This window comes from Micromys minutus (genome assembly GCF_963924665.1).
Source record: "Micromys minutus genome assembly, chromosome: 7".
Taxonomy (NCBI): domain Eukaryota; kingdom Metazoa; phylum Chordata; class Mammalia; order Rodentia; family Muridae; genus Micromys; species Micromys minutus.
The window spans coordinates 58,169,765-58,241,853 of record NC_137976.1 but is presented as its reverse complement, the minus strand read 5'-3'; the positions used below and the strand labels follow the sequence as shown (position 1 = coordinate 58,241,853).

The following is a 72,089-nucleotide window of genomic DNA, read 5'->3' as shown; positions in this document are numbered from 1 at the left end:
TCAAAGAGACAACATAGAATAGGGACCAGATGCTGGAGATGCTCTGCTACAGGGTCCAAAGCTGGGGACACTTAAGGTTTCTAACCCCTCCTTCTGGAGTCCAGCGAGGAGGCCATATCTGAACCATGAAGAAAAATGGCTCCCCAAATGCCCCTCTCCAGTGCTATATGCACACAAAGTTTAACATGAGACAGCTGGTACAGGAGAAAGTATTGGAAGACCTGCTTCAATTTTGAGGTTTTTCATTTGCTTTGGTTTTTTTGCTGAAGCAGAAGAGAATGATTTTGGAATTGAGGAACAATGATTTGATGGTCAGTGTATCAAGCCAACAGCAGAATCTGAAGTGTGGCACTGATACATAAACCATCTCCTGGCTCTCTATTTCCTTTAAGGTACTAAGCCTTTAGAGAGGATTTTATATTCAGTTCTTGAACAATAGATGCAACCTTAGACCCAACCATTCTATTTCATCCACCTTAGCACCATGATTACAGTTTCTGAATTCACTTGTTTCTAAAACCTCCCCAATGTTTGTCTTCTTGGCTGGGTGAAATCCCTCTTCTCTCTCACAGTAAACATGTTCAGTGAATAATTGCCCGATACTTGGGACTGTTCTGGCAGATGGGAACATAGCAATAAGCATTCTAGGCTTCCCTGCATCTCAGTTGAAATATCATCTCCAGTCTTTGGAAATTATCTTCTAACCGACTCCCACTCCTTTGTTCTATCTAGAATGGGCTCCTTGACATTTTCCATACCCTATTTTAATCACCGATCTTCCTCTCAATTCCTTACACTAGTTCTTAAATTCAATGTGTCTGACTTAATTTTTTCTGTATTTCAGAGCTTAATCTAATTCCAAGAAAACATACAAAGTTTGGTTGGGTTGATGGTTTTCCCCAGGATCTGATATCAAAAGCTATGACCAGGTCTAGAATCCTGGTCTAGCAGCCAAGAGTATTTCTTCATTAGAGTACCTGCCACTGGGATGTTATGCTGCACCTAGCTGTATGTGCTATGTTAGAAAAGAACATTATGTTGTTATAAATATGGGCAATGGTAATAGAAACAGAGAGAAACATAGCCCTGGTTTTGTATTGAAAACCATTATACATCCACTGGAGAGCCTTGGTTCCTGTACTTCAAGTCTCTGAATCAAGATTGCTACAGGTACAACAGAAGCAGGAAGAACACTTATGCTGGGACAGGGGATGATGTGAAGTGTTTTTATAGTTTGCCAGGGGATAAAGAATATTTCCACCATATTCTCAGAAAACACAAGGCAAAGGTGACCCCAAATATGGACATCATTAGACAGCTTTAGGAAGCATGAGACAGTCTATGGACAAGCTTTGTACCACTGCACATGGGAGGTCATGATGTGAGCATAGAGAAATCTTTTTATTTAGAGCTGTGAGAGCTATGGTAGATTGAGGTGCCTGTCCAGTTGTTAAATAACATGGCCTGTATGACTTGCAATGGGTGGTACTGGCAACTTTGTTAGCCTGAGCACCCCCACCATCACCAAAAAAAAAAAAAAAAAAGGATGAAGTCAAGTGAGCCTGCTCTTAGCAATATTGCTGTTGGCATCCAAATGTCGCATCGCCCTGATGATGAATTTGGCCCAGTATAAAATGTCAGGCTTCAATAATATAAAGTTGGGAAAACAAACAAAGCTAATATAAGTAGGATAAAGTGTGGCGAGTTTAAACACATTTCTTCTTTAGGCAAGGCCTCACAGTGTGGCCCCAGCTGTCCCCAAACTCCTCAGCAATCCCCTTCTGCCTCCCCAGGGATGGGATTACAGGCATTGTTCCACCACACCAGGATTTAATTTGTGGAGATCCTGAAGGTCACATGGGGTATCATTTTGATTATAAAAGTACTAAAGATCCACTGAAGGCTTTTTAGAGTGATTAAGTGGTTTAGAAAATTGATAGGAGCCAGGCAATGGTGGTGAATGCCTTTAATCCCAGCACTCAGGAGGCAGAGGGAGGTGAAGCTCTGAGTTCAAGGCCAGCCTGGTCTACAGAGTGAGTTCTAGGACTGCCAGGACTACACAGAGAAACCCTGTCTCAAAAATAAAGGGAGGGGAGAAAAAAATCTCGAAATCCAGAAGAAAAAGCAGAAAGAGGAGGATGAGAAGGAGGAGGAGGAAGAGGAGGAGGAAGGTTGATATGGCAAGCTAAGCCTTAGTGTCCTGGCATTGGGAAATTCGTACTACTAGAATTTAGCTCTCTTTGGTTCTTTTGAGTCCATCTAAGAGAGATGAAGAATGCATGCTGCCCTATTCTGAGTCTCCCTTTGTTTCAAATAGGACTTTTTCTGACAAACCACCACTGTTCTACTCTAAGGTGCTAAAAATAAACTTCCATGATTCAAATGAGATCATAAAGTATCTCTTAGCTATCTGTGAGAGCAGAAAAACATAGAAACATAGTGTTTATTTAAGCTTGGACCTGCCCTAGAGAAAAAGCCTGGACATTTACTTACTTTACTAATGTAATACCGTGTGCACAGCAGTGAACTACACCTAAGTCTTGACTGTGCACAGCACAACCTGTACCTGTGTATACCACTCATCACCGTTATGCCTCTCTGTTGCTGTTTGGAAAGATGCCTGTTTTTATTCTCTTAATTTAAAAAAAAAGTTAAATAAGCTGGATAGAAATGGACATCAAAAGAAAAAGATGAACCTAAAATGGCCGTGATGTACCACCACAGGGTAATTGAAGAGATAAGTAAGTCTGGGATGCTCTTATGAGGTAAGATAATTACCTAATGCATAGGTAACTGATGGATAGAGAATGTATCATTATTTGGGAATCGTCAGCATAGAGTTCAGGTTAGAGTCAGGAAAGCGTCATCTTCCTCCCAGCTAGAAAAGGGTTCAAGTCTCAAGTGAAAACACAACATTAAAAAGCTGTTTAAGTCAGTGTGTGTGTGTGTGTGTGTGTGTGTGTACCAGTTCTCCTATATTATCCTGTTGTGCATATGGAAGTAGGTCAGAAGACAACTTTGTGAAGTCATCAGAGAGCTCATGGTTATGCTGGTTTCTTGCCAACTCGGGGTCTGAACTGAGTGTTCTGTGGAGTCCTCGCAGGGGCTTGTTTCTCTGAAAGAAAGCAGACTGAGTTTCAGATTTATGGTGTGTGTGCACATATGAGTGTCTCTGGAGTCAGGAAGAGTGGGCATCAGCTCCTCTGGAGCTAGACTCACGGCAATGTGCATGCTGTGAACCAAACTGGGGTCCTCCCCAAGAGCAGTAATGCACTCTTGACCGCTGGGCCATCTTCCTTTCTAAGTACATGTAGAATATCTGCAGGGACAATCTAAAGGAGAAACATGGAAGGACATAGAACCTCAGAAAATGTATCTCTAAAGTAATGGAAGAGACAGGTAAGCAGCAGAAACGGGCGTGCAGTTAAGAGCTAAATGGACTTAGGACAAACAATCTGGTAGGGCCATTTCTGATAGAGCGAAGCGGTTCTTGAGGGAGCAATCAATTTTTTAAGAACACAATCCAGAATCATGGAAGAAAATATGTCACCAGAAGAACCATTAGATTCAGAAATGAGAGAGATGGTTCACTTATACCTATGAAATTAGTGTCAAGGCACCACATGGACCCCTCTACCCTGGCTCACTCAACTTGCAAGACCTGGCAATCACATGACCATCTTAAAATCTAACAGGTGATCAGAAACACTAAAATATCACCCTACCCACCTCAGCAAAGTGCTTCAGTCCAGTTAGACTAGGGCACTGCTTCTTCTCTTTCAGAGAGTCTCCCCCACCCCCGGTGCCTGACCTGGGTCACTTGGATTTTTCACATTTGTTCCTCATACCTCCCACTTCATTTAGATAGTAATGAAGATGTCCTCTGGTCAGTGTGATTATCTGGAAACTATTTCTCTGTGATCAAAAACTATGTCTGCACAGTCATCTTGTCTTGTGATTTCCTCTGGGAGACAATCACTTTTCAGTTAAGTCATAAAAATTAGCTAATTGTTCCCCTAACAACCAGATTACTCTGTATGAAAGCTCATCTTTTACCAGAAATTGATTGCAATACCAGTAAATCTCTTTTATCACATAACATCCTAAGACAATGAGGCACGTTTCAAAGCAGAAGTTCTTGGCGCTTGAGTTAGGAAAGATTTCTCTACCAGCCCTGCCCCCTTCTTAAGGTCACAGCACACATAAAATACTCATAAGGCACACTGGGTACACAGTGGAGCACATGATCCCCCGTGATGCCTGAGACCCACTGAGAAGAAAAGAACTGACTCCCATAAGCTGTCTTCTGCCCTCCCCATGCACCATGACATATGCATGCTCCATGCACACAAAAGTAAACTGTTAGTTCAAGTACTGTAGCCCTGAACTGCTTTTCTACTAGTCTTTGAAGTTATGTTCCTACTAGACTAGCCTTCAAATTCAGTTCTCCTACAAGGTCCTCAACTTTGTTAAAAAACCATTGTATTTTCTTTTCCAAAAAATATTTATTTATTTATCTATTTATTATAAGTACACTGTTGCTGTCTTCAGACACACCAGAAGAGGGCATCAGATCCCATTACAGATGGTTGTGAGCCACCATGTGGTTGCTGGGAATTGAACTCAGGACCTCTGGAAGAGCAGTCAGTGCTCTTAACCTCTGAGCCATCTCTCCAGCCCCCATTGTATTTTCATACATTCATTACAATCTTTATACGTTCACTCTAGTGAACATCAAGATACGTGGGAAAGAAACAGTGAACATGGTCATTCTATCTCTAGATGTTTTCATTAAAATATGCTATTTTCATTACATCTGAGAAATTTATTTCTATTTTTGTCAGTTTTGTCTCTAAAATAGTAAATGCTGATAGACATAAACCATTAACAAAAGCAGTTGGGAGGGAAAAGTGGGGGAAGGGGAGGGGATTAGAAGGGAAGGACTGGGAAGAGAATTGATCAAAATACATTATGAAGCTCTCAAACAATAAAAAATGTAAAAAATCATACAAGGTAATTTTATAAAACAGAATCCTGATCCTTTGAAGACTGGCAAGATGGCTCAGTTAGCAAAGAGGTTTGCTGCCAAGCCTGAAGCACTGAGTTCCATCCTTGGGACCCACGTGAGAGAAGGAGGGAAGGTTGGCCTCTGACCTCTACAGGTGCACTGTGGCACACGTGCCCCACCCAATAAATAAATACATTTCTTTTACAAGAGACATTGTATCCCTTGAAGGTTTCTATCAAGGCTTGACATAACTTACCTGGCACAGTTTTGTTCATTTCCTATTTTCCCAGACATTGGGCTTACAAAAACTGAACAGAGAAAAGAACGTAAATTTAAAACAATTCTCTATAGACTCCTAATGAATGGTTTGTGGGTCTTTAAAAGATGCTGAGCTAATTAATAAAACGATTATTCTTTACCGCAGGAAAAGGTGCATGTGAGCATTCAGGAAGACTATAGGAAGGCTTTGAGATTCAGCAAACCAGTTTTCAAAGGAAGTCAAGCCAAAGTTTTTGAAAATTTGAGCATTTAGTAAGGAGGACATTTTGGAAACATAAAATATAATGACTAAAATGGCAATGTTTTAATATAAGCATTTATTTCAAGAACCATACAACTAAAATAGTTTGAAGTTTTTAAGATGTAAAGTCATGGGTTTTAGTGAATTGATTGTATTCTTTTTCATGTTTGTTTTTAGAAGCAAACATTATTTGTAATTTCTATAAGCAACATGAGTCATTAAAAATATACATCAAATATCTGATTTGAGATTAGCATCAAAAGACAAAGTAGCTGGTCATAGTGATTCTGTATTATTGGCACATGGGAAGCAGAAACAGAAGGATCTTGAGTTCATGACCAACCTACACTATTCACTGAGATCTTGTCTCAGATCCCAAGGATTAAGAATGAAGGCCAGTCTGCCCTGGGCAAGACCATGTATTTGAACCCCAGCACAAAAGGCCTAGAATAGGGACATGAATTGGTCACAACTGAACAAATATAAATTCTATCAGAGACAGATAATGATAGTTTATAGAAGCATATACTTTGTTTCAAAGAAATAATGTGGGAAACTTAAGAACAAAGTTAAAAAACTTTGAAACACTCGAGCACAATGTTTGACACTGTGATAATACATATATCACAGTTAAAGCAAAAATCAGATTTACGGGGAGGGATGGTTTTATTGTCACAAACAGCAGGGAAAGCCTTCTGTGCCTGCCTGGAGGCAGGTGTTACACGTAAAACTTTAAGCAGGAACAAACAAGAAGCACTGAAAACCTGAAACCTTACTCGCTGTGCCAAACAGCATCCAAATAGAATTTCAACTACTTTACGCTTGTAAGTGACTGTAAAGTTTGTGTCACTATAAACTGTTTACGAGCGTCACTCTCTTGATGTACACCTGTTAGCTGGCTCCCACACTCACTATAAGGAGCTCTACTTTAGTGAGTACAAGAGGCAGAACGGGGTTTAATGCAAAATGTGCACTGCCTACTTGGGCTTCTAGGAAAGCTCAGTAGGGTCTCAAGATGAGCACTGAGGTGGTGTGAGCTTGAATAGAGGAAAGGGAGGCTGTTCAAGCAGCAGTAACTTCCAAGGGAAAAGGAGAAACAAAGGTATTATACATTGCAAATGTAATTCCTTAGACAGTGGCTGCAAAGAAGGGTATTAACAGGAGGTATTATACACTGTAAATGTAAATCCTTAGGAAGTAGCCACAGAGAATATTGTTAACAGTAAAGGCAGGAAACATGTAGTTTTTTTAACTTTATTTTATAAAACAAAGATAAATGTACAAATTTTAAGCATTTTGCATAAAAGTATACGAATACATTTTTATAAGGTTGTAATTAGGTATTTGTGGGTACATATATATACACATATGTATATATGTAACAATAATGTAGGAAAAGAGGTTAGTAATTTGAGGGGATAGGAGAGAAACTGGGAGGGGCTGTAGGAAGGAAAGGAGGATGTGATACAGTTCTATTTTAATTAAAATATTTTTTTCTTGAACTTCACGCAGTCTGTGAGTGGTTTCTGGAGTGTTCAGAGCTTTCTGGGGTTAGTATCCCTTTATCAGTGACTGCATATTATGTCTGTTCTTTTGTGACTGGGTTATCTCACTCAGGATGATATTCTCTAGATGCATCCATTTTCTTAACAATTTCATTAAGCCATTGTTTCTGAAAGCTAAGTAGTACTCCATTGTGTAAATGTACCACAATTTTTGTATCCATTCATCTACTGAAGGACATCTGGGTTCGTTCCAGCTTCTGGCTATTATAAATAGAGCTGCTATGAACATTGTGGTGCATGTGTCTTGTTGTGTGTTGGAGCGTTTCTGGGGTAAATGCCCAGAAGTGGAATAACTGGGTCTTCAGGTAGTACTATGTCCATTTTTCTGAGAAACCCCCAGACTGATTTCCAGAGTGGTTGTATCAGTTTACAACCCCACCAGCAGTGGAGAAGTGTTCCTCTTTCTCCACAATCTCGCCAGCATCTGTTGTCATCTGAGTTTTGGATCTTGGCCAATCTGACTGGTGTGAGGTGGAATCTCAGGGTTGTTTTGATTTGCATTTCCCTGATGGCTAAGGATGTCGAGCACTTCCTTAGATGTTTCTCAGCCATTCGATATTCCTCGATTGAGAACTTTTTAAGTCTGTACCCCATTTTTTAATAGGGTTGTTTGATTCTCTGGTGTCTAGCTTTTTGAGTTCCTTGTACACCTTGGATATTAGGCCTCTATCTAATGTGTGGAGTTGGTAAAGATCTTTTCCCATTCTGTTGGCTGCCATTTTGTTTTCTTGACAGTGTCTTTAGCCTTACAGAAACTTTGCAATCTCATCAAGTCCCATTTGTCAATCTTTGACCTTAGAGCTTGAGCCATTGGTGTTCTGTTTAGGAAATTTTCTCCTGTGCCTATGAGTTCTAAGGTTTTCCCTACTTTCTCATCTAATAGTTTCAGTGTACATAGTTTAATGTGGAGATCTTTGATCCACTTACACTTGAGCTTTGTACAAGGAGATAAGAAAGGGTCTATTTTCATTCTTCTGCATGCTGAGTGCCAGTTGGACCAACACCATTTGTTGAATAGGTTGTCCTTTTTCCATTGAATGTTTACAGCTCCTTTGTCAAAAATCAGGTGACCATATACATGAGGGCTCATTTCTGGATCTTCTATTCTATTCCATTGATCCACGTGCCTATTTCTGTACCAGTACCATGCAGTTTTCAGCACAATTGCCTTGTAATGTAGCTTGAGATCAGGGATAGTGATTCCCGCAGATGTTTTCTTGTTGCTGAGGATGGATTTCGCTACTCTAGGTCTTTTGTTATTCCAAATGAAATTGCACATTGCTCTTTCCAACTCAGTGAAGAACTGGGTAGAAATTTTGATGGGGATTGCATTGAATCTGTAGATTGCTTTTGGTAAGATGGTCATTTTTAAAATGTTGATTCTTCCAATCCATGAGCATGGGAGATCTTTCCATTTTCTGAGGTCTTCCTCGATTTCCTTCTTTAGAGGTCTGAAGTTCTTGTCATACAGGTCCTTCACTTGCTTAGAGTCACACCAGGGTATTTCATAGTTTTTGTGACTATTGTGAAGGGTATCTTTTCCCTAATTTCTTTCTCCACATGTTTGTCCTTTGAATATAAGAAGGCTACTAGTTTGTTTGAGTTAATTTTATATCCAGCCACTTTGCTGAACTTGTTTATCAGCTGTAGGAGTTCTCTGGTGGAATCTGTGGGGTCGCTTAAGTACACTATCATGTCATCTGCAAAGAGTGATGTTTTTACTTCTTTTTTTCCAATTTGTATCCCTTTGATTTTCTTTTGCTGTCTAATTGCTCTGGCCAGGACTTCCAGTACTATGTTTAATAGGTAGGGGAAGAGTGGGCAGCCTTGTCGAGTCCCTGATTTTAGTGGAATTGCTTCAAGTTTCCCACCATTAAGTTTGATGTTGGCTGTTGGTTTGCTGTATATTGCTTTTATTATGTTTAGGTATGGGCCTTGGATTCCTGTTCTTTCCAAGACTTTAAACATGAAGGGATATTGAATTTTGTCAAATGCTTTCTCAGCATCTAGTGAAATGACCATGTGGATTTTTTCTTTGAGTTTGTTTATAAGGTGAATTAAATTGCTGGATTTCCGTATGTTAAACCATCCCTGCATCCCAGGGATGAAGCCTACTTGATCATGGTGAATGATTGTTTTGATGTGTTCTTGGATTCGGTTTGCAAGGATTTTGTTGAGTATTTTTGCATCAATGTTCATAAGTGAGATTGGTCTGAGGTTCTCTTTCCTTGTAGGTTTATAACCTCTGCTAGTTTTACAGTATTCTTGTTCAGTTTTTGTTTCTCTGATCTGTTCATTGTTGAGAGTAGGGTATTGAGGTCTCCCACTATTATTGTGTGGGGCACAATGTATTTTTGAGCTTTAGTAGGGTTTCTTTTATGAATATCGGTGCTTTTGTATTTGGAGCATATATGTTAAGGATTGAGAGTTCCTCCTGACAAATTTCCCCTGTAATGAGTAAAAAGTGTCCTTCCTTATCTTTTTTGATAACTTTTGGTTGAAAATCTACTTTATTTGATATTAGAATGGCCACTCCAGCTTGCTTGTTGGGGCCATTTGCTTGGAAGGTTTTTTCCCATCCTTTTACTCTGAGATAGTATCTGTCTTTGTCTCTGAGATGAGTTTCTTGTATGAAGCAAATTGCTGGGTTTTGTTTATGTATCCAGTCTGATAGTCTATGTCTTTTTATTGGGGAATTGAGTCCATTTATGTTAACAGACATCAAGGAATAGTGGTTGCTGTTTCCTGTTATTTTTGCTTTTGGAGATTGAATTGTGCCTGTATGTCTTTCTTCTTTTGGTTTTCTTGCTTAGGAGTTTTCTTGTTTTTATTAAGATGTAGTTCCCCTCATTGTATTGGGTGAAAACAATCCCCCTATAACTCATTGTAGTGCTGGGTTTGTTGTCAGATATTGTGTAAATTTAGTTTTGTCTTGGAATATCTTAGTCTTTCCATCTATGGTGATTGAGAGTTTTGCTGGGTATAACAGCTTTGGCTGGCACCTGTGCTCTCTTAGGGTCTGCATGATGTCTGTCCAGGCTCTTCTAGCTTTCATAGTCTCTGTTGAGAAATCAGGTGTGATTCTGATTGGTCTGCCTTTATATGTTACATGGCCTTTTTCCCTTACTGCTTTTAATATTTTTTCTTTACTTTGGGCACTTTGCGTTTTGACTATTATGTGTCGGGAAGAATTTCTTTTCTGATCCAATCTATTTGGAGTTCAGTAGGCTTGTTTTATGCTCATGGTCATCTCATTCTTAAGGGTAGGGAACTTTTCTTCTATGATTTTGTTGAAGATATTTACTGTGCCTCTTAGTTGATATTCTTCGCCCTCTTCTATTCCTATTATCCTTAGGTTTGCTCTTCTCATTGTGTCCTGGATCTCTTGGACATTTTTGGTTAGGAGCTTTTTGGTTTTTGCATCTTCTCTGACTGCTTTGTCTATGTTTTCAATGTTGTCTTCGGCCCCTGAGATTCTCTCTTCCATCTCTTGTATTCTATTGGAAATGCTTGCATCTGTGACTCCTGATTTCTTTTTTAGGTGTTCTACCTCTAGGGTTATCTCTTTTAGTGTTTTCTTTATTGTGTAAATTTCCATTTTAAATTCCTTCTTCCATTCCTTCATCTCTTAAGTTCTGTTTTTCTCTAGTTCTTTGAGTTCATTGAGTGTTTTTCTTGTTTCTTTTTTAAAAGCTTCTAATTCTTTATGCTTTTCCTCCCGTTCTTGTTTAAGGATCTCTATCATCATCTTGAGGTATGATTTTAGGTCTGCGTCTTCTTTTTCTGGAGTGTTTGGCATTCCGCTGTTTGCTGTGATGGGAGAGCTGAGTACTGGTGTTGCCAGGTTGTCTTGGTTTCCCTGGGGTATGTTCTTTCCCTTTCCTCTTGCCATCTTGTTGTCAGTCTTGTGTCCCTGGATCACCGCTGGCTCACTGCTGGCTCACTGCTGTTCCTGGTGGCGGGTAGTCTGAGTGCAGTTCCTCACTCCTTGTTGTCCAGCTGGGAATAGCCCTATGCTGGGTTACTGGTTCCCTGCAGCAAGCTGGGGCAGGGAAACCTCGGGACTGCACTTTTTTGTGCAATTGGCAGAGATCTCTCTGCACCCCGGCTACTCGAAATGTCTCCTGACAGTCCTGTGTCCCTGGCTCACCACTGGCTCTCTCGGGAAACTTGTAGTTTAAAATATGTACAAACCAGGGAATGGAGAGGTGGCTCAGCGGTTAAGAGCACCTACTGCTCTTCCTGATGACCCAGGTTGAATTCTCAGCACTCACATGTCACCTTACAACTGTTTGTGATTCCTGTTCCATAAGATCCAACACCCTCAGACAGACACACATGCAGTCAAAACACCAATGTACATAAAATAAAGTAAATAAAATCCCATGGAGAACCTTGACAGCCTGGCTCTCAAAGCTGTTTTGTGAGGCCCCCTGCTCTATTAAAAGCCGTCAAGACTATGGTTGTGACCATCTTGGGTAGGATGGATCCAAGAATATCCTGAAATGAGGATGCTGAGGAGAAGGGTGAGCAGTGGGTGAGGAAGAGCTGGACCAGAGAGAGAGGGTGGAGGTAGAGAGAGTGAACTGGAGACACATCAAATGAAGTGTCAGTGGGAGTCAGTGGAACTCAACACTCTAGAGACAATGCAGGGCAAATCCAGTGCTTTGAGACCACAGGGCCAAAAGATGGGTAGTACTGTGTTCAGATAAATTTTGTGGACTAAGGATGTGGCTCTAAAGTGGAGTGCTTTGTAGCATGTGTGAGCCCCTGGATTCCATAGTCTCATGTGTGTGCATGCACGCGTGCACATACCTTTCTTTTTTAAGATCCTATAGAAATCAGTAAAAATGATAAAATAGTGTAACCAGCTTCTTGGTCCCTCAGGAAATGTGGTTAAACTTAGCATGTGACCCAGCCAGCCTAGCTCTGGTTACATACCTCAAAACTGAAAGCGGGGAACAAATAGATGTACACATGCTCATAGCAGCACTTGTTAAAATCCCCAAAGATGCCAACAGCCTTTTCTAAATGCCCATTGACAGAAGAAGGCATAATCCAAGTAACCAAACCATATGCCATCCAGGGAATATCATACAAGCCTAAAAAGTGTGGAGATTCTGGCGCATGCTACAACATGCATGAAGCTGAAAGGCATCATACTACAAGAAATACACCAGATCCAGAAGGACAAATATGTGTGAGTACAGGGGGCCTTAAAGGTTCTCAAATTCACATAGTCGAAAGGGTAGAGTCATGGTTGTAAGTGACAGAGGAAAGAAGGCCTTTCTGTTCATAGAGTTTCCATGTGTGAGCATAAGATCGCTCTGGAAGTGGGTGGTGTCGATGACGTCAGCAGTGCACGCGTATGGGATGCCACGGAGCTGTGTGCTGAAAAAGATCAACATGGCAGATCAGATGCTACACATTTTACCAGAGTAAATAAGATAAGCAATTTAAGGCACTGTCGTTTACAAAATAAAGTAGGTTGAAAAGTCATTAAAAACCAATTCACAGTGCTGCCCTTGGTGGCTAATACCTGTAATCCCAGCAACTGGAGTTGGAAACAGGAAGATTGAGGACTTAAAGTCACCCAAAGGACACATGAGGTCGGGGCCAGCCTGAGCTACATGAGGTCCTGTCTCAAAACAAAACAAAAAGAGCTTGCAACAGTAGCTATGGAAAACCTTGTTTCGACATTAAAAAAATAAAATGTGTACTATAAATAGAGCTATAAAGACAATGCGACATTACGCATCTGGCTGAAACCTGGACAATAGCTAGCACTCAAGACTCTCCCTGCTTTCTGATGACATCCCTCTCCTCTCCAGTTGGAAAACTGCCAACTCTAGATTTTCTTCATTGCTTCTAGTCATTGGTACAATGTTTAGGGGGGACCAAAGCCATATCCTGGTTTCCCATGGGCACCATGAGACTCCCTTATGGTGGTATACTTCCATTTCTAGATATCTATCACCCCTCGTCATTATTAGAATATTTGGATGGGTCCCAAACAATGTCCTGTTTTCCCTTGGGTACCATGAGATACCCTCATGGTGATTTAATGTCTTTATGTTCAGGGAGAACAGCGGTAGGCAAAGCGTTTATCCTGATAAAGGAAATCATCTCCTAAAGTGACTTGCCTAGAAGTCTCTCTTGTCAGTGGTAGCATCTAAATCAACCATTGCACCATTGGTCATTTCTTTGCACCTTTTCATCTTCTGTCTTCCCTGTCTTTTTGGTCCTTTCCCAATATGACTGTCCCCAGAGTTTAAAAACCTTGGTCTGTTGATTTCTGTACTTAACTGGCACATTGAAGGCCTTTTATTGTGATAAAGATGAGCATGGATTCTTTGCATCCATCTTGTTAGTCCATACGTCCCAGGCTTCCTTCCCAGCTCCTGTTTTCCTTATTTTGGATTGATAAGGCTTTGATGGTGAGGGGAGTATTTTTGTATATAAGCCCTTTTTCTCCTTTTTACATATAAAGTGGTTACTTTATGACTTTTAAAATCTTAATTTTATATTAACTTGTAAAAAATGTTAGTAAAATGTAGACGTGGTTGGCTTTTTTTGAAGTCTAATATTAAACATTATCCCTTCTTCCAAATATATAATATATATATATATTATATATATATATATAAAGAGTAGTAGAATGCCACTATCCTAAGACCACAGACTTTTCCTCTCAGGGTTTCCCAACTAGTCATTGTTGGTGTCGATCCAAACTTAGAGCTTGCAGGTGGCTTCGTACTTTTGGGGCTGTTTCTCTCCCCAGCCCCACCCCCACCCTAAAATATCTATGGAGACATCTCTCAGTGTTCATCACTACACACAGGCTGTTCTTTCAGGTCTGCGTTCTCATACAAAAGCCTTTGCTCCCACACCAACCACAGTGCCCTTTGTGGGATCTCGAGTGCAGGCCAGAAAGGGAGAAGAGGTTTTATAGTTCTTTTGCTTTTGGTGGGCCAAGCCCTGGTCTCTCCCCTCCTTACGCTGTCATTCATATTCAACATTTGAGTTCTTTCCGACCACATTTGGCTCCGGGTCAGCTCAGATTCTTCGAGTTCTCTATTCTGCGTTCTGTGTCTCTTGTATTGTGGGGACCACCCACCAGAGAAACCCACTGTTTAGACATGGGTTTAAGCCGACCGAAAGTCTTCTAGACTAGCAGAACGGATGTTAAAGTAGGGTCTGTGGGAACCTCTTGTTCCCAACTGCTTTCTTACAATTCATGATTGCTTACGACTCAAATAAAATCCTCGTGTTCTGTCTTGCTTGTAGGTCAAGCGATCAATGCCTCAGACAGACAAGCAAGTATGCATCCCGCCGGAGCTGCCGGAGCTACTGAAGCAGTTTACCAAAGCTGCCATTCGGACCCAGCCTCCCGATCTCATCCAGTGGGCAGCCGAGTAAGCTGTTTCTATCAGGGGGCAGGGATTAGAAAAGAGGGTTTGTGGGGAACTGAGGAGGCCGGCAAGCCCACGGTCAGGCATTTATACACACACAAGAAAGGATGAGATGCCCTTCCTTAAAGTAGCCAGATTGCGTGGTAACATATGAGGACAGTAAGACAAGTGTCCTGGGGCAAATGGAATCAATTAGCTTACCGGGTCAGCTAGCACACACCCACCCAACCCATCCTGCATCCTTTCTGCTTTCCTGGTTGGAAGGGGTTTAGGAATCTGGCTGGCAGATCTGCTCGCCTTTCCCGGCTTTACAGCTGCAGCTTGTTTTCCTGATCACCGCTAGATGGCAGCAGTGCACCGAGTGGAGCTGTGCGCGGTCCAGCAGGGAGGAGGAGGTGGGATCTCTTCAAGCCGGTTTCCTCTGATTAATGAAACACCTTCCTTCATAGCTGTGGAAACACTTGGGCAAGACTACAGACACTTTGCACCCCGTCTTTGGGGAGAAAATTATTTTCTTTATTGATTTTTTTTTTAAACTGATCTTTCCCCTCTGCATGGAGATGTCCGAAGTCACATGACTTTCTGGGAAAGGCTGTAGAGCTGAGTTAGGAGGTCAAGTCCCCTCTATGGTGTGCCTCTAGCACACTGGCTCCTTGAAGGGCCCTGGAGGCTCCTCAGTGGATGAGGTTGCACAACAGGGGCCCGACTTCACTACGGTGGCTTTACATAGAAAAGTCTCTCAACTATGAAATTGCTTCTTAGACACACGTGCCTGCTGGAAAGTGTGCAGCCTGGCTTGGTGTGCGTGTGGGGGGGGGGGGGGAAGCTTACACGACCTTACTGGGGCCCTTTCTAGCTGTTTCCCTTGCTGGATAATTATTTCCTTAGCAGTGTCCTGTAAAGGGGAGGGGCTGAGGAAGGAGAGCCTCCAGCAGGTAGTGGAGACAAGCTGGAAAGCCCTTCCTGAAGGCATTAGCGCTCAGATTCCTAGGCTGAGCCAGGAGGAAGCTTTTTAAAATGGAAAGAAAGCAACACCATGGTGTCTTTACGTGGCCTAAATGAAGATGCTTTGCTTAGTCATGAGTCCTGTGTCTGTCGCTTTCTATCTTGAATTGTATGTATTACCTCTAAGATTGGACTTCAACGTCAGAAGGCTAATTTCTTTTGGCATAGTCAGACAGATTTTGTTTTATGCCATATGATTGCTTAAAACCACATTTTAATGTCCGTATGCTGCTGCATTACCGTAAGAAAAATGACATTTCCTGATATTGTCCCTGACATTTATGGAGGGAAACTTTCCACCGTTGTAACCTGCTTGCTCCGTACTGTGTGATGTGCCATAAATTTTTTAGGCATCCGTGCAAGATCAGTTTGTACTTCAACTGCGGTGAAAATGAGCATGACTTAAGAACATTCTCTATCCAGCTTAGACACCAAAAGCACTTACCGGGTCCTTTTTTGTGGCTTGCAATCTTGCGTTTTAGCAGATGGAGCGCCATCAAGTATCTCTAAGTTAAAGTAGGTAATTAGTCCATAACATGCAAGAATTTTCTTCCTTTGTCCCATCAAAGGAGAAGCCAGCTAGCTCCCCACCACCAGCACAGCATATACTGATTGTGTGACAGCCTAAATCTGCAGCACTGTAACCATGTCATTCACTTGCAGATAGAATGCAAAGGTTCAGAGGACTAAGTCCAACCACACTAACTCCAAAGCTGCTTGGAGAGTGCCACCCAGACAATGGGGTGCTGTAGGATTGCTGGCCCTGACATTTTCACCCCCACCCCACTATCTGATTGTCAGGTCAGGCCACACCCCACTCTGGGTGTCCCATTGTCCCCACTCCCACCCAAACGCCGCCCTGTCTACAGAGCTTGCTTGTGGACAGGCTCAAGAGTGTCAAAAGTATTTCGGCAGCTGTCCTACTTCGGACCTCCGGCCACAGACTGGAGGTTGCTGTTCTGATTCCCGTCTCTTTGGTTCTATCTGCTTTGTGTCTCAGAAATGGGCAGTAGTTAGTTCTATCGTGTAGACTTGACCCCCCAAAAATGGACTTCTATAGAGCACCCCTGTGTTTTACACCACCTGGTGATGAAGGGGCAGACGTCTGTGTGGCTCAGGGATAATGAGGCTTTGGATGGAGACACTGTCATATTGCTCCTGCCCATTCCCTGTGACAGTCAGCATCTTTCCAGAGCATGCCAAGCATGACATAGGACTTGACCTTTCTTTCACAGCACCCCCAAACAGGCACCCCACAAAGCATTAACACACAGCAGACATATCTAACTGATGAGTCTGAGGAAGGGACTGCTTCATAAGTACCATATCCGCTTCTGCTGCCCCTTGTTTGGCGTGCCTCTCTGCCTATGCCTCCCTGAGGGCCTTGCCAGCCTCCCTCCCCTTGCTGAAGCCCACACACAGGCCTCACTATCTCAAGCCAGAAACCCTTTCTCCCCCGCTTCCCCCCAAGAACATTCTGTCTGCTCTAATCTTCATATAACCAGGGTCTTCACACCTACCAAACCCACATGAATAGATATTCTATACATATCCTAGAATCTCCCTATGAACGTAAAACAGTATGGGGGTGTTATTAAATACGCCACAGGTAGTTACATGCCATGTCTCACTGGTCGTTTGTTATTCTTAGAGGAAAACAAAACATTTTTACACCCTAAGCATTCTTCATTTCTTAACATGGAAATAGCACAGACTTTTCCCATTTGCAAACAAACTAAACACAGCTAAATACTGTCTTTTACATACTCCCAAAAAGAAAAGGAAGGAAAGTATCCAGAGGCCACTGGAGCCTGGGACCCTCCTCTATCCCCCATCCTGTCTCTTGCAGGTATTTCGGGGCCATGTCCCGTGGAGAGATCCCTCCGGTGAGAGAAAGGCCTGAGCAAGTCCCTTTGTCCAACTGGGCTGAACTGACACCTGAGCTGCTGAAGGTCCTGCATTCTCGGGTAAGGAGCTGCAGAGATGAGGTGGAAGTGGGTGGGTTAGATCAGGGCCATCTGTGTGCCCACCAGGCAGCTGGCCATTAGCACTGCCCTCCAAAGCTTACTAAGTGGGAGAAATGGGAATCATCTGGAAGACACTGAATTATTGGAGTCATCACAGGTTCGCCCCAGATCCCAGAGGAAGTTCAGGGGCTCAGTGGAATGTATATGGTCTGTCCTAAAGGGTGTTACGCTAGTGAATCCAGACCATGAGAAGTCTACCGCAGGCTGGTGTAAAAACAACACACCCTTCGGGGAAACCACTCCCCACATTGTTGTAGGACCTAGCCTGTGAATGGGAAAAAGTGGACTGGCTTCAGAAAATCTGTGCTTTGGCGAGTCCCGAGATACCATTGAGCATCACAATGCCCCACATTAGGATACAGGATGGGGAGGGGGATGGATGACTGGGGACCCACTCGTCCTTGGACTCAGAGGCCCTGGCAATGTGTTGGAACCTTAATGGGTCACTCCCACCGCATCCTTAGCTAAGGGGAATCCATCACTCCCCTTCACTCTTCAACTGCCAAATCCTGGTACCAAACAATGTTAGATACCCATCCTAAACCCTATATGTCAGCCATAGGGTGCCGCATGTCACTCATGCAGAGACAGGGGGACACACATGATATTCAGTGCAGAGAATTATGTGTAGTTTATGAAAAGATGAAGAGAGGGTAGATATGTGGGGGAGGGGTCCTTCTGAGGGTCCATGGTGAGGCATCCCTTCCCCCTGAGGGACCAGCCACATGATGGTATAGTATAGAATAGAGTTTATTTAGGGGGGGAGTAAAGAGGGTAGTAGAGGCAGAGAAAGGCAGAGAGGGAGAAGAGTAGAAAAGTAAAGGCTGGCATGAGCTCATGGAGAGAGAAGGAAAGGGAAGGGGGAAGGAATGGGGGCAGGAAGGCAAGAGCAAGAGAGCAAAAGAGTGAAGAGGAAGCAAGCACCCCCTTTTATAGTGTCAGGCATACCTGGCTGTTGCCAGGTAACTGTGTGACAGAGCTTAGACTGAATGCTAACAGTCTAGGAGAGACAATGTCATTAGAGGTCTCAGCCCAGCCTCTGATGTCTCATCTGCCTTGCAGGGACAACCTAAGAACAAAACTCGAGACTATAAAGGCATTATAAAAAATGAAATGGACTCTACATGGATCTCTCTAGCATAATTCTGACATCTAGAGTTTGAAAATATTCAACTATACTAAAGCACCCCAAAGACAGCTGTCAAACAGGATGCTCTGGCCCCTCTGACATCTTGTGCATCTTCCTTGTGGTCCTCATGCTGTGTGTTTTGTGTGTTCCCTGTCCCGAAGGTTGCTGGCAGACTGATCGTCCATGCAGATGAGCTGGCCCAGATGTGGAAGGTGCTGAATCTGCCCACAGACCTGTTTAACAGTGTGATGAACGTGGGTCGCTTCACAGAGGAAATCGAGTGGCTCAAGTTTTTAGCCCTTGCTTGTAGCTCTCTTGGAGTTGTAAGTGAGCTTTTCTGTGTGACAGAGGACAGGGAGCTTCGGGTGGCTCAGTGGCAGACAGAGACTAGTCTGGGAGGGGAGAGGTCCGTTCTTAGGATACCAAAACCAAACTTTGAAATGCCCCGTCATTTTTCCTCTGGGCCTGGAAGGACAACCTATCTGTACCCACAAACCCCTGCCTTCTGTGCCCCCTTCTGCTCTCCAAGTGAAGGTCATTTCCAGACTCAGCAAGAACTGGGGGAAGGAGGGATGACTTTAATAAGGCTATGACAAAAGCTGGACAAATTTGGCTTTAAGTTATTTGTGACTTTCAGCCATTGCCCCCAGATTAATTTTCACTCTGTTTTGCACTTTGTTGATGACTTCAAGCTGTAGAAAGGTTTCTTTTTTTTTTTTTTTATTTGTGGGGTTTAGATACCTTGAAGCCATATTGGTAGAGAAGATACCAGGGGTGTTCAGTCTTATAGAAAACAGTTGGTGGACTATGCCTGGGGGGGGGGGAAGAGCAAGATTATATATATTTTTAAACAATGTTAAAAGAACAGGAAAAGAAGGAGAAACTTTCCAGAATCATAACCAAGGAAAGAGTAAACTCATCCCAATCCAGGCTTTTCCAAATTTGACATGTTTGAAAATTGAAAAACCATTTCCCTGCCTTGAAAAAAAGGAAGCTGAAATCAGCTTTTATGGACATTTAGTACTGAGGTATTGACTGAGTGGATGGACTCTTCTTAGTCACTGGTAATGAAGGAAATGGATCAGCCATGTCTTTTGAAAGCAAGTTGTTACTAATTGCTACAGGCCTGGAATATGCATAAAAGCCCACAAGGAACTCACTGCCTCTGCCAGGCCAACTGGGGTGAAGAAGTAACTTGTATCACACAGCGCAGCCAAAGCACAGTCTTAGTCTTTCTTTTCAAACCTCTTCGGAACATGTACTTGGCATTTTTGTTTCTGTGTAAATTTAGCAGAAATATTGTAATCCAAAATTTCCCCCGGGTTTCCCCTGCAAATGGCATTATAATCATTTCTCCAGAGAAAAGGAAAGAAGAGACTATTTGTTTTTTTTTTTTTTCTATTCTCTTTCATAAAAACATTATACAATGTTCTCCAAGGAGGAGAGGCAAACAGAACAGAACAAATGAGCTGTCAGCCAGGACTGACATTTGTCGGGGATGGGGGTGGGGATGGGGGAGGGATCCTTAAGGATAGAAAGAAATCACAAAAGAAAAGTATTTACAGCTTTCCACATTTTATTATTAATAAGATATTCTGAGATTCTCCTCCCTCTCTCTCTGTATGGGGGGGACTGCATCTTGTAATTTAATCTATAGTTAATTCTAACTCTGATCTACCTCACCTTCAAAAGATAGAGTAGGAAAATAAGGAGATTAGATTTGATCCTAGCAGCGAAGGAAACCACCTCCGGGTAAATCCTGCCTCTGGGTTTCAACGTGCTCTTTTCTCCACCGAGGTAGCATCTGACTGTCTTAGGCTGAAATGGAGGAATCTGATGTTCTTTGGACCCGGTGGGCTTCAGTGGGCTGCTGCTGTCCCGGCACTCACTGCTGTAGCCTAAGCTTTTGCACCTCTTGGGTGGGACAAAGCATCATAATGTTCCCGCTGGCTCATCTCAGGTCTCCCTGGTGCTGACCACTTGATGTTTTCTGTACATTGTCCTCTCTGCCCCCTGGCTTTGGTTCACCTCTTAGCCTCTCACCACTGTGTAAATGTCTGAGTCATCATATCCTTGCCCCCATAGCTCACAGTAGCCTGGAGTGACTTTGGAAAGTCACATTCCAACTTTTTCTGTGTGTGCGCGCATCATGTACCTGGCGGGCTTTCTCTCCAAACTGGGAGGAAGCCATGAGGTGAGATGTTCTCTCTCTATCTATCATGAGAAACGTATCTGCTGCTATCAGAACAACCTTGTACCCTCATCATTTCCTCAAACAATACCTGGAGGTAAGCTCATCCTGGAAGTATAGTCTGGGTACCAAAGGTGCGGGTGGATACAGGAACCAATGGCTACACCACTTATGTCATGCTGGACCTTAACCATGGGGTTGGTGAGTGCTGTAAGCAGACAGCTTCCATTACCCAAACTCATTATTGAAATCTTAAGTCCCAAGGATATGGCAGTATGAGTGGGGCCTCCTGACAGTGTGAGCCTCAGACATGGGGACTAGAGTCTTATAGGCTGTTTGCCCCTCCCATCACGTGAGAAGACAGTGAGATATATCATCCGTGAAGAGTAGGCCATTGTCAGCCCTTGATCTTGAACTTCGCCTTCAGAACTGTGAGCAATAGGTTTCTCATTTGTACCGAATTTCTGTGTCTAAGACACGTTACTATAGAAGCCCAAGCAAACTCAGACAACCAAGGTATCGCCATGTGAAGGGCTTGGGTTCCATTCAACCCTTATGACCTTGAAGACCAGTCTAGTAGACTTTTTTCTTTCCTTTGCAAGCAAGCTATGGTCTTTAGCCATCTGGAAAAGCAGGGTTTTCTGTTAAGAGTCTTCTGACCTTATATGCACATATACACAGACAAAAGCTGGAAATGAAGTAAACTAATTTTTCTAAGTATCATCTCTAAGGACAATAGAATCTAACAACTTGTAGGAATAATTGCTAATTGTTTAAAGTCACATGCACTTTGTGACCTGCAAGGGCTGTGCTGCCAACTTACTACAGGCTACATGGTTTACAAAACAAAACAGTATTGTCTAACAGTTCTGGAAGCCAGATTTGAGGCCTCCTTTGCTGGCCCATGAGGAGCGTCCTTCTGGGTCAGTCTGTGTCTGCCCAGCTCTGATCTCCTTGCTACACTCTGCACACCGGGCATGATGAATCAAGGTCCGCCCTAATCGTTGCATTACAACTTAGCTTTTACCACTTATGGTGAGTGACATCTTGATTTGGTTTGGTTTGGTGACAGGATGACCTTGAACTATCCATCCTCCTGCCTCAACCTCCTGAGTGCTGCGATCACAGGTGTGTACCATTTCCTCCATTCCTATTAAGTCTTTTTCAGCCAAAGTCTCAGATTCTAGGATTTAGGACTGTTTTGCCAGGAAGCGTTCATGAACCCCAAAAGAAGCTGATTTCGATGCAATCAAATTAGAATCTCTTTATCACAAGCTCAGGCTACCTACCAACTCTGACAGCAGGACAGGAAGGCGGAGCCCCAAGCCTAGTTTTAGGCAAGCATTTATAAAGAAAAGCCAACAAGCAAGGGGGTTTCTATCCTGGCACACTTATGACCTTTAACATAATTGGCTGGTGCTGGGAGTCAAACCATACACTTAACTTGTGTTTTCCTCCGGATTGGTGGTTGCTAGGAAGTGAAGTACCATGACGGGCTTGCAACCTTGGGTGTAGATTTGTTGAGGAGTAGCCTGGAAACTGGTGCTAGAGGACAGTTTGTTAGTTATCTGGAGTTCAACCTTAGGTCAGGTTCTTTAAGATGGAGTCTGAACACAAAAGATCTGGTCTCTCGAGACTTCAACATAAGAACTTGAGGAGAGGACAGTTCATGACAGCACCCTAATTCACCCTATCACAGCACCCTAATTCACCCTATCACAGCACCCCAACTCACCCTATCACAGCACCCTAATTCATCCAATCACAGTACCTTAATTCATCCTTTAACAGCACCCTAATTCACCCTATCACAGCACCCCAGTTCACCCTATCACAGCACCTTAATTCATCCTTTAACAGCACCCTAATAAGAAAAGGGCAGCATAATGAAGTTGGGGGATAGAATTCCATTAGAGAAGTAGGAAATGCTGTGGGCAGAATTAGGGAGCTCAGCACACACACTCATGATTGTAAATATTCTCCAAACAACTCCTGTGTTAGTCATATCACACACTTAGGCCTTCCCCTCCTAATGACACACATGTACACACACACACACACACACATCTTCTGGCTTCCCATTTTTAAACAATTGTACATTAAAAATCCTATTTCATAAAATATTTCTTAAATGAAAATAAAGTTTAAATATTAATTCAAAATGAATAGCAATTCATTAGATCAAAAGACATTTAAAATCACTGCCATTCAGCGAAACGGCCTCTAGGAAGATGAGCCAAATTTACTCACATCCTCTTAGGCCTCACAGTAAGAAATAGGACCATGCAGACATTCATGTTCAAGGAGGGGGTGACAGCTGAATGTCTACAAGGTTGCCAATGAAGGGGACTTCCCTGCTGTATGTGAGGACATATAGCAGCCGCTTAATTACTCTAAAACACTTAGCTCTACTCAGGACTAATTCTTAACTGATCCCTGGAGGATGTATATAGATCTTTACATTGGCAGTTCTAGCAAGCCAGCAAGATCCCCCACCCCTCTGTGTGTGCACATGCATGTGTGCATGAGTGTGTACAATAAAATAAGTCATTTTTTTCTGATGCTGTGATAAAACTGACTAAAGTCAATTTGGGGAAGAAAAGATCTATATCACTTTATACTTCCATGTCACAGTCTGTGACTGAGGGAGGTAAAGGCAGGCACTCAAACAGAAACCATGAGGAATGCTGCTGACTCAGTAGCTTTTGCTAATAGCTTTCTTATACAGTCCAGGAACTCCCCACCTAAGGATGGTGCCACCCACAGTGGGCTAGGCCCGCCTTCATTAGTTAGTCATAAAGACAGACATGCCCATGGGCCAATCTGATCAAGACAGTGTTTGTAATGAGGTTTCCCCTTCCAGATAGCTCTAAGTTGTGTGAAGCTGACAATAAGAATAAACCAGAACAGTAATAAACATTAGATGGTTTTACTTATGCGGATCTCCGTGAGAAAATATTTTTATCTTGTGGGACTCCCAGTCTTTCTAAGACAGTACATTTCTCTTAACTGTTGTTCTCCCCTGTTATATAGCTTTGCCTCAAGTATCTTTTTTGGGGTGTGGTGTAATATATAGCTAATATATATAAGCTATAATAATATATGCAGATAACTTACCTCTAAACTTTAGAGGACAAGATCAGAAGACAATAGAAATATTTCTAATTTTCTTTTTCTTTTATTTACTTATTTTGCCTGCATATGTGCATATGCACAGAGTCAGAGAACGGTTTGCAGAAATTGATTCTCTTCTTTTTAATATAGGAAAACTGAGAGTAATAAGTTGATGTTATGAAGGATTTACTAAACCTGTTTAGGAAATGCTAAGTGATACAAAACAGAATTAGTTAAAGAAGTGTTCTGCTTCTCTTGAAGCATGCTTGTGCCAAGCAGGCAAGGTGATCCTGGCTCAGATGCCTGGCAAAAGCAGCCTGCTCTATCCTGAGACACCAACAATATTCTGCATTGTAAATATCTCCATTCTTCCAAAAATAACTGAAACGTGCAACACGTTTATTCACAGTGTAACTCGGGGCCAGGAAAGTACATAAACTGATGGAGAATTCTAGGGAGCTCCATTCTGTGTATTAGCCCGGGCTGTACTTGTGCTATGATTGAAAGTTGTTTCCTTTATAATCTCTACGTCCTCTGAGTGATCTCCCATTGAGAAGGTGGGTTACTCTAATTAAACTTAACAAATATCTTAATGGAGTTTATAAATTGAATTTCCTCCAGGAAAGAAGGGTAAGATATTTGTTGGCCAGCATGTTAATTGACTGCTACACATTAAGCTCTCTAGGTTCTTGAGCTGTCCTCACTCCATCTTACCTAAGTGATAGTTTTGTTTTCTTTCTCGAGTCTAAACTGAGCTCAGGGACCCAGCCTGGAAGAGTGACTTTCTCCTTCTTCTGTCTTATGGCTTTCTAGACCATTGCCAAAACTCTCAAGATAGTGTGTGAAGTTTTATCCTGTGACCATGATGGAGGACCGCCCCGGATCCCTTTCAGCACCTTCCAGTTTCTGTACACATATATCGCTGAAGTGGATGGGGAAATCTCTTCATCCCACGTTAGCAGGATGTTAAACTACATTGAACAGGAAGTGTGAGTAAACTCTCAGATGGGAAGGAACGGTGCACTGGGCGGTGGATCTACAAAGTTTCATTCTATAATGACTAAAAAGCATTTGGATTCAGTAGAAACTAAATTTCAACTTCTTAAACTTTGATAGAATGTCCTGGGCTAGCAATATTTTCAGTAGTGACCTCCCCCGAGGCTGACAGATGGTGTGTCTCAGAGATCACAGCCAGCCTCTGTATCACTAAGGAAGCGATACTCTATAGTGTACCTTGTGGATAAGCTGGCATGGCCCAGATAGGTTGAATGTATTAAGCACATTGTTGACATGATGTTCTCTTTAAAAATATTATTTTAATTTAAAGATTTATTATTTTTTAATGATGAGGTAGATAACGCGTACGTGACAGCAGGTGCCTTGGAGGCCAAAGATGTCAGACCTCTGCAGCTGGAGTTACAGGTGGTTATAAGCACACCGACATGGGTGCTGGGAACTGAACTCAGATCCTCTGCAAGAGCGGTGTGTACCCTGAAGCCCCACCCACCCACCCACCCACCCAGAGCCATCTCTTAAGCCCCTCAACATGGTATTTTCCACTTACAATGGAGAGTCAAGGGCTTTCTCTCCATTATAAGTCAAGGAGTATCTGCAAAGTATTCTGTTCATGAATACGTGAAATACCGATTTGAGAAAAGGAAGGAACAGTGCAGGAGAGTGATCCTTGTGGGGCTTCAGAACTTCATCGTTAGAAGCAGCACCGGAGAGCATGTTAAAAATGCAGGATCCAAGGCTCTCCTGTGGATTTGTAAAATAAGACAAGGCCCAGGATTTTTTCTTAATGAACCTGCCAGGTACCCCTGGATTAGCTTAAGTTACAGAGGAAGAAGAGGTGGAGGCAGAGGGAGAGATGGAGAAAAAAGCCAAAGAGGAAGAGGGAGAGGGAAGAGGAGCAGGAAGGGAAGGGAAGCAAGAGACTGGGCAGTCAAGAGTCAAGAAAATGGGCCAGCAAGATGGCTCTGCTAGTTGAGATGCTTCCTGGTCAAGCCTGGTGACCTGAGTTTGATCCTGGAACCCAAGTAACATAATGACTTTTCTTTTTTTTTTTCTTACAACTTTATTTTTTAAAAAAGAAAGATACATGTACAGATTTTTAAAAGCATTTTGGCATAAAACTATATGAATATATTTTTGTCAGTACTTGATTTTTTTCAAAGGTTTGATAGTGTGTATTGAAATCTTAGTTACCATAACCAAAAAGTACATAAAAAACAACACCTTGGTGTGTATAGATTAAACATAATGATTTTTAAATACCAAAAATTGCCACAAGGCTATACTGGGAAGGGGCTTCGTGACCAAGGCAACTTACAGAAGAGTTCTTTGGGGTCCTTCTTACAGTTCCAGAGGGTTAGAGTCCATGGCTGTTATGTCAGGGGACCATGACTTCAGGCATGTCATTGGAGCTAACAGACTACATCAGATCCATAATCATCAGGCAGAGGGCAGGGGAGGAGGGAGGGAAGGAGGGAGAGAGGGAGGGAGGGAGGGAAGGAGGGAGAGAGGGAGGGAGGGAGGGAGGGAAGGAGGGAGAGAAGGAGGGAGGGAGGGAAGGAGGGAGAGGGGGGGAGGGAGGGAGGGAGGGAGGGAGGGAGGGAGAGAGGGAGGGAAGGAGGGAGAGAAGGAGGGAGGGAGGGAGGGAGGGAAAGAGTGAGAGAAGGAGGGAGGGAGGAGGGAGGGAAGGAGGGAGAGAGGGGGGGAGGGAGGGAGGGAGGGAGAGAAGGAGAAAGGGAGGGAAAGAGTGAGAGAAGGAGGGAGGGAGGGAGGGAGGGAGGGAAGGAAAGAGTGAGAGAAGGAGGGAGGGAGGGAGGGAGAGAAGGAGGGAGGGAGGAGGGAGGGAAGGAGGGAGAGAGGGAGGGAGGGAGGGAAAGAGTGAGAGAAGGAGGGAGGGAGGGAGGGAGGGAAGGAAAGAGTGAGAGAAGGAGGGAGGGAGGGAGGGATGGAGGGAGGGAAAGAGTGAGAGAAGGAGGGAGGGAGGGAGGGAGGGAGAGGAGGGAGGGAGGGAAAGAGTGAGAGAAGGAGGGAGGGAGGGAGGGAGGGAGGGAGGGAAAGAGTGAGAGGGAGGGAGGGAAGGAGGAAGGAAGAGAGGGAGGGGGTAGAGGGGAAGAGAGGGGGAGGGAAAGAGGGAGATATGGAGGGAAGGGAGAGACTAGAATGGCATGGGCTCTTTGAAGCAGTAATGCTCACCCTCAGTGATGCACTTCTAACCAACAAGGACATATCTTCTAAACCTTCCTAAAGAATCCTACCAACTGAGGCCCAAAATATCAAATATGAGTCTGTTGAGCCTATTGGGCTATTCTCATTCAAACCACTAGGGGAGATGGAGAGACCCCACCCCCACAAAGTTGTCCTCTGACCTGCACATAGACATTACACACTCACTATGAAAACATTTTTTTATTAGAAAAACTTTCTTTGGGGTAGGAGTGAAATCAATTTGATGTGATACACACACACACACACACACACACATATAATGTATATTTTAAATTGATTGCTAAACAAACTAATTCCAGAAATCTGTTTTTCTGAACAGAATTGGTCCTGACGGCTTAATCAAGGTGAATGACTTTACTCAAAACCCTAGGGTTCGGCTGGAATAAGAGCAGTTTTGGCCGTTTTAAAGAAGATACAGAGGTGACTGTACTTCAGAATAGCTGAACTCCATGCACCATCTAAAGTCAATTTTCTTTTACAACTGGGACAACTAATAAACAATTAACCAGGAACGTGTGGAATTCATATGTGAAGTAATAGATGGAACAAGATGCTTGCTCGAGGTACAAATATGGCTGCCTACAAAACTCACATCTGGAGTCAAAGCCAGATTATATAAAAGGCAGAATGTGGCTGGCAGGTGACAATGTTTGGTGATTGCTGGGTGTAATTTACTCAAGTGTCACGGCCCTCGGGCTCCGTTTGTCCCTCTGTTTGTCGCTACTACAGTCATTGGTCATCATGTATTCATTCACATATTTACTGCTGACTTTTATTGAGGTATAAGGTTGCCAGATATAAGTCAAAACACCAAACTGAATTTGACTGTCGGATAAATAACAAAAATCTACATGTTCGGTTAGTTGATTTTGTTAAACTGGGCAACCGTAAGTGGAAGCTAAGGAGGCTTCCAGGCCTTTGTAGCCAAATTGTACCTGAGTTCTTCCCTTAGAAAGCTCCAGGCTAACACTGGGGTATGAATGGAAGTCGCTTTAAGGAACCCTGAGAAGGACTACTAGGATGTTTCAGAAATTCATATTTCAAAAGATCCATTTAAACAGGTTCTTGTGAAACATTATATATGTGTTAGAATTAAGACTGAAATTTCACCCATTCAAAGTGAAAGGAAAAGATGATGGGGCACCAATGAAAGGAAAAGTCACTGAAAGGAAAAGTCACGGGGTACCAATGTTGTGAAAAGATGACATCCCGGGTTTCGGCACCAATGATAGGGGAAGGATAAAGAGAGTGGGGGGGCATATGGCCCATGGAGGTGCGGCGAGGCCTGGGGGCAAGAGAGATGCCTCTGGGGGGTTCATGTTGGGAATCCCTTCCCCCTGAGGGACCAGCCACACAACAGTGTGGAGTTTATTCAGAATAGAGTTTATTCAGGTCATGGGAGAGTTAAGAGGGTAGTAGAGGCGGGGGGGGGGGGGGATAGAGTAGAGGCCGGCCATGAGCATGTGGGGGGGGGGAGGAAAGGAGAAGAGGAGGGTTAGGGGTGAGAGAGCAAGGCTGCAAGAGAGCAAGAGCAAGAGGCCTAGAGAGGCAAGAGAGAGAGGAGGGGGCAAGCAGCCCCTTTTATAGTGTCAGGTCACTGGGGGGGAGCATACCTGGCTATTGCCAGGTAATTGAGGGGTAGGGTTTACAGAATCCCAACACAAAGTGTATGGATTAGTATACAGACAGGAAGTCACTGATGGCAAGGTAGTCATTAGTTGAGACAAAGTGACATTATTGTTGCATTGTTGCTTTTTTTTTTAAAAAAAAAAAAAGTGGATGGAGCTTGGGGACACTTATGGAAGAACAGGTGGAAGGATTGCAGCCCCCAGGAGGATAGGAACTCCACAGGAAGACCAATATAGTCAACTAACCTGGACCCTGGGGTTCTCAGAGTCTAAACCACCAACCAAAGAATATACACAGATTGGACCTAGGCCTCCCCACACACATTTAGCAGATGTGCATCTTGGTTGGTCTTCATGTGGGTCCCAAACAACTGGAGTGGGGCTGTCCCAAAACCTGTTGCCTGTACTTGGGATATGTTCTAGCTGGGCTGCCTGGTCTGGCCTCAGTGGAAGAGGAAGCACCTAGCCTCACAGAAGCTTGAAGTGCCAGGGTGGGTGGGGGTGTAATGAAAGGGGTCTCCACCCACTCAGAGGAGAAGGGGAGGGAGGAGGAGGATGGTTGTAGGAAAGGATTCCCGGGAGGGATGCAGTGAGTTGGATGTAAAGTGAATAATTAAAAAAGAAAATTAAAAAGAAAATTTTGTGTGTGTGTGTGTGTGTGTGTGTGTGTGTGTGTGTGTGTGTGTGTGTATCAGGTATGCTATAGGAGACAACCTGGGGTGTTGGTCCTGCCTTCTACCTGGTTTTGTTACTGTCTAAGGGTCTGTATGAGGCTTGTTTTCCCTGCCAGTTAAATAAAAGCAAGTTTCAAGTGCAACAACAACAAAATCTCCAACACTACTAATAGTAACAGAGTCAGCAGCTGAAAGGCTTCTCCAAAGGGTGAGGAAACTCAGAGCAAGTGCACAGAAAGACCCTCTGCTAATCAGAGGGCAGGCTGGGGAAACCGAAGCCCAGCTTCTCCCCAAGGGCTGCAATTCTGTTTTGATTTTTGTTGTCTTGTCTTGTTTTGTTTTGTTTTGTCTTGAAGTCTCTGAAGGGTCTTCTGCTGGCTTAGAGTTAGTCAGCTGAAAGAAAAATAGGATGGCTGATTGGCCCTAAGTAGAGATTCTGATCATCAGCAGGGGCCTCTTGTCAGGAGTAGATGCCCACAAGGCTTTTGTTTTAAGCTGCTAGGCTTTTGTCTCAGCTCCAAAGGTGAGGAAAAAGCCATCCAGTTCAGAACTTGGTCTTTATTAGCCATGGCTCCTCTCCTTGCTGACAGGGAATCTGTCTTCTTAACTCCTGCCCCCTCAGTTTGAAATGAGGGTCTCTTGTTTGCTGCCAGGCTACCCGGCCCATGAGATTTTCCTGGCACATCCTGCCCCCATCTCTTTGTAGAAACACTGGGGTTTCAAATGTACGCAGCCTTGTCTAGCTTTATATGGATTCTAAGTATCCATATTCAGGCCTTCGCCTGTGCATGGCGGGCGGTGTCTCCCTAAGGTATGTTGTTCCGTTTCTCAGATAACATTTGGTATCTGCCGGTTCCCTCCTGTTCTCTTCACTGTTTTGCTAAACCAACAATCCTCACCAGAATCATATCCTCCAACACATCTGAATTAGTCACCATTAACATTCACCCCAAGGGGCAGTACAGCGCTGGCCTCCAGTACTATGCCATTGTATTAGTCACTTTTTGGTGGCTGTAATGAAACACCATGGCCAAAAGCCACTTAAGGAAGCTTGTCCCCACTGATGTCCTTCCAGCAAAGATGCAACCCATCTCGGAATTTCCCCAAATTACCACCAACTGGGGACTGTAAACAGGTACTGTGAACCAAGATATACCTTTCCTCCTCCAACCTGCTTTTCTCAAGGATTGGGTCACGAGAGCATACGATTTTGAATACAGTCACTGTTGTGATAGAATTGAGGCTCACATCCAGACCACACCAGACCAAAGCAGTTCCAGGTGATGCAGACAAAGGAGCAGGGGGGGAGGGGGGAGAAGAAGGAGGATCTGAGGTCAGAAATGATTTAGGCTGTGATGTAACGCTCACAGGTAAAGGTGGGAGGTAAACCAAATGGAATGTATGGCTGTTGCCATGGCAACAGATGTGCCAGTCTCTGTTGCCTATGGGTGATGTCACCATCACTGCTGAGTTCGGAGGGGATCTGCAACCAACCATAAAGCCAGTTCCTGATACCAACAACAATAACCAATATTTATTTGGCATTTAGCACACACAAAAGCCTATAAGAAACACTTTTAAGTACAGTCTCAAATTTTTCTTGGAGTCAAACTGTATAAATTCTGTGCCCTTTTCCAATGTTATAGATGAAGAAACTATATTAGAACAAGGAGGCTTTTTAAGGTCACTGAAAAACAACTTGAATCCAGGTCCATGTGACAAACTGTGCTGTTTTGCTCATATGCACCATGACTGACCACACATAGGACACCCTACCCCCAGAAAGGGTTCTTTCCAAAATTCCCCTGGGTTTACTTAAGGGCAGAGTAGTGAACAAGAGAGACAATCCTAGGAAGTATGAGGAGAAGACAGAGTAAGGTGGTTGTGGAAACAGTGTTGTCTAGCCTGTCAGCCTTGGGTCCCCATTCTGCTGGAGATGTCTAGGTGACAATATGGAACATGCAGATGTACTAGTGTGGAGCGTGAAGAGGCTCTGCCCATCACTGCTAAGGCCAGCTTCCTCGCCAAACCTTTCATTATCTAAAGCAGCGGCTCTAATCTTCCCAACCCCATGACCCTTTACTACAGTTCCCTGTGTGGTGACCCCCGACTGTAGTTATTTTCAATGCTACTTCGTAACTAATTCTGCTACTGTTGTGAATCATAACGTAAATGTCCCATAGACAAATAACTGATCTGAGACTCCCAATGGGGCCATGACCTATTGAGAACCACTGGTCTTCAGGATCAACTTTTTCCATGGTCTTGCTCCTTTTGGGACAGAAAAGAGCTCTCAGGCAGGAAGCCACAGGTACACACAAGCAGCCACCAGGCTCTACACTAGACTTTGACAGAGACTTTAATGAAGTTTTAATATTTGATCACTATTGCTGCTTCTCCATGGGTCTGATGCAAGTCCCTGGAGGCTGCCTGCAGGGGAAGGTGGGACTGAGAAGGAGCTGTATAAAAAGTCACACATGACCCCATCACACCCCACCTGAACTGCATGTGTTGAGATTATCCTAAGGAAACCCTTGATTCTTGCCACCAATGCCCTTGTCAGACTGGTCCCTCAGGCCCCTTCCACACTCAGACATTTCTGAATCCTAGCATGACCCCCGGCCAAGCTGTCAAATGAAGATCCTCAGAGCAGATGGTGTGTGCTTCTCCCTTAAAAATAAAATAAAAATTTTCCAGGAAGCAATACACTCAGGATTTTATAAAGAAAAAAAGAAGTGGGTTCCTTTTTTTCCCTCTAAATTAAGCTACTTTGATTACAGTGAAGGCTGCAGATACATTTAAAGCTTTGGTGGAAAAATGCAAAAAAAAAAAAAAACATGGCTTAATTCTGTTTCCCTGTGTTTCATGCCCTGCCGTCTCCTCAATGCCATTCAATTAGGAGATACCCCCACCCCACCGTCCCTTTTAGCTGATAACTTCAGGATCACCTTGTTATACAATGGGAGCTGGACTCGAGTCTGCAGAGCTGGTTTTGAATTAGGTTAGAAGAATCTTAACCTGAAAATCTCCCAAATGCCTCCGATGATATTCTGTGCAAATATGTTGCAGAAATGTACACATTAGCATTTTTTCTCCTGAGGGAAAACCTTACAAAGCTTTTAGTGAGTCTTAAAGTTGTAAAGGTCAAAAACACTTTGGGTTGGAAATAGTTCCAGACAGCACCAAAAGCCTTGTGGAAGGCAGCAGAATAGGTCTCACATCTTTCCAAGCCCAACCGAGCTAGCTCACCATACTCCCAGCGAGTGACATTATCCACAGCCTCTTGCTTTTGGTTCTTACATCTGGCTTTAAATCTGCATTTTAAATTCAGACCTTCATATACATGCAACTTTAGTGTTCTCTTGGAACATGGTCAGACACGAGCAGACTCATGTCCTTGAGACATGAATTATTTGGAAAGTCATTGGTCCAATTAGCTGCGTAATAAAAAGACAGAACAGAAAAAGTAGTGTTCAAATTAGTAGAGGAATTTAATACTTCCATGTCAGGCTCTCAGGACTGGCTCTGGGTGGCCCTGAATCTTGGATATTCAAGTAGCTGGCAGCCCCAGATTACCATAGCCATCCCCCCAAAATACCTGATTTATTTACTTTAATGATTTTTAAATTTCTACCACATGCAAGGCATTTCACTAGACAACAGAGAGTTTTCACTGAATAAGGCAAAGTGTCTGCATTCACAGATAAGAAATTCTACTTGAGAACACAGACATATAACTAGTCCTAAGATTATGGCAATGGGGCTGGAGAGATGGCTAGGCTCGCAACCAAAACCAGAAGATTATGACAATGAGAACTGGTGTTGTTCCATCCTGGAGACACACAACCTAGTGTTCAGGAGCAGGATAGAGATGGAAGGAAAGCTTTTCCTGGGCTTACCTGAGAGCAAACTGAAAGGTTGAATGAGACATCACAGCCTGAATCTTTTCCAAGTTCCAGAATCACACACCAGTCACTAGCCCACTCCACTGTGGAACCACTGCAAAGCTCTACATAATTCAGTATGTCCCTAGAGACATCCTGGTTGCCACTCTTCTACAACAAAAGGTCTGGGGGCGGGGGCAATAAGCTTGTAAGCTTCCTATTGTCAACTGTCCCTGAATAAATAAAACGTACAAAACAGAAGCAAGGAAAACATCCACCTCTTTCTTTCCCCAGTCTACCCTCAAGTCAGGACCATTTTTCCCCTATGCTCTTTCAAATGTATCCTTTTCTTCCTTCCCGGTTAGACCTCTTCCCCATCCTTCTCAATGTCCTCCTACTGAACCTAGACTTCCGTCAGTCTTCTCTGGAACAGAAGGTATGCCAGCTTTTAAACTGAAGAAGTTTTATAGAACCACGGGCAAAGGGATCCGTAAAGGAACGTTGAGGAACACAGGAACTAGCCTCGAGAGAACTGGAGCCCAGGAACTGGAAAGGATCAGCACACCTTAACCTGACATCTTTCCTGACTTCCCCTGGTTATTCTTGCTGACTATGTACAAGGCCAAACTCACTCATCCATTTCCCTGACTCTGCATGCCTCTCTTAAACAGCCTTTTTCCTGCCCCCTAATTGGAGTTACAGTTGTGGATTTCAGAATTTCAACCTTCAGCATTTGGGTCTTTGGGATTGTGCCTTTCAAACCCACCTCCAAACCCCCCAAAACAGAAACAGCCAAACAAAAACTAAGTAACTGACGGGTTAGGTGCTGCAGATTGTAGACTGTCCTGTATCACACTGTCTCTGTCATCTTAGTGAACTTCATTCGGTTTGAAGCATCCTGCAGAAACCTTTACACGTCATCTTTGCCTTTGGAATAGTAATCCTTAACCTATGAGGACTTCACCATCTGACCCTCACATCTTCCTTCTCCGTGTCTAAATTCAGACACAGTCTTTTTCACTCAACATAATACGATCTGTTTGTTTAGAACACCCCTATGTTTGGCTGGCCAGTGTAGTACCAGGAGGCGTTCATGATCCCTGGAAGACCAATCAGGAGCCGATCCAATGCAACCACACGAGGGTCTTATTCACATGCCTGAGTTTGGGACTAGACTTAACTCTGACTCACAGAACTGTTCTGGTGGAAAAAACCCCCGAACACACGTTGGAGCCAAGGTTTTATAGAAAATGGCAAGCGAAGGGCGAGTTTCTAACCTTGCCAGCATCTAATTGGGGTAGGGGGCTACTGTGGCCTTTAACATAATTGGCTGGTGCTGGGAGCCAAATTATAAACTTAACTTCTGCTTTCCTCCTGATTGGTGGTTGTCAGGCAGGGGTGGGCTTGTAACCTGGGGGTGCAGGTTTGTTGGGGGAAATAATCTAGAGACTAACGCTAGATGCTGGATTTGTTGGGGGGGGGGTGGTAACCAGGAGATGCAGGTCTTGTTGGGGAGAGGTAGCCTGGAAACTGGAGTTAGGTACCGGTCTGTTAGGTCAGGTTCTCTAAGATGGAGTCTGAACCGGAAGAATTAGGTCTCTCAGCAGCACGAGGTGGCCACTGGCACAATAGACAAATAGAAATGTATATAAAAGTAATGTGAATAATTACTTTCTAATTGGTTTTGAGACCTGCTACACAGAAGGGAATTCAAAACTTGGAACTGTGAACCTGAAAAGCCCACGGCTGAGAAATTCATAAGCTGTATGGGGGAAATTTACTGTTGCTTTGCTAAATGGTTGTGTTGTTAAATTCTTCTGAATATTTATGTTTATTCCATAAGTCTGTGATCTTCTCAGCCTTGGTCAGAGAAGCTTCTTTTTATAGTGGTTAATGGGGAGACTTATACCTAGTTAAAGTGTTTAGGATAAACGAGCTCACGAAGGGGGCTCTGATGGGCACAGTGAACTCTAAACGGATTCCATATATGCCCTCTTCTCTGCTCCCCACAGCAGGGAATATCAGGAAGAGAAGGTATAGAGGATATGTTTTGGACAGGACAGGAACTCACAACAGCTGAACAAGATCAAGCCAGTCAAAATTTCACTGTGGATAAAGGATGGGCTCACAGAAGCCCCATCTCTAGCTGAGAAGCAGTGGCTGCTGGGAAGGGAGAATCTTCTTTGAGGGTGTGGCAGCTGGGAAATGGCCTGTGCTCTGACCGACGCATGGAGACAGACAAGACAGTACTGACTGGACGCAGGGGGATATCTAGATATCTATCAGTATGTGACATGAAGTCGGGTTGTATTGGGAGGGAGTCCTGGAAGAGCTGGAAGGGGAAGTGGCAGATAAATATGACCAGCATATATGTATCTATTTCATTCTTAAACAGTAAAAAAATTAAATCAAAGCATGAAACCTGAAAGAAAAATATTCTTCTCCCCTCTCCAAATTCACTTTCACGCCTCTCCCTGCTGCTTTATTTAAAATGTCAAGTAACAAACCAAAAATAGGAAAAGCAAAAGGAAAGATGAGTGGAACAGCACACAACCATTTTATAATTGTGTATTAATAGGGAAATGCTAATGTGCTACTAAGGGAAAATGGTAATACAGATCCAAAGTGTATTTATAGATGAATGTTCACGCAGAAAGAATCTGGAAGGAAACAGGCCAAAGAGTCAAATGAATTATAGGGGACTTTGCCTTTCTTTTTTTCTCTTCTGACATACATTCTCTTCTCACATTGTAAGTACGTACTAAAAAAAAATGCTTAAGAAAATCAAATTAAAAAAAACAATCTGTGGGGCTGGAGAGAATTGTCATCATGATTAAGAGCATTACTGGTTCTGTCAGAAGACCAGAGTTCAGTCTCCAGCACCGACCTCAGCACAGCCGCCTTTAACTCCAGCTCCAGGAGGTCCTCAGAGAGTCCCTGAGAGATCATATGGGGAAGCAAAGAGATAAGAATGATAACCCAGTGCAAACTGACTTTGTCAACCTGGATCAGACTTCAGGGAGTCTAATGCCAGGTGGCTCATTGTCAGCATATTTAAAAAACAGCGCAATGTGGGAAAAGGTTTCCAGGCAACAATTAGTCCAATCCGTCGAATTCTGGATGCACAATACAGCTTAGCGTGTGACTACATAGAAACTCCTACAAGACCGTGAGTGTAGGTTCTCTAGATAAATGGCCTAGGATCCAGTGTGGTCTCTGATCCACAGCATAGAGGCCAACAGGCCGTAAAGTACACGCGATCTCCCCTAAGGATGGGTAATGGGGAGCAGAGGGTCTGGAACAATCATTCTGAGGAATTTGGATAAGAGCAAAGAGGTTACCAGGTTGTTAACAAAATCCACTACGAAATAAATATTTAGTTTAGTTTAGTTGTTGTTTTTTAATCTTAGCCATTGAGATTTGCATTTTCTGTTCTCCTAGTGATTACCAGTAGCTCCGTGCCCCCAACAGAATCCAATGTCCTCTTCTGACCTCTGGAGGCATTGCATTAATGTGCACAAACCCATACAGGGACACACACACACACACACACACACACACACACACACACACACACACACACACAAAGAAAAAGAAAGAGAAAGAGAAACACCTTTCATTTCAGGGGAATACCTACCAGAGGAATGGAGAGATAAAGGAGAGTTCCAAGATTGTTTAGGTATGTTCAGACTTTTGAAATTTGAAATTGAGGCATAAGGTTGTCTCATTTAAAGTTCACACTGGAGAACCCCAATAGAATGGCTAAAAAAAAACCTGCAAAATTTTCACCTCATCATTTTAAGATTAAGATTTGTTTTAGGTGGCATTCATAAGTACCCTAGGGGACATGCTTCTTAGTAGGTAACACAACAAATACTAAAATCCGTCCACTTGGAGTGTTTAATATATCTGTAAAAGGATTTTACTAGTGAAAAATGTATATGTGTGTATATAATTTTAATTATTTATATATAATTTATAGTATATAAAACATATAGTATATAAAACATATAGTATATAAAACATATAGTATATAAAACATATTATAATATATAAATTTACATATATTATAATTTCTATATGTTTACATTTTACTTCTTTTTAAAATGTTATTGTTTACATTTATAGGTGTTTTCTTTGTGTGTATGTCTGTGTAATACATGCCATGTGAAGCCTGGTGACCTGAGGCCAGAGAAGAACATGGGATTCCCTGGAACTGAAGTTACAGACATTTGTGAGCTGCCCTGTTGATGCTAGGAATTGAACCCAGGTCCTCTGCAGCTGTAACTAGTGCTCTTATAGCCAACTTTCCATCTGCATTTTAATTCATTTTTAAAAAAGATTTATTTAAGTAGGGTGTGATAGGATACACCTTTAGTACCAGCATTAGGCAGGCAGAAGCAGGAGGGTCTTTGTGACTTCCAGACTTGACTGGCCTACATAGTAAGTTTCAGGCCAGACAAAATTATGTGGTAAGAGATGATTTCTCAAGTGTGTGTGCGCACGCGCATGCATGTGGGAGTGCCTCATGTATGTATGTGAGCCACTTGCATGACTGGTGCCTGAGGAGGCAGAAGAAAGTATCAGATCTTTGGAAACTGGAGTCACATGGTTGTGATCCACTGTCTGTGGGTATCCAACCTGGGTCCTTTGAAAGAGCAAGAATTGCTCTTATCCTACTGGTCCCAGGGTTTTAAAATCAACACAACCCCTATTTACCACAGAAAGAAGAATCAATGGAGTTAATTTCTTTCCAATTTGACTTAAAACAACCCCAAATAGAGCATCTCAAACACCATTCTCTATGTAGTGCAACTATCAGTGGTTAAAAAAAAAAAAAAAAAAAAAAAAAAAAAAAAAACTGCCATTCTTTATCAACAGCAATTATCTCGATAGAAGTAGACAGCCAAACCATGCACTTAATAAACCCAAAATCCCACCCACCGAACACTCTCCAGAGATGGCACAGTGAATAATTCTGAAACTGTCATCAAGATCACAAGATAACGATACCGAGGCCTGATTTCTATTGACCATCAAGAACGAATACTCTTAAAACAGTACAAAAAGAAAGCTTCAAGTCACTTCTAAAAGCCAGCAGTAGTACTTTACTGGACTGAATCCGGTGCTGCAATACCAGTGAGTTCCTCCGTCTGTCGCCCCGCCCCTCCATCCAGGCCCCGCCCCGAGCCCCGCCCCTCCATCCAGGCCCCGCCCCGAGCCCCGCCCCCGAGCAGTGCGTCGTCCTCTCCCGCTCTCCGCCCGGGGTGTGTCTAGCTGGAGCTCGCAGTCTGTTGGGCACGCCCAGGCCGCTCTGTCCCGACCCGAAGTAAAAACTTCAGCGCCAAGGAAACTATGAGGCGCGGCGTTCTTCGGGCTTCTTCCCGGAAGCGGAAGCTCGGGGGGCGGGACAAGGGAGGTCAGGACGGCTCGGCGGTTAATTCTTTTTCCCTCAAGTATACGTTTCCCTACGTCTGGGCTGTTCTGAGGCTGAGAGAGATGGTCAGGTCTGGATCTCGGCCGGGCCAGGTGAGGGCTGCGGACCTGATGTCCACTGTGGGGTGGCGAGGCGAGGGGGATTTAGGAAGATGCTAGAAAAAAAATAAAAGCAGTAACTGCGGGACGTCCTAAGCGGTGAGGACGTCCCCAGGCGAATTCAAGGCGTCTGTGCCAGTCTTCCAGAGCTCAGAGTTTGGTGTTAGGTCCCGGGTTCGAAGCCCGGCCTTTATCACCAGTGCAATGACTTCTCCTAGCTTTAGTTAATCCTCGCCCCAGATTCAGCTTCTCCGCGCTTCCACCCGTGCTTCTGTTAACCGATCTTCTGTCTCTGTTGTTGACGTCTCCCAGTAAGTGGCTGTGCCAGTCCTACTGTTCTCTAACTTTTGATGTTCTCTAGTAACTGCCCGAAGTACTACAGGGGAAACCATTTTTAAGGTACATATTTGGTTTGAACAGAGCCATTTTGGATCCTCTTCCCTCCCCTCTCCCGTCCAATCAGGTCCAACAGAGCTAAACTAGTTTGGGCCCTGCTGTGCCCTGGGTGCTCTGCCCTGCTGTGTTTCCATGTCTTCAAATTATGGTGGGTCTGATAACTCAACTTTCCATCAAACCTCATGTCATGAACCGTCTCTAGAATATTTGCCCATCACCCTCACATCTCCATTCGTTGGGTGTGCTTCAGGCCACTTTGCACATCTTGTAATCTTCCACAGATCACTTCAGGACATGGTGCTAGTGTACCACTCCTAGACTATTTCATCTCTGTTTTGGAGGTGTAGAAAACACTTGGAATATAGTAGTAGATTTGGGGTTTTTTACTTAGTTTCCCATCATTTATCAACACACCTATGATGTTGTCTTTCTTGCTAATGTGTATGTTGCATTTTTTTCCTCCAAAACTTGTCTTAAGACTTTCATGCATGTTGCCAGTATGTCTAGAAAAATATGCTGTAGTCATCAAAGAAATGGAAATTAAAACCCTGAGATATTTTCTATTACAAAATGAGTATCAGTGAGGGTGTTGAGAAATTGATGCTCTCGCTTCGACCTGGTGGGAATAGAAATAGTATAGCTTCCTCAGAAAATAAGCCAAGCATGGCAGTGCACAAGTGGAGTCCTTGTACCTGGGAACCTGAGGCAGGAGGATCATGAGCTTGAGGCCAGCTTGAATAACAGTGAGATCCAGTCTCATAAAACCAAACCATTTAAAGTAGAGCTGAGGTAACCCAGCCAGCTGGTATTTATTCAAAAGAGCTGAAGTCAAGATTCTTGAAGAGGTGTTTGCGTTGACTTTCATTGCTGCATGATTCACAGTAGCTAAGACATAGAAACAACCTAAATATGAGTGAGTGAGTAAAGAAATTCCGGCCACATACATGTAATGGAGTAGTATTCAGCCTTAAGGAAAGTCCGCCGCATGTAATAGAAGCTGAGAAGTTTGAGACTTAGTGAACTAAGCTGTTCCTAGAGGACAGATGCTGCGTGACTTCACTTCCCCGTGCCTGGAGTAGAGCTGTTGAGAGACAGTGGAGCAGTGGTTGCAGACTGCGGCCGGGGAGGACACGGGGTTGCTACTCACTAGGTATAAGTTCTAAGTGTATGAAATCTAGGAATCACTGAAATATTGCACCTGTTGGTAATACTTTATTTTGTTAAGGCAGATGAGATGTTAAATCTTTTTATGACAGTCTTTATAAAAAATAAGGAAGATCTAAAGAAAGCTGTGGAGTGTGGTTGAAAATGTTAAAGCATCCAACTTGAAGGAGCTCCCTCTGATCGAAATAATGTGAGCATCACAGTGTTAAAAAGATTTCTTTACTTGTATGTGCACTGCTGTTCTGCCTGTATGTCTGCAAGGTTGCCAGATCCTCTGAAACTGGAGTTATAGACAGTTGTGACCTAGCTTCTATGTTGGTGCTGGGATTTAACTCAGGTCTTTTAGAAGAGAAGCCAGTGCCCTTAACAGCTGAGCCATCTCTCCAGCCCAAGTATTAATTTTTTAAAACAGAATTTTAATAAATGTTATTATTAAAAAGCTCAATAGAAAACATTGTAAATGTAAATCACCCAGACTCACCATCTGTAGAACTCAGTGAACTTTTGTACAGTTAGAATAGCCATCTTGCAGCTGTGATGCTTCACACTGGATTTCATACTTTCACTATTGAATTTGTATTAACAAACTTTTCCATTAAGAAAAAATGAAGCCCATGGCAAAGAATTAGCACACCAGTTACCTTTCTATCCTCTTTTGTAACTCACGTTTATCACCTGTGTTCAATCCTTTCTCTTCCCTTAGTGTTTATTCTTTTCTGTTTTCTTTTTCCACTCTGTATAATGTATGTACCTGTACATTTGTTTACAATTGAGCATCACTACTAATAAGCAACAATATTAGTAGTAATCACTATTATAGGAATCAATGTGGTCACACCCATCAATAAGGAAGAAAAAAGATCCTATTCTGTTAGTTGAAAGTCAGCTAATAAATGAAGAAAGAATTGTGTAGTTACATAAATAAGTCACCTTTGGATGACTAACCATCAATGGACGTTTAAACTACTGAAAGAGAGTTTGAGGATACCTCCATAGTGTCAGGGTATCTTATAAAACACTTGATTAGAAATATTAAAAACAGTATGTTTGTTTTGAGACAGGGTTCCACTGTGTAGTAGTCCTGAACTTACACTGTAGACCAGGCTGACTGAACTCAGAGATTCTCCTGTCTCTCCAGTGCTGGGATTAAAGGTGTGAACCACCATGCCTGGCAAAAATAGCTATCTCAATGACGAAAATCCTGGTAGACACCATCTTAAGTCATTATATATCCCCACTAACAGGACAAACTAGTATTTTTTGCCTACTTGTATTGAGATTGACATATCTCTTTCTGTATTCCTGCCAGAAATACAGAACCTGAGTCTAATCATGAGGAAACAGACAATCTAAATATTCAGAAAACTGTTATGCAGAATATTTAGCCTTTACTTTTTAAGTAAGTAAAAGCTATGGAAGATAATGACAGGCCAAGGAACTATTCTAGATTAAAGGAGATTCACAAACCATAACAATTAAGTGTACCACCTGCTCCTGGATTGGACATGGACTAGTCTTTATTTTTATTTTTTGTTTTTGTTTTTTTCTATAAAGGACAAAACTGGGATAAATGTGATGTGAATCAGGTCTGTCTCGATTAGAGCATAATGCTAAAGTTTTCAATTTGTATAGCTATATTTGAGGATTTTGTTCATAAGAAAATTTAGGAATATTATGATCCCGACCTATTTTGAAGTGGGCAGACAAAAAATATTGCTCTCTGTCTATTTTGAGATTATATATGTCAGACAAAACATTTTTGTTTTAGTATGATACTATAAATTGATGACCCTTTTGTAAAGATTTATTTTCCATAGCATTATTTGGGGCAAAAATACATTGTGTGTATGTGTGTGTGTGTGTGTGTGTGTGTGTGTGTGTGTGTGTGTGTGCAAGCGCACACGTGTGCTTATTCAAACAGAAAAGAGTAAATAGCATCAAGACATTTGGTAAACGCTGTGTAAAACTGTTGCTATGAAATATGGAATCATGTGAAGACTTAATGAAACTGCCAACTTTAGGTGCACCTAGGAGTGGACTGAGGGGAGGACTGGGAGCTTTGATGTCATAACCTTTTCTTTTGAGATTATATCTAACAGATACAGTTATTAAGATATAAGGCATATACGAGGTAAAACTTCCCAGTTGCCCTGCTCTGGAAGTTTCTCTTATCAGCTTCTCCAGATACCCAGTTTTCCTGCCTGAAGACAGCTTTTTTTGCATTGTTTCCAAGACACTGAGTGCATGTAAAGGTGAACGCCTTGTCTACATAAAAGTCATCTCATCTACATTAGTTTTAAAATGCAGACTTAAAATTGTTTTGAGTTTAAAAAGAATGAGAAACAGATGTAGATAAACAATTTTTAATGTCCAGCCTTCTAAGACATTAGCTGATAACTAGAGCTATGAGGAAAGTTTCTTTCCAGTGCATGCAAATGAGTGCAGTAACCTCAGCACATGTATATTCTTTCCAGAGCATGCAGATGAGTGCAGTAACCTCAGCACATGTATGTTCTTTCCAGAGCATGCAGATGAGTGCAGTAACCTCAGCACATGTATGTTCTTTCCAGAGCATGCAGATGAGTGCAGTAACCTCAGCATATGTATGTGTGGAGCTCAGCGATCGTTTATCTTCCTCTAACACTCTACACATTAGTGTTTGAGACAAGACCTCTCTCTGAACCTGGAGCTCTCCACTGTTTTTTGGCCAGACTGGCTGCCTAATAATTCCCCAGGGCCCAGGGTCTTCACCGTCCACTTCATTGCTGGATCATATACAGGGGTCCTCAAGTCTGGCTTTTATGTAGATGCTGGAGATCTGAACTTGGTTCCTCGGGCTTGAGCTGCAGTCACTTTACCCATTGAGTCGTCTCCCTGACTTTGTGCATGCTGGAGAAGCATACTTCCACTGAACTGTCTTCCTAATACTTTTGTCCTGTTCCTGAATTGCATGTATCAGAAACTGGAGATTTTAGACCATGTTCAAAGATCGAGTATAGTCCAGTTATAATGGTAGTAGGTCAGCTTAAAATAATATGGTAGTTTTCTTTACAGATGTAAGAAATAGACTAAAGAAACATATGGATGTGTTGCCTTCTCCACACTGCATGTAGAACAAATTTACTGTAGAAGAGTTTAATTATCATTGTGATTTTAAAAGCACTTCTCATTTATAAAGAGTAAATGGCATGCTACATACATAGAGTGGAATATTCAGCCTCATAGAAGAAAGGAAGTTTGGGTTATGCTACAGTATAGGTAGCGGTTACAGATGCTGTGCTAGTCACAGATGTTCCATCTAGAAGTGGTTTCTAACATAGTCAGATGTTTGGAAGGTAGAAAGTGGGTGCCAGGGCAGGAAAAAGAGGGGATGAAAACTTAGTGTGTGCTTTGGATGTATGAAAAAAAACCCATGAGTGCTACTGCAGGGATGCAGGATGGCAGTCTAATGGAACAACAATTACATATCTTCTGTAATATATCATGTCACAGGTGATATCTTCAGGAAGGCAACCTGGATCTAAGTTACCAAATGGAAAGAAAGGGTAAGTACTTCTCTAAGTCTCCAAGTTCAGGAAATCTGAACTTAGATTAAGACAAATTTTCAGATCTTAGGGCTTGACCATATTTTGCCTGTCTCAAGAAAATAAGTGGGTTCTGCCTCCACAAGCAGTTGGGTATTATATAGATTATAAGTCGTTAGTGATTAAGTCAAAGTCACCAATAACACATTAGTATCACACTAAGGAAAGAAAAGTGCTTCTCTTTGGAGTTGTGTTTAACTAAGAGTGAGTCCAGACTTGAGTTCTCTACTTCATGTTCCCTGTGTCTTCCAGCCTCTCAGTCTGTTTTGTGAGTCTGAATCTGTGTCTGCCTGAAGTCTGCCTTGTGAGTCTGTGTGTGTCTGTGTAAACACAGAGGACTTTGCTCTGTCTTTATTGAACAGAACTAGAATCTTTAATAGAGTTTTACAAGGGATTATGTCACTCCAACTGACCTAGACAACAAACTATGTTTATCAGCAAATATCTATAATGGTTGCTTTCAGCCTTTACATGATAGATTTTAGGAGTTTGCTTTCAAATCTGTGTTTGCCGTCTTTAGCAGATGATGTGCATACATTACTCTGGGTCTGGGACATGGCAGAATAACTTGAGGTTGCAGCTGTGCATTAGATGAGGCTGTAAAGTGTGATTACCTGGGAAATGTAAGCCAAGTAGGGTTGGTTATTACATTCTTCTCTTTAGGCAGGTTAAGCAAACAATTTGGGATAGCAAAAAAGTGGGATAACAGTCTTAGTCTTCTGTGACCTCAAGGTGTATTATTCTCTATGGCTGTGAGGACCAGCAAAAGTTCCAGTCCTTAGAATGTACTGGCTGGTGTTGTGTCAACCTGACACAAGCTGGAGTTATCACAGAGAAAGGAGCCTCAGTTGAAGAAATGCCTCCATGAGGTCCAGCTGCAAGACATTTTCTCAACTAGTGATCAAGGGGGGAGGGCCCAGCCCATTGTGGGTGGTGCCATCCCTGGGCTGGTGGTTCTGGGTTCTATAAGAAAGCAGGCTGAGCAAGCCAGGGGAAGCAAGCCAGTAAGCAACATCCCTCCATGGCCTCTGCATCAGCTCCTGCTTCCTGACCTGCTTGAGTTCCAGTCCTGACTTCCTTTGGTGATAAACAGCAATGTGGAAGTGTAAGATGAATAAACCCTTCCCTCCCCCCCAACTTGCTTCCTGGTCATGATGTTTGTGCAGGACAAGAAACCTTGGCTAAGACAGAAATAATCTCAGAATATCCTGTCACCACCTGTGTCATTCCAGCCTAGTCAGGGTTTAGTGCTTAGTCTTCATAATTTCCACAGTGTCCATGGAGACACTGTGTCTTCATAATCTCCACATCGCATGTGGTAGATGAGTTTTCTTTTCCAATCTCTGCCGAAAGGAATTGATTGTTTACACATTTTGAGAAAAAATACTTGCAATTTTTTTTTTAATGATATCAACTTTGTTTTTTAGGACCCACGTAAGAAAAATAGCACATTTTAATGTAGATCCTGCCTGTCCTGTTCATTCTGATTCAGAAAGCCAGGTAAGGTCAAAGTGACTGGATACAATATGGTATTTTAATTGGACCTCAGGTAAAAGCTAAGAAATGGGCCTGCAGTGCCAAAGTAAAGTGTGATTTGTACCAAGAAAGTATAGAGGCTGTCAGTGCTTTAAAATATGCTTCTGCGGTGATAAAGTGCTTATAGAGAGATGTGTCTGAAGAGGCACAGTGTATTTTTCTCTCTCAGCGGCTTTCTCCCTACAGACAGAGACTGCGCAAGGACTTGACGGCTGTGCTTCTCTGCTGCGGGACATTTTGAGAAATGAAGATTCAGGTTTTATTTTTTACAGTTCTTTGCTGACCATCTTTTATAAATGACCTAGTTCTTTTTAATATTTACAGACCTTTTCTTTTTATTATTAACAGGCTCAGAAGTAGTATATTTGGAAAATAGATGCAATTCTAAACCTTTAGAAGGCAGAAAGAACAGATTTAAAAAGAAAGGACCTGAAACACATATTCCTTCAGTGGTCCGAAAGGAAATACGTAAGTATTTTATTTTCTCCATATTTACTTAAAGCTCTCTCTCTCTCTCTCTCTCTCTCTGTGTGTGTGTGTGTGTGTGTGTGTGTGTGTGTGTGTGTGTGTACATACCGGAGGTCAAATCAATGTCAGCTGTCTTCTACTATTTGCTGAGACAACTTCTCTTTACTGAATGTGAAGCTCGCCAGTTCTGCTAGAGTAGTGGCCAGAAAGCTAGGGTTCTGTCTGTTTCTGCTTCTCCAGTTCTGGGAATGCAGGCATGTACCACTGGACTGAACTTTTTATATGCGTATTGGGAATTCAAATTATAATTTTTTTAAAGATTTATTTATTTACTTATATGAGTACACTGTAGCTATCTTCAGACACACAAGAAGAGGGCATTGGATTCCATTACAGATGGTTTTGAGCCACCAAGTGGTTGCTGGGAATTGAACTCAGGACCTCTGGAAGAGCAGTCAGTGCTCTTAACTGCTGAGCCAGCTCTCCAGACCCAAATCATAATTGTTTTAAATTTGACTTGTGTGTATATATTCTAAGTTAGTTAAAGAATAAACGTGTTGAACTATAGTTAGGATATAGGACAAAAAACCCTGCCAGTGGTTGACACTGATTGTTTCCAAAGACATGATGTTGTATGCTTTCATGGTTAACTTTGCTGAAAATGTATGTGTAGTGATTTAGGAAATATTTTAAACAAGTTTTGAGAATATTGTCTTTTAAAGGCCTGTAGCATTAGACAGTTCAAAATGAAGTTGAAACAGTTTACACTGTGAATTCATTTTTAAGTTAACATGGAATTGTACATATTTATGGGATACAGTGTGATGTTTTCACACATATACAGTGCATAGCAACCAAATAAGATTACAATGGGAATTCTGGGTGGAATCAGGTTGTCCTACTCTTCAGATGGGCCAGAAACATCAGTCAGTATTTAAGGGCATTGCTTACATTTTACACACGGAGTAAAGTTAAAAGCAAAACAAAACAAACCATCTAAGACAGTCCCCCTGGATCAAGAGATCAAGATGCAAGCAAAAAAAGCCTAGACAATGGGGATGGAAGGACTGGACATTGTCATTCCACATGGTCATTAGGTAAGAAGCTGAAGGCTAGAAAAACAGCCCCCTTCATTTCTCCATTCGGAGACCAATCACATCCCACATTATGTTTACCTGTGCGGCTCAGGAGGGTAGGCACTAGCCACCGTGTGCCTGATGCCTAGGCCATAAGCGTTGGCTCATTCCCTGACTAGCTTGTAACTTATGCAAACCATTCTAACTGTTCTATGTCTTCTACATGGTTAGCTACCTCTCCTCAGCTTCATGTACCCAAGTCCAGGATGAATGTCTTCCTAATTCTATCCTGAGTTCATCTACCTGTTGGTTAGTTAGCTCTCCTTCAGACCCTGCCTGCTTCTTCCTCAGCATCTGGCTCTCAACTCTTGTGCCTCTCTATGTCCCAGAATCCTTTGTCTTCCTGCCAGCGTCCCACCTCCTATTTCCTGCCTCAGCTCATTGGCTATTGGCTTTTTATGGACAGGTGTAGCAACTACACAACTACACAAGTGGGCTGAAGGTGTGTGTTTGCATTAGTGTAGCTGTGTACCACGTACATACACATGTTTGTCTTTCCTATTCACTCCCTCCCTTTATTTTCCTCACTGACCCTGAAGCTTGTGGATTTGACTAGGCTGGCTGGCCTATCTGTCCCTGCCTCCCCTTTGCTTGGTTAAGGATTATACTGCTTGTCAGTCCTTGCCAGGTTCTGGGGATCTAAACTCAGGTTCTTGTGCTTGAGTCAGCAGGTACTTTACTGACTGGGCCATTTTTCTAACCACTAGGCTGAAATTTGAATTCATTTAGTAAATTTAAAAACTGATATCTGATCCAATTATAAAACTTTATGATTTTGAATACTTTTAGTATGTAAATCTGTTCTTTCAACTATAAATTATATTCAGTCTAAATAGAGATGGGGTATTTCTGATAAAAATTTATCATCTGTTTTGAGGTATACTTTAAATATATGCTGGACTTTGAAGATTTAATACAAAAAGTGTTTTAGTTCTGGGCACTACACACTGAAATGTTAGGATTATTGTTATATTTACTTATTTACTTTTGTGGTGTTGGGGCTCAAACTCATGGCCTTCAATGTGCTAAGCAAAAACTATACTATGGAGCTGTAATCCCACTCTGGCTACATGTAAATAAAACATGAAAAGTAAGTCACCCTTTTAACTTTTAAATTTTAAATTACTTATATTGCTTATATTAAGTTCTTGTCGGATAGTATGAGTCTTAACTAGGGTCAGTACTATATAGTCAGTTGTGTTTTTAAAATGATATTTAGTTTTACTTTATAACTAAAGATTTGTCAGAGCCTCCTGTTGATATATTTCCATGGCTGCTCTCATACTACAGTGGCATTGGGAATTGTGTCAGAGACAAGTTAGCGCATAAACCGGTTGTTCTCTGGCCTTTTAAGAAAGAATCATGTTTAGAGTTGGCTAACTTATGTGGGATGGTGACATCTGCTGGCAGAGGCAGGACATTGTGTAGCTCAGCTTGATGAGAGACTGCAGAAAGAAGGCCAGTGAGCTAGTGGACTGAGAACTTGGGCCTGTGAACATGGACTCTGAACTCCTCCGATTAGACAGTTCTGAAGGAACCAGAAGTCTGAAGAGAGGCCTAGGATTCAGAAGGGGAGGACAAGACTACGTGCTGTGCCTGTGCACGGTGATCTCCTAGACTTCAAAGCTGCAATAGCTTTAGAGGATATTCTTCTACTTTCTTTATGTAAAATCATTTTTAATGAAAACTGATACTTTATAGGAAGTTATTAGCTAGTTTTGAAGCCCATCTGATAGAGATGATCTGTTATTGCTATGGGTTTTCATCTTCTCAGAGGGACCATGTTTAGAAGTATATTTCTGGATAGCAAGACTTAAAATGAAATATTTATTTAGCTGGTCAGTTTGCAACTATTTAATGATATAAGATGGCTGAGTTTCTGTTATGTGCTACATACTGTTCTAAGAAGTTGCCAAGTGTTACTTACAGTTCAGCAGTCTTTAGACGTTGGTGATTTTATTTGCATTTTACTCTGTATTTAGTAACAATGAGATTATGAAAAGTAAAAAGACAAGCACACTATTACTGATTGACTTTAACGCTGTGACCAGTGTTGGGAGATGGACTGAAAGAATGACAGGGAAATTGAAGACTGACTTGGGGTACTTCTTTGTGAGGTAGTGATTGGTGGCATCAAACAAACTCACTTTCCCACTCTCAGAACTATCCTGGAGGTGTCAAGTAGTGAAGAAACAATAGGAAGGTGGAAAGACGGATGATTATCCTACCCCTCATATAAAGGAAGAAATGGCCTCTCCAATCCTGTGTGCATATGCACAGGGCAGAAGCTGACATCGGTGTCTTCCTCCTCACTCCTCATCTTATTATTCCTTTATTCGGTAGTCCTGGGACTTGAACCCAGTGCATCACACATGTTGCACAAATTTTCTGCACTACCTTCCATCTTGTTTGTTGAGAGTCATATTTTCACCAAGCCTAAAGTTTGCTCTTCCAGCTGGGCTGACCAGCTGATCGGTGAGCTCAGGGGAGCCTCATGTCTCTTGCTCCCCTGGTCTGGGTTTACAGATACCCATGGGTATGCCAGACTTTTTAAGTGGGTGCTTGAGTGATAAATACCCCACTAAGCTATCACTCCAGCCCTCAGGTTCTGCCTTAGAATCCTGTCAGGCTTCCAGAGTGTCGTCCTAAGAGTCACATGTACCTTCTAATAGTGTTAACCAAAAATGAAACCTTAGGCTCTCCATACCTCCAGTAATGCCCATCAGAACGTACAGATTTATTTTCAAGAACACGTGTAAACATCAAATTCCTCACATTGTTACAGCCTGTTGGGCTGTTTAACTATTGAAAGGCTCTTGAACCCACCAGTTGATTGTTCTTTTCCCCTCAGTGGACTTCTGCAGTCTTCTTGGATGTTGTCCCATAAAGCCCCACTTAGTTTGGGAGCTTTCCAGTGGACTTCAGTGGGATAGTGGCTATGAGCCGTGTGTTCCTAAGAGTTGGATTAGAGCAAACAGCATGTTCTTTTCACCTTCATAGGAGATGATCTTTGTCTCCTTGTAAGTCTCATGTGACATCGCCCTCCATGCTAGGGCATTGCCTGAATCTGGCTTTTCCAGCAGTGTATACACACTTCACAAGAAAACTGGTTTTGAAGCTTCACTGCTGTGATAGTCTGCTGCATAGCACCCAATAGACAGGTTGGGCTTCTTCCCAGGAAGGACAGGGACAGGGCCTGCTAAGGCTGTGCCTGCCTTCTCTGGTGCTTGGATCTATTGGGTGACTGGCCATGAAGGTGGAGTAGGTGTGTTTTTGTTTTGTTTTGTTTTTTTTCTGGAAGACTGGGTTATCTGAATTCATTTTTATAAGGACTTTGTCATCTTACCTGAGCTTCCTGTAGAAGTAACAATATTATGTCAGAATAGGAGTCAGACCTCAAAGTCTCCCAGACAGCCCTAAAACCACTCTACTCCAAAGAAGCAATATGCTTTTAAATTACCAATTTTCTTGTAAGAATAAAGATAAGGGAAGGTTAGGCAAATCCTCAAGGTTACTCAGCTAATAAGTGAACATTCCAGTACAAGTCCTTTAGTAGTCGTAAACGCTCATGGAATGTGTCAGCCTATATTTGGTTTTTGTAGGTGCCACCCAAGCTATTGTTCAAAGTTCATTTTGTAACCTGAAACTTATGATCTACCATATCTTCTCATTTCTGTTAATTCTGTTTAGCAGACATTTGGGGAGGGGAATCTTCTCAGACAGGGACATAGAATCTAGATTTTTTTTATACCAGTTCTAGAACAGTGCTGTATCAAAACCACGTTCATCCTTTAGCTTATTAATACCAGGCTACACTTTAAATGCACACTGGTGAGGCTTTTAATAATCAAACATAAGAAACTCCTGCCTGGGGGCTGCTTGATATCCACAGGAGGCCTGCTCTTTCTAAAAGAGAAGCAGAGGAGGTGGAGGTCGGGATGGGGTGAGAGGAAAGGAAATGCAGGCTTAGATTTTTCAAAACCTCCTTTAATAAGGGTTTTTAAACACGTCTAGCCCACCTTCCAGAGGTAGGGAAAAAGAAAGGTTAATAAAAAATAGGGGTGTGGACCTGTTTAGAAATAGTTCTTTGGGGCAATTACAATCTTCATTGACAGGTATCAGCAGTCTAGTCCAAAACACCAAACATGAATCAGAAGCAGTGGCTTGATCCAGAATAAACTGTGAGGCTCTGCTTAACGGCATGACTCCACAGAAGCAGCTGGGATACCACAAGAAGTTGTGTGGCACATGTCTACACTGGCCTAGAGTAGATGAAACCTTTGAGTTGAGAGTAATAGAGTTGGAAAAGTAGATGGTGGTCAGATCTGGGGAAATGTTTGACATGAGATTAAGATTGTTTTCTTCCTGCTTTTTGATTGTCCGCTGTTCTTGCTGTTTGACATTCTTTCTTTTTTAACTATGAAAACATAGAAAGTTACGAAGTGTCTTGCCTTTCTATTGTTTTCCACTGACAAGAACAGGACAAGGGACCAGGTGGAAGAGTAGTGACCTTAGTGATAATGCAGTACCCATACAGGTGTTGAATCTCAAAGGGAGATTTTTTCAAGTAGCACCTAACTGGAGATTTTAAGGAATAGGTACAGATGAGTTTTGACTGGGGAAGCTTAATTCATTAATTACCTTCGAAAGAACTTGGGATGATTTTCTTTTGGGAGTTACAGTAAAGATATTAGGGTAACAGTTGTTGAAGACTCCTATTTAAGAGCTCACTTTCTTTTCCCACGTTAGTATCATCAGAAAATAAGAAATGGATATCTAATGAAGCTTCTACTAGAAGTGACATAGCGCAGCACTGGGCATTACAAGATCATTATAGAATGTACTCACCAATAATATATCAAGCCCTCTGTGAGCATGTGCAGACTCAAATGTCACTGATGAATACCTTGGCTCCAAAAAATGCCCCCAATGGAATGCCTGCTGTGTGTCATACCATGTCTAATTCAGGTTAGTCCCTGCCATAGTTTCAAAATGTTGAATGTAATTATGATTAAATTACATTGTAATTACATAAGTACTATAAGGTGTGAATGATGCATGTGTCTTTCTTTTTAACTCCGTAGACTCTCAGGCAACACCACATTCTGGTTTTGGCTGTTCTCCTTCCACTTTGGTCTGGCCACCTCAACAGCCGTCCTGCCCTCAAATGGTCCACTCTGTGGGTATATATAGTTTGTTACTAAAGTAATGGCTTGCTTAGAGAAATTGTCATCTTAGCAGTATACTGAATTTATTGATCAAATATAATGGGATATAAAACCAGTTTTATAAGTTTTTGTATTAAAAAGTTTTAACTCTTAGTGAGAAAGAGAAGAAATCATGAGAAACGAGAAATTAAGCCTTCTGACCACCCAAACACAGCCAGTACCCCGTGTTTTCACTCACAGTTAACTCTGAATGCTTTATTCTGTTTGTAAGTGCTTTTTCTTTAAAACAAAAGCTTTGTTTTACACAAGTTATATGCTTTTTTCACTTAATACAGTAGTATGACTGTTTTCTTGACATATGCCTTTTATATAGTTAAAGCTGTATTTTGTGGGTGTTTTTCTCTTAAGACAATTGCCTCTGAGCTAAGTTGTATAATAAAATTACCAGTCTCTGATTTGACATCGAACTAATAGCTAGTTTTATTACTATACCGTTCATATACATTTTATATATGCACATACATTTTTATTTCTGTGGTTCTTAAAATTGAACCTAGCACCTTACATATGCTAGACATGCATCCACTGGACTCCATCCGTAGCTGAATATATTTTTTTATCAAAGCTCTGTGTGTTTTATAAATAAAAACCTTGTTTTTATTTTTGTGGGGATTTTGTCTGTATGTATGTCTGTGCACCACATGCATGATAGTATTAGATCTCCAGGAACTGGAGTAATGAGTAGCCATGTGGGTGCTGGGAATTGAACCCAGGTCCTCTGCAAGAGTAATAAGTCTTAACAGATGAGCCATTGTTCCGGTCTGAGCTTGCTTCTTAAAATGTTTCTCAAAATGAAAATGTTTGTTTGAGTCCAAATGTGGACTAATTTTTGATGCCTTTAAAGCATGCGTGGTATTTGTAAACAATCTATTTTCATCATGGCCTAATGTTCCCACATTGCAGAGTGATCTACTTAAGCTCTGAACGACTAGTGAAAAAGTCCAGCTTGCTTGTAAGCTGAAAATATCTAAAATTAGTTTGTAGTGGTAGAAAAGTATGTTCTAATATTAATTCATTTGTGTTTTTATAGTCTTACAAATGTTCATACTTTTGAAGGCTTACTCATTTTTGTTGCTTTAGGGAGTTCAGACTGATGGTAACCAGTTTGAATCGCAAGATCAAACAACCTCTGTGAAGCACCATGTTCCCAGGAATTCATTGAGTGTCCGTCCTGGAGTTGCATGTGACCTTCCCCACACTGACAGTGCAGCTGTTTCAAAGATTCAGCAGCTGAATCTTGCGAATTGGATTCTGCCACAGCAGAGAGCTCCTAAGGAAGCAGAACTGCTGAAGTGTTTGCAAACACACATGTCTCATGGAAAAGAATTTCTCTCGGACAGTCAGGCATACCAAAGTCCCTCTCCGTTACAGCCAGCCTTTTTGGCCACTAATGAAGAAAAATGTGCCAAAGAACAAATTGGAGAGGCCACAAATGAAGGAAAGTATTTAAGCATACATGTGCAAGATGCAAAAATAGCCAAGAATGTGCAGCAGGCAGAAAATGTGAGCCAGACTGCTGAAAGAGTCAGAATTGCCAAGTGCTTGTTGGGAGAGCTCAAGGCCCTGATGGAAGAACAAGGTAGATGAGCACTGTTTTCTGTAATCTGCGATGCTTGATAGCAGTGTTGTGTTTTCTAAATGTCATTCAGATGTCGGTGATAGAGCAGATGTTCCTGTTGTTTTTCACAGAACTGTATCTTGACCCAATAAGGAAAAGAGTTCTGTTTGTCGTCTTACATTTTAGGGCTTTTGTTTGTTTCTCGAGACAGGGTTTCATGTAGTCTAGGATCTCTTCCAGCTTGCTCTGCAGCTGATGCTGATGTTGGATCCTTAGTCTTCCTCCCTAAATGACTTTTTGTTTAACAGAGATGCAAATTTACTTCTATCATTTAAAAACTAGCTATTACATTGTTCAACAGATTCCACTTTGTGTAACAACCCAAGCCACTTACTAGCTTCTCAGTTTATGTTTAGTATTTTTCTCTTAAACCAAGGAAAAAGGTCTTTGAGCCACGTTATTTTGGGATAAATGTGTGTGCGTGCATGTGTGTGTGTGTGTGTGTGTGTGTGTGTGTGTGTGTGTGTGTGTGTTTTAAAGTAGTGGAGTTTGTTTGGAATGAATTACAAATATGTTTTCTTAGAAAGCACAGGTGCTAGAGAGATGGCTCAGTGGTTAGAGCACTGACTGCTCTTCCATAGGTCCTGAGTTCAATTCCCAGCAACCACATGATGGCTCACAACCATCTGTAATGGGATCTGATGCCCTCTTCTGTAATGGTGTGTCTGAAGACAGCTACAGTGTATACATAAAATAAATAATTCTTTAAAAAAAAAGAAAAAGAGAAAGCATGGTAGTTGGTTATGGAACTAAGAGAATAGCTGCCATTTATAGGCTGATACACACAGACTTCTAAAATCCTTGTAAATACAGCACAGGTAAGCCATAGGTTAAGTACTAAAATTGCTGTTTTAAGATCTTCAAATTAGACAGTTTTTTTTTGTTTGTTTGTTTTTTACTTATTTTATTTTTTGAGATAGGGACTCACTGTATAGCTCTGGCTAGCCTGTAACTTGCTTTGTAGAGGAGGCTGGATTTGAACTCACAGAAATCCACCTATCTCCATCTTCCAAGTACTGAAAATAAAGGCATATGCACCACCACACCTGGCTCTTTTCTTTTACCCAAATCTTTAATCATGGCTTACTAGCTTCAGCAGTAAGGGGCAGCAGCAGTGGCTCACAGCCATCTGTAATGGGATCTGATGCCCTCTTCTGGTGTGTCTGAAGACAGCTACAGAGCACTTATATATAATAAATAAATAAATATTTTTTTAAAAAAAGAAAAGAAACCTAAGCTAAAAGAATGAAGTCATTGAAATGTTGGCCAAAGGATTAAAAAAAACTCAATTAGAAAGGAGGAAGGACTAAAGTCTCAAAATCCCATGCAGGATAGAAGCTGATTATATATAGTAAATGGCAATATAGCTTTCCTGTTGCTAAGGCTAGGCTTCCAGCTTCTCACCACAAACATTAATATATGAGGCAGTGTGTCCATTTCTCACTTTAGCTATTGTACTGTGCAGACATAATTCAGAGCATGTTAGACGAAGTTAGCCATGCAATCTTTATGCAATTTGACTAAGGCCAAGGCTCTGAAACTGTTTGAGTCAGCTGTCTACCTTCAGAACCATGAGCAGAACTGAGAGAGAGACGTGGGGGGGGGGGGGGGACAGAGGACGACACAGTTGCTGGACATAGTTGTTCACTGAGCATGCACTTCATCAGTGTTCTAATACTGTGGAAGCAAGTACACCCGTGTATGCTCGACTGTACTTGCATGCTTTGATGGGACGGAGGGGTCAGAAGAGAAGGAATACATACTTGCCCACTTCCAGTCATAGCTGCTCTCCACCGTTAGTAACGAAAGGTAGAGGGACAGCTGGGTCACATTAGTTGTACTTTATAAAGTTAAATAATAAAGTTGTATCTTAGAACGTCCACATTCAGTATTTTGTTAAATTAATCACCTAAAATGAACTATATTTTTTGGTTTTGTTTTTCAAGGCATAGTTTTTCTGTGTAGCCTTGGCTAACCTGGAACTCACTCTTTAGACCAGACTGGCCTCAAACACAGAGATGATCCCCCTGCTTCTTCCCCCCCAACCGCCCCCACCTTTGCCCCTCCTGCTGAGTGCTGGGATTAAAGGTGTGTGCCACCTTCAAGTGGTGATGAACTGTATTAAATGCAGGGTCAAAACACAGTTGTTTATAGAGTAACCAGTTACTGGAGACTTGCACAGCAATCATGGAGTCTACCATAGAGCTTTGCTAAGTGCCAACTAGGAGATGTGTGTAGATCTGTTCCCACTTCACTCAAGTAAAAATAATCACTAAATATAACTTGTGATTTAAGATTCATCTTTACTCAGTTTAACAATTCCTTAAAATTGTTCTGAGTAAATACAGACAGCAAGATAAAGAAAAATGGAATTTGTATAATAATCATGAGTAATGAAGTTGAAATCTACAATGAGTACATATTATGTATAAAGACTTAGTAATATACGCCACTAATCTTGTCAATTTAAAATACTGATTTTACTCAGTTGCCTTTTCTAGAGGACTCAGAAGTTCAGAGACTGGTAACAGAAATAGAGGCGTGCATATCTGGACTGTTAGCAGTGAGTGGCCACCCAAATGTGGAAGTTGAAATAGCCCTGGCCCTGCAGCCACTGAGAAGTGAGAACGCTCAGTTGCGGAGGTAAGACTTGCTCTTTGGATGTTTTTGTCTATAGATAAAAGTGCTCCAGAGCCAGAGCACCAGATGCCAAGGAGACAGATGTCAGCCTCCCATTTTTATGTCTTCCCATTTTCTAAAGGTTTCACATTCAACTTCCCATTACTTCTGCCCACTAGGATGTGTTTTCTCCCACCTGCTTTACATTGTCACCTGTTGGCATGTACACTGGAAGATGGGCCTGCCTCGGGTAGTCTCTGTTAATGTAAGTCATTTTACAATAGCAAACATCTGATTCTTCAGAAAGGTATATTATTCTTCCTCCTCCAAGACCATCATGAGTCACTGAAAACTCTTTCATCCTGGTTCAGAATCAGCATTCCTTTTACTTTAAGAAGCCACTGTCTCAGTATGTTTTCCAGGAAGTGATGGGACAGGAAGTGTGAACGTAATAATCTCACATGTCTTTGACCAGAAGTCATTTTGTGATCTAAAACCTAACATGCTCCTGCCTGATACAGATGCCTAGAACATGGCATCGGGGTAGAGACCCTGCTGTGCATAAGCTAAGTGCTGGCAGCCCTTCCTTACTTTAGACGTAGGACAACACTTACTTGAATTCCTACATTTCTTTTTAGTTTGGTCCTATTAACTTGCTGGAGCTACATTCTTAACTTGTTTAAGAAAGCTTAAACCATCAAGGTAGTCTTAAAATGTAAGGGACTCCCCCATCTGTTCTCAGTACTGTTTTAACAATGAGTGATTCTGTGATGGCCACTGAGAGTGTCATTCAGGGTCTGTTGATGTACTTCACACTGGACTTTATTTTCAGGTGCTTCTCAGCTCTGCACCGTAATGAGCCCTGACAGTTGTTCTCGTGAGCACAGATGGGACTTGCAGGGACACACACTTTTCAAGACCCTACAGAGGAGACATCTAGTGAGACTTACTTACTTAGGATCAAGAAATCTTGTTTGTGGATAGAGTTGTGGGCTTAAGTTCTAATACTGTCATCGGTTGGAATCTGAGGGGTTCTTATAACAGTTATGATTTTCCCAGAACTACAATCAAGAATAAGTAATGTGGACTGAGCAGCAGCTGCTCCTCACAATACTGCTTTTCATATGCGCCATCACTAAAATCCTCCCAGGAGCCCTGCTAGTGTTATGTCATCCTCCTATATATGTGGGGAGGAGGAAACCAAGCACAGAAAGCACAGAACAGTTAGATTTGCTCAGAGTTGTATATTTAGGAATTGAGGGAGTCAAGACTTAACTCCAAGGTGATTTGAGTTTAGAGCCCCACATCTTGACTGTGGGCTTCTACAGTAACTCCACGAGGACGTAGAGACTCTTCAGGTGTCCTTGCCGCCTGTTACTTAAAGGAGTAATCGGATGATTGGTTCGTCACGTGTACTAGAACCTAGTCTGATTCAGTTCTTGTCCTAACACAGCAGCATGGAAGCCCCAGTGGTTCTCACTTCCCTTCCTTGGGCCGTTTCAGAATTGCTCTAGCAGTTCCTTTATAGCACTCAGGAAAAGGAGGCTTGTTTGCTCTTTTGTCACCAGTTGTTTTTCATTATTCTAAGGGTAACTTAATTGATAGCCAGTTCTTTGGAATTGGCAGTAGAGCTTTTTTGCTGTCTGTCCTTAGGGAGAAAAGATTGTGTAACTGTCTGTTGTCATTATTTACTTAACCTTTCGGAGGATAAAAATTACTGAGAAATGACAAATTTGTTAGATATATTCCTTTGGATAGAATGGGGCTTCCAGTAGCAATGTGGGAATTTTGTGCTATTTTTAATCTTTATTTAGAAAGAATTATTCGTAAATTTCTCTATAAATAAAAACCAGAATGTGTAGGCTTATTTAGAAGTGATTTTCATTTTTGTCCTTTGTAGACATTTATAAACTACATGTTTTTAACTAGAAAACTGATTCTTTCCCTCCTCACCCAAGCCCCCCACACCTTGAAGTTTATTGCCATCTTGTGGCAAAAAGAGAAACTGCTAGGTGCATTGTTCCTAATGTACTCTGGGCATTTTGAAGTGTCCATAACTTATGTGATACTTGAGACACAGTTGTCTCCATTTATTCTGCCTGTTCCCAACCCACAAGAAATGTGTAATCTCTAATGCCTGATGAATTTAACTATAGAAGCCCTAGTGCATCCAAAATATCCTGGATGGTGGTTCAGAATAGAGGATTATCTCAGAGTAAGAATCAGCAGTCTAGAGAGTGCCTTAATCTATCTAAGATAACTTAGCATTTATGACCACTTCCTGATCTCAGATTCAAATATAAGCTTCATAGAGTACAGACAGCACAACATTGTGAGAGCAAATGCTCACAGTTGAGGAGGCCGTTAAGATGTTTGCCTTGCCTTTTTGACAGATGGTAAAATAGTAGTGCCTTCTAGAGAAGATTTTTTTATTGTCTCCTCTCACACTTTATTTTGTAGTCAGGAGAGATGGTAGAATAGCCAGTGAGTTAAAATATAGATTTACTCTGTTGTCTGGAACAGAAGAACAAGATCCAAGCTAGAAACGTAGGTTTGAGATTCTGAACAGAGCTTTTACTATGGAGCTGTCCGTGTAGGCACTGCCGAAGGTGGTAGCTAAATACAAGTAATGTGTTATTAGGACATAACTGATGAAACCACCTAGGAGGTGTAGAACATAAGCCGGTACGGGGAAGAACTAGAGGAAAGCCATGCTCCTAAGGAGGAATAAGGGAAGGAGCAGGGAAGCAAAGGTACAAGCTACAGACAGAATTAATTGTGGGAGGAATTTCAGTGTGCTCCTCAGCTAAGACACAGGAGCCAGCAAAAGAGGTGAAGCTGCAGGCACAGAACTGAGAGTCCTTGAGGGGAAAGAGGGGTTCTGGGGAACACATGTTAATAAGGGCACACCCAAGTAGATTAGCAGACTCTTTCTCTCCATGCCACTTTTTAAGGTGATTGGGCTAGGGGTGGACAGAGAGAGAAAGAGACACAGAGAGAGAGAAAGACAGAGGGAGAGACAGACAGAAAGAGAGAGACAGACAGGGAGACAGAGACACAGACAGATAGACAGAGACAGATAGAGACAGAGAAAGAGACAGACAGAGAGAGAGAGAGAGAGAGAGAGAGAGAGAGAGAGAGAGAGAGAGAGAGAGAGAGAGAGAGAGAGAGAATGCCTTGCACAGGCACATTCCTGTGGAGGATACAAGAAGATGTTGCTGTTGAATGCCTTCATCTGTGGCTTTTCATCTTATTCCCTGAAGACAGGGCCTCAGACTGAACCAGAAGACTGCTGTTTGGCTAGGCTGGCTAGCTAGTGAGCTGCCAGGATCTTCCTGTCTCCACCTTCAAGTGTTGGAGTTAATTAAGGTCATGCACAGACATACCCAACTTTTTTGCATGGTGGGAGTTCAAAATCAGGTCCACGTACTTACCCAGCAAGCTGTCACCCACAGAACCATCTCCCTAGTCCCTCCACTCAGTGTTTTGTCTAAAGGGCAAATGTGAAAGTATCACACTTAGAATGAATCATAACTTGTATGGCATATAAGTAATTTACAATTTCTTGTCAAATATTACAAAGTATATTATATGTATAGGATGTTTTATATGCTTTTGCACATGCATAGTTATTTCTGAGTAAATAGCCTACAGGAAAACTAGCTTGTCCAGGGGATGGAGAGATGGCTCAGTAGTTAAGAATATTTGCTATCCATGCAGAAGACCCTGGTTTGGTACCCAGTACCCATATGAGTGCATAACCATCGGTAACTTCAGCTCTCGGGGAGCTAACACCCTCCTTTGTCCTCACTGGCACCAGGCGCACATATGGTGCACAGACACACAGGCAAAACACCCATACACATAAAATAGAAATTAAATGTAAAAGCTATCTTGTCAAAGATGATACATATTTTATGGCTTAGATATTGTCAAGCTGTCATCCACATGGTTACAGCAGACTTCCACTGAGAGAGTGTCCCTAATGAAGAGCTATTGCCTCTTATGGGGTGTGTGTGTGTGTGTGTGTGTGTGTGTGTGTGTGTGTGTGTGTGTGTATGTGTGTGTGTGTGCATGAGTATAAGTGTATGTGAGTACATGTGGGACTAGTGGTCAGTGTCATACCACTGTGGCTTCTCATGTAAGCCCAGGAACCAAACTCAGGCCCTCTCTCCTGTGGTGAACCATCCCCCAGTCCCATCCAAGCTAAGCATTTTTTAATGCTTATAAATCATTTAGCTTTCTTAGGGGAATTGCTTATTATATCTTTTTCCAGGCCTTCAATTCTAAAACAAGCTTCAAATTGTGATGTGTTTTATAGTTAAAAGATTATTTATATTTCCTCATAAAACTTGTGGTTTTGGATTTATATTTTATTGGTATATTTTTATGTTCTTAACTCTTTAATCTGTCCAGAATTAATACTTGTGAATGGTATTTGGCAAGATATTATCATTTTAGATTCAATTACTAAGTCAAATGCATTAGTATAGAAAGTTTCCAATTCTGGAAAGATACTAAATGCCAAAGAGCTTTATTTTGTCCTAATCAATACCTACTTACATGTTTTTGTTTATGAAGTGCGTGCACATTGTGAAGACAGGGTTAATACTAACATTTCCATGAAGCTGTTAACTTTTTCATCTAAGAATGAAATCACTAGAAGCATAGATTTATGTCTCCCACCTTTGTTAATGAGTCACAAACATGAAATAGAAATTTATTTATCTAGTAGTTGGCACCTGCAGGCATTCTAGTGGATAGAAATGACAGTTATTTTAAACGGTAAACTACATTAGTAAGATTATTATATAAGTATGCACACACATACACATTATTTTGAAAGAGGAGATGTGAAAACCAAAAAAAAAAAAATGGAAAACAGAGGAAATGTGTACATGGTGGAGCATGAGTGTTGTCCCAGCATTTAAGAGGCTAAGGTAGGAGAATCCAAAGTTCAAGCCACTGTGAGCTGTCATTCTGAGTTCCAAGCCAGTCTTGGAAATAGTGCGCCACAGTTCCTGATGTCCTGAACAATTCTGCACCTATCTGTCCAGGGCTAATCCCAGCTACTCAGAGGAGACCAAGGCAGAAAGATTACACATTGAAAACTAGTTCTTTAGTCCTGTACTCAGGAGGCATGGTCACGTGAGTCTTAGAGTGTGAGGCCAGCCCAGCTACAGAGCTAGTTCTGGGACAGCCAAAGATCTACAGAGGAACTGTGTCTCCAAACAAGCAAAAAGTGTAGAAAAGATTTATGGATATAGAAGGCATTTGTCATGGGATAGAACGGTTCTAGGTTCCAAATATGCCCCTGACAATAGTGTGGTTTTATGGTTTCATTTATTTAGATTTTGTGTTTGGTTTTGGGTTTGAGATGGACTGATAACTATAGCATTTATCTTTTCTGGTAGATTTTTTTGATAATCTTATCACAAAATCTGATATATCAAAATATCTGTTGTATACTGTAAAATGGGCTAAGGATCCTTACCCATCTTTATTACTTTCTTTAGGCAATTGAGAATTTTGAATCAGCGTCTCCGAGAACAAGAGAAAACTGCAGAGACACCTGGTAACCTCGAATGTAAGTGAAGTGTAACTTGAAGGGTTAAAATTGTTGAGTTGTCTTTGTTACTCTGCAAATGTTGGTGCGGACTTGTGCTTTATCTAAGTGGAGTTTACCTTTTTTCAAATTAGGAGGTACTGTATTACAATTTAAAACAGTTGTTGGATATGGTTGTAATCTCAATATTTGTGAAGTAGGAGGACTGCCACAAGTTTGAGGCCAGCCTGGGCAACATATCAAGTACCACTCCGGCCAGAACTGTACGTAGTAAGACCCTATGTTGAGAAGCCAGGGTAATAAATGATAGCCGTGTAAGTGTTCTGCTTGTTGTCTCTACCATATTTAAGATCCTCTGAATGATATTTGTGTTCTTTCAGCCTTTCCCACAGTGTGAACAGCAATGGAATGAAAGGAAAGGAAAGTCTTTGCCCCAGTATCCTTGTGCACATGGATCCTTGTTTTGCAGGATAGATCTCTAGTAGAATTACTGAGCCGGCATGCATATATAGTTGTTTTAACAGATATCATCAGATGGTCCTTATTTTTTTTCTGCTGTTTTGTAAATGGGAATCTTACTGTGTTGCTCAGGCTACTCTTGGTCTCAGGCTTAATTGATCTTCCCTCTTTACTCACCTCAGTGGCTGGAGCTACATCTTTATGGATCACAGAACTTCATGGAGACAAACAAGAGTATAAGAACAGATGAGAATTCTTTTTAATTCTCTCAGTTTTTCCTAGAGTCTAATGTAAATGTGATGTTATAAATAAACATATTGATGCCCTAGAATTGTTTTCAATTTCTGAATGATAAAACATATTCAGAAAGTACGGATCAAATAGGGGAAAGTTTTGTTTAAAAGCCTTCTTTGTGTCTATAAGATAACCATGTGATTCCTGTCCTTGGGTTCATGTTTGAAACTTGTAACATTTATTGATTTATGTATATATTGAACCACCTCTGCATCTGTGGGATAAAGCCAAATTGAGTGTGGTAAATTATCTTTTTGACATATTTTAAGTTCAGTTGGCAAGTATTTTGTTGAAAATTGTTGTCTATACTTCTGTGGTTTTCTGGTTTTGTTTCACATTTGTCTGGTTTTAGAACCAGAGTATGCTTTTTAAGCGTTTAGAATGAGATTCTTCTCCTTTTGTGCCTAGGTATCTGTAGATTTGGTCTTTTCTGAGTGATACATACATACATACTTACATACATACATATTGGAAGTTTCTTGGTGTCTTTTATCTTTGTCCTTGTTGAATTGTTCCGAATCTTGTGTTTTGTCTTCAAGCCCACACGTTCCGCCCGCTCCTATTCATTCATGGCAGACCTTCCAATGAGCTTTTTTAGTGGACTTACTGTTTTAGTTTTAGTTTTACTCTCTGTTGACTCCTTTCATCATCTATTGCTTGGCTTCTTTCCACTGTCCTTTGTGGCTTTGAACATACTTGTTTTTAAAAGACATTATTTTTTACTTATATGCATGTGTGTGCTCATGCATGTGATGTCCATGGAGGCCAGAAAAGGGGTTTGGGAGTTGTGAACTGCCCAATATGGTTGCTGGGAATCTGACTCCTGTTCTTTGAAACAGCAGCAAGCACTTCTCAGTGGCTGTTTCTTCAGTCCCAAACATAATCATTCTTTTTAATTCTTTGCTATAGATTTCATCTTACTCTTACCATATGCCATCTCTGTAGGGTTAATAATTTTAGGAAGAAGTGAGGATTGTTTGCTTGTTTACTATATCACAGAACTGAGCCTTTCTTGTTTTGTTTGTTTGCTTTTTAATAAGCTGTATTCTTTTAGCTAAAGAATTTGCAATGTTTCAGTGAAACTTCTGAAGGACAGAGTTTGGTGTATAGTTAGGAATCATCCCTCAGCCTCGGAACTAAGGAGTCGCTGGCACAGTTGCAGAGGTGAAAGGTGAAGTTGGCAGATGCTCTCTTTTGATCCCCAGCTTGCTGTGTGAGGAGAGGAGGCTGGCACTGGGCTCTGCAGCCTCAGTGTTCTTGGAGTTCTGGCAACCGCAGGAGGGGAGGTTGTAAGTCATTTCCTAGTCGGGTCCTTGGACCCTGCACTCCACTGTGGTGTGCCCAAAGTGTGAAGAGCAGCACTTTCCTTGTGGTTTTGACAGCTCTCTCCTGGGCTGCTTTCTTTGGCAGCAGTGAGCCATCTGAAAGAGCTTCAGGTTGGGCTGCCCTTCTTGCTTTTTCTTCCTTTCCTCAGTGAGGCCAGTTACAGACCTTAGCTTGCAGGGCAAGAGCTCAGCTTACTGTGTGTGTGTGTGTTATCTCTGCTGGCTTTTTTTTTTTTTCACCAAATTTCAGTGGTGAGTCTTCTAGTCTGCATCCTTCCATGGACGTCTGCTGAACACCTATAGCCATGACAAAGATCCTTCTGTGTGTTGATACCTACCAGTCTTATAAGAGAAAAGGTTTAAAATTAGGAACTGTGGGATACTGTGATTCTGTGGTGCTTATATATATTGTATGTAAATCATTGTCCGCATAAGTATTTTCCAGAAAATTAACCTAAATTGATAGTGACTGATTCTGGTTGAGAGCTAGAATGGAGAAAGGGAGACACAGCATTGAGAATTTTTTGGTATCTTTGGAATTTTTTTGGAGTTTGAGATATTTACTTTGCACATGTATTAATTGCTCATTTGTCTTAAAAGGAAAAGATAATTTATGACTAAGACATCAATTGGAAAAGAAAAACATTATTCCTGCCATTTACATCTTAAATATATGTAGTGTTTACATTGCATTGTACACTCGGGGATATCAGTGAACTCAGGGGCTTTTCTTGTTCTAAAAGGTATTTTTATGGGTTTTTTTTTTTTTTGTTGTTGTTGTTGTTTTTTAATTGGGAAACAAAACGGGCTGGGGAGATGACTCAGCATTTAGAGCACTGGCTGCTCTTCCAGAGGTCCTGAGTTCAATTCCCAGCAACCACTTGGTGGCTCACAAACATCTGTAATGGGATCTGATGCCCTCTTCTGGTGTGCATGAAGACAGTGGTACTCATATACATAGAGAGGGAGAGAGTAAATAAATCTTTAAAATAACCAATGAAAAATGAAAAAATGGCAAACAACTATTTGATGTGCTTTATCTTACAGTGTTTTCCCTTCAGTCACTGAATGTGTCACTGCAGAATCAGCTGCAAGAGTCACTAAAGAGCCAGGAGGTGCTACAGAGTAAAAATGAAGAGCTCTTAAAAGTAATAGAAGACCAGAGAGAGGAAAACAAAAAGTTCGCAACTTTATTTAAAGACAAAGAGCAAACTCTGCTTCACAATAAGCAGCAGTTCGACATTGAGATGACGAGGGTGAAGATGGGTGTGTGTCTGACTCTGCTACGGTGGTTTGGGTTCTGGTTTTGAGCAATAAGGAAACTAAGTGGGGTCTCCTTGTGTTTGCTTTAGAGTTGGAGGAAGCCTTGGCCAATGAGAAGAACTCTCGGTTTAAGATAGAGACTGCAGAAAAGGAAAATCAGATACTGGGGATCACACTCCGCCAGCGTGATGCTGAGGTTGCACGACTTAGAGAATTAACCAGGTAGCCTTACTTCCCTTGGGTAAGCCCAGCCTTTAATAAGCTCCAAACCCACACAGGCCTTCTTGCCTCCTCCTTTTCCCTCTTGTTTTGTCTTTTTTTCCTCTTGATTTTAAATCCTTTGTTCTATTTCACTTTAAAAAATTGAGCACTGTTTAAAGGCTGTTTACACCGTGGGGTTGTGATTGTGGGTAAGTAATGTCTCCGATGAACACCTGGACCCTGGCTCTGATGGCAGCTGTGCTGCAGATTAGCTGAGTAATTTTGCCCACATTAACCCCTGTAAACCTCAAGTTGTAAAGTTGGGACATGAATAGGGTTGTCAGGGACCCACAGAGTAACTGGTGATGTGCACTGATGTGTCCGTCCACATCTCATGCCATGGGACGTGGGCAGGTCACTTCGCTTTATCAGTAAGTGAAGGGTTTGGCCACAGCCCCCAGAATGTCTTCCCAAGTAAATAAGCCTATCCTACTTTTATACTTTCATAGAAACCTTACAGAAACCAGATTTCTTTTGAGATATTTAATAATTGGATATTTTTTTACTTTTAAACATTTCAGAAAACTTAATGTTTTTAATGTTTTATAAAACAGTAGATCTGACTATGCCTTGATGATCCCAGATGCTAATCATTCCAGATCCATTTTCAATTATACTTAAAATGTCTATTATGTATAAATCATGTTTTATGTATAATTGCTTAGTTTTATAAATGTAGTTGACAATAATAAGTTAGTATAGAAATTCTGCTTTGCTTTAGTCATACCACTTACTACTGTGACTTTTTCTAAACTCAAAGCTTCAGTTTGCAACATTGCTTGAGAATAAAATATCTCTATACCTTCAGAAAAAAAGTTATGAGCCTTTCCTTTACATACGATAGTAGAGTTGATGTAAAGCAAGATATTTTTCACTTTTTTCATTTTCTTTTATTTTTCTGTTGCCAAAGCCTACCAACTCTAATTGTCACAGCTGCCTTCCTTTAATGGATAGAGATGTATAGAAATGAGCTAAAGGCTGAGTAAACAGTCAGTGACTACAAATTCTTCTTGGCAGAACTTTACAGAACAGCATGGCGAAGCTGCTCTCGGATCTCAGTGTGGACACTGGCCGCTGCAGGACGGGGAACAGCCTCACCAAGTCACTTCTGAATGCCTACGATCAACAACTTCAGCAGGACCCCGCCCCTCCTCACACGTCCATAGTGAGCTACCTCAATAAGTTAGAAACAAATCACAGCTTTGTGCATTCAGAGCTACTTAACAACGAGGAAACCGTAGAGCCAGACAGACCCTGTGAAAGTGTGTTGCCCTCACAAAGGCCCATCCATAGTGACGCTAGGACAGTGGAGGGGGGCTCTGCACCCGGAAGTGTCTCTGCTGCTTTAGTGGAGGACTCTGATACGGACTGTGAAACTGTCACTGTAATAGAAGATGCGTGTAACGTGGACAGTACCGTTTACATTCCCTTTGCAAGAAGCACTTCGAAAAAGCATTCGCCGCTTTCTAAGAGACTGTCCCCCCAGCCAAAGATGAGTGTTGCTGCAGCACAGCTAGTGAGCGGCAGTGCACACGCCTCGAAAAGAGACAGTAAGCCATGTGCGCCTGCACTGTGTTCCTCACGGAGTGAAGTGGAGGATGCACCTGCTAATCTTTCCAGCCCATATGACACACACGATGTGCAGCTCCTCAGGAAAATCAAAGAAGCAATTGGTAAGATCCCTGCTGCTGAGTGCCCAGAGGAGCAAGCCACACATCATGGCCCGTCAGCTCCTCAGAGCCCTGGCATTCCAGTGAAGGGCAATATTGTCACTGACAGCAGCTTTCTCAACTCTGACCTGATGTCAGACTGGAGCATCTCCTCTTTTTCAACATTTACGTCTCACGATGAACAGGACTTCAGGAATGGCCTGGCAGCATTGGATGCCAATATTGCTCGACTTCAGAAGTCCTTAAAGACTGGCCTTCTGGAGAAATGATCTTGGGAGAAAACTGATTGAGTGCTTTTTGTAAAGAGTAGAACTTGGCTACATTCATAGTTTATTTTAGGTTTCCTTAGAACACTTTATATTATTAATTATGTATGAAATGATAGATGGAGTAAACTTACTGTTAAGAATATTTTAACACCTGAAGCTTATAAAACAAATTTTCTTGAAAACCAACAGTTGCTGAGAAAGGACAGTCGTGTGACCAAGTATTGCTTAACTTGACAGCTTCAGCTTCACCGAGAACTCCTCACTGCAACTGCTGGGTCAGTGGTGCGGGGACCCAGGGTCTCCGGCTGTGTTAAAGTTCCCTCTCTGCTTGGCATGTTTGTTTCATGATAGTGTGCTTGTGTATGGGAATACTCTGTCACAAGCCGGTGCTGTCGCCGACATACATTAACATTTCAGAGAGAGAAGGTGTCTGTGCATCCACTTCATACAAAGTATTGATTTGTCCAGGAAATACCAATGATTGGTTAATATATGGTTTTTAAATCTTGGGCATTTTATTTATATTTGTCCTGAGTGCATGTTTTAAGACCTTTAAGAATAAAGTCAGACTGATTAGGTAATGCTAAATAACCAAGTTTTACCTTAGTAATTCTGTTCTTTAGTAAGAATTATTGGGTTTTCCTTAATGTCTTTGGAAATGATGGAGTTTTGCAAATCTCAGCACTGATGGTAATTCTGCCTTTCTAACCCAATTTTCCCCAAGTGTTTATCTGAGAACATTTTTCTGTAATTAACATGAACTATGTTGCCCTCTCTGCTTCCTCATGCCAGCCCTTTGCCCTATTTTTCCATATGGCCCAGGATGACTTCAGACGTTAGATCTTTCTCCCTCAGGCTCCAGAGTGCACACACCAGCATTTCTTACCCACCTGCTGTCACCTTTCTGTGTAAACACAGATTAACTAACTCCTAGACACTAAGTCCTGCACTAGCAGTAACTTCGGGTACATGTTACCTGCCTGGTGAGTTGAGTTTGATTCTTGAACAGCCTCTGGCATTGGAATAGTCTACTGGTTCCAAATTTTCTCCTGTTTTTACAACCTCTTTAGGACCCTGCTGGACTACTTAACATATCCAGACTTATGGGGAGGGTTTTGTTTGTTTGTTTGTTTTAGGTCTAAATGTATTAAAAAGAATTATGAACTAATTTAAAGACTTGTTGACTAAGATTTTAAATGTACTTACAGTGAGTTTGTTTACTTATTTGAGATAACAGGTGTCACTGCTCTTTACCCTTTAAGTTCAGAAACACAAACAAACATGAAGAAGAAAACCGGGTCCTGTCTGCTGTCCTATATCAATGTCACTCAGAACACAAGTGATTCTGAGACAGTTAGATGGCTTAGCAGGTGAAGGTGCTTGTTGTATAAACCTGACAACCCAAGTTCAATCCCAAGAACCATGTAATGGTAGGAGAGAGAGAGACTGACCCCTAGAGTTGTCCTCTGATCTACATATGTGCACCATGGTGAATCCATGCCCACACACTTAAATGTGTGCACTAATGAAAAAATTAATCTTAAGTAAATTCTTAAGATTTTTTATATATGTTGGCAACACTTCATTTCTGTGATACCAGGATGCACTGGGGTTTCACCTCACCAGCAACCAACTGGTTGTACAGAAACACCAGTCCAGTCCCACTCAGACACTGTCACCCTGAAGGATAGAGTCAAACAGGTTGTAGTCTCAGTGCCACAGACTGACACTTTCCTCAGATGTTAGTCACAAGTTCACAACTGAGCGACCAGCTATGCACCAGGGTTCTTAGGACCCCCTTGATAGACTAGATCAGCATGCTGGTTAGTTTTGTCAATATAACATAAACAGATCTATCTGGGAAGAGGGAGTTTATTTGTTGGGTTGTTTTGTTTCTTTTAAATAGGGTCTCTCTGTATGGCCCTGGCTATCCTGGAATTCACTTTGTAGACCAGGCTGGGTTCAAGCTCAGAGATCTGCCTTCCTCTGCCTCCTGAGTACTGGAATTAAAAGTGTACACCACCACACCTGGCTAGGAAGAAGGAATCTGGTCTTAGGTCATATAAGAAAGCAAACCAACAAAGCCATGGAGAGCAAGCCAGTGAGTACTATTTCTCCTCAGCTTCTGCCTCAATTTTAGCCTCCAGGTTCCTGCCTTGAGTTCCTGCCGTGACTTCCTTCCTTGACAGAGTGTGTCCTGAGAGTTATAAGATGAAATAAACCCTTTCCTCCCAAGATGCCTTTGGTCTTGGTGTTTTATCACAGTAGAAAGTAACCAAGTTTGCTAGTGCAGCTCACAGAACTCCAGAAAAAGCATTTACAGTTTTGTTTTCTAAGGATATAAATAGCCAGAAGGGGTCAACAGGACAGTGCCTGGAAAAGATGCTACCTATAGTCTCTGTTCTCATCGCATTGGGCTGTTCTTGTTCACCTCCTGACAAGTCACATAATCTAGCTGCCTAAAAGTTCTTTCTACCCTGTCATTCACTGAGACTTCTTGGCATCCCAGTTGAAGCGTAACAACCATATACATCAGTGGTTCTCAACCTTCCTGATGTTGTAGCCCTTTAACATAATTTCTCATGTTATGGTGACCCTGACCATAAAACTATTTTCATTTCTATTCCATAAATGTAATTTTGCTACTGTTAAAAATCATGGGCATTCATGTTTTCTAATAATCTGTGGGGACTCCTGTGAAAGAGGACCCCTAAAGGGTTTGCAGCCCACAGGGTGAGAACTGCTGATGTAGGTAAATAGTTGGACAAAAACCAGGATCCAATACCAATAGGCCGAGTGGGGGAAGCCCAGCAGGCCTGTTTACGTTCTTGCCTTCTGTACAGCATTCCTCCTCCTGGGATTGACAGGCTGAAATGGGTCTTATGATCTACTATCAGATAAAGTAGGTGAGAAATAAATATAGAGGGAAGACTTATTCTGTCATGCCTTGGGGAAAATTCCAGTTCTGGTCTGGGGCAAAAAGAAGCAAGGGTTAAAAAAAAACAACCAGAGTAACACTTCAACCACACAGGTAGCAGTGCAGAGTTCTAAAACCTTCCTTGGTAGAAAAAACATGCAGCCAACTCACAACCAAGTATATTATCAGTGCTCCCTGTGTGGTGATCCTTCAGGGGATGCACAGAAGGGGAGTTGATAGGTTTCACTGAAGTCAGAGGCTCGTTTCTAAACTTACACACATAAGGCTTTCAGAATCTAAGCAGGTAGATTTGGATTCTGTTGGCCCAAACATTTCCTTAGTTATTCAAGTCTACTGACTTCTGTTTCATTTTACATATGAAGCCTTACACTTTCCCCATGTTTTAAATTTCAGCTTATAGGGAATTGGGATTAAATGTATCTAAAGCAGGGCTGGAGAGATGACTCAGCGGTTAAGAGCACCAATTGCTCTCCCAGAGGTCCTAAGTTCAATTCCCAGCAACCACACGGTGGCTCACAACTATATATACATCACAACATCTATAATGTAATCTGATGTCCTCTTCTGGTATACAGATGTACATGCAGATAGAGTACTCACATATATAAATAAATATTTTTTAAAAAATTAAAGCAATTGGCCTGAACTGGGCCATCCAAAGAGCTATCATAGGGTAAGATCTTAGAAACTTCTGAAGAACTTACAAGTTGAGTATCAAAAGACTTTAGAAGCTATCTTTATAACTAGAGGGGAGTTTCCTCTATAGTGACAGTACTAGAGAGTCCCCAAGCACATACAGTATCTATTTTTCCCAGTGACAACTTCCTACTGGAACCTACCTCACTGCTTGTGTGTGCCTCTGTTGATACAGGCCAGTTCACATTCAGCCTTCTCTACCCTGCATGCTCCTTTAGGGCAAGGACTACGATTTACTCAGTTCTCATTTCCCATGGCACTTGGTAACTATCACATAGGTACTAATATTTGCTGAGGACCAACCAGCCTAGCCATGGGTCCCAAGGAAGGGATGTTTGGGAGCAGTGACTCATGATGGATACAAGCTGACAGCTCTGTTCTGCTAGAGATCACACTGTCCAGAGATATCTCTCTGCTCAAGATCATTTTCTCTTGCAAAGCAAAGCCGAAGTCTTTTATTTTGTCTAAGCCACTTCCTTAGTAATTGCATATCAATTCAACCATTTACTTAAGATTCCCTTTTCATTATTCTACAAATCAGCATTTTATGACCTTAGTCCCTTGGCTCTAAAGACAGAGCCACAGAAGCTTCTGAATTCTGCTACTTGCTGGGGCTGGAACATGGCCCCCTTGTTCTATTACATTATCATCAGCTTTCTGTTTTTTC

General features: G+C 42.0%; 2 protein-coding genes across 2 annotated transcripts; both read left to right on the top strand.

Moving 5' to 3' along the window:
• Nucleotides 1–14,386: 14,386 nt before the first annotated feature.
• ROPN1 (rhophilin associated tail protein 1) lies at nt 14,387–27,597 on the top strand (the record flags this gene model as incomplete). The annotated part of the gene is made up of 5 exons (XM_080918755.1): nt 14,387–14,508; nt 17,360–17,477; nt 18,828–18,989; nt 24,785–24,960; nt 27,531–27,597. Exons 1-5 carry the CDS (start codon nt 14,393–14,395, stop codon nt 27,595–27,597), a joined length of 639 nt encoding a protein of 212 aa, XP_080774881.1. The 5' UTR covers nt 14,387–14,392.
• Nucleotides 27,598–38,811: 11,214 nt separating this feature from the next.
• Nucleotides 38,812–68,217, top strand: CCDC14 (coiled-coil domain containing 14). The gene is made up of 13 exons (XM_080919471.1): nt 38,812–38,926; nt 43,985–44,037; nt 45,504–45,576; nt 45,799–45,868; nt 45,961–46,080; nt 51,966–52,184; nt 52,301–52,395; nt 53,525–54,023; nt 56,564–56,705; nt 62,198–62,268; nt 65,373–65,591; nt 65,678–65,810; nt 66,867–68,217. The coding sequence occupies exons 1-13, from the start codon at nt 38,897–38,899 to the stop codon at nt 67,786–67,788; spliced, it is 2,646 nt and encodes an 881-aa protein (XP_080775597.1). The 5' UTR covers nt 38,812–38,896; the 3' UTR covers nt 67,789–68,217.
• The last annotated feature ends 3,872 nt before the right edge of the window (nt 68,218–72,089 follow it).

What these genes read in the sequence shown, in the direction of transcription:
- CCDC14 (XM_080919471.1), top strand. Translation starts at nt 38,897, where the DNA reads ATGGTCAGGTCTGGATCTCGGCCGGGCCAG. An exon ending in CTGGATCTCGGCCGGGCCAG is followed by an intron (nt 38,927 to 43,984) that starts GTGAGGGCTGCG and finishes ATCATGTCACAG; the next exon opens with GTGATATCTTCAGGAAGGCA. An exon ending in AGTGGTCCGAAAGGAAATAC is followed by an intron (nt 46,081 to 51,965) that starts GTAAGTATTTTA and finishes TTCCCACGTTAG; the next exon opens with TATCATCAGAAAATAAGAAA.